The sequence below is a fragment of the Oryza sativa genome, chromosome 12 (genome assembly GCF_034140825.1).
Source record: "Oryza sativa Japonica Group chromosome 12, ASM3414082v1".
Classification (NCBI taxonomy): domain Eukaryota; kingdom Viridiplantae; phylum Streptophyta; class Magnoliopsida; order Poales; family Poaceae; genus Oryza; species Oryza sativa.
This window is the reverse complement of record NC_089046.1, coordinates 19,217,675-19,289,763: the sequence shown is the minus strand read 5'-3', so window position 1 is coordinate 19,289,763 and position 72,089 is coordinate 19,217,675. Positions and strand designations below refer to the sequence as shown.

The 72,089-nt window shown below is 43.3% G+C and overlaps 4 protein-coding genes across 5 annotated transcripts; 2 read left to right on the top strand and 2 right to left on the bottom strand.

Moving 5' to 3' along the window:
- Positions 1 to 14,855: 14,855 nt before the first annotated feature.
- On the bottom strand, positions 14,856 to 19,097 carry LOC107275722 (disease resistance protein RGA4-like). The gene is made up of 2 exons (XM_015763538.3): positions 18,220 to 19,097; positions 14,856 to 17,363 (listed from the first exon to the last, which is right to left on the bottom strand). The coding sequence occupies exons 1-2, from the start codon at positions 19,032 to 19,034 to the stop codon at positions 15,152 to 15,154; spliced, it is 3,027 nt and encodes a 1,008-aa protein (XP_015619024.1). The 5' UTR covers positions 19,035 to 19,097; the 3' UTR covers positions 14,856 to 15,151.
- A 19,459-nt stretch (positions 19,098 to 38,556) lies between these two features.
- Positions 38,557 to 44,847, top strand: LOC4352255 (disease resistance protein Pik-2-like). Its single transcript, XM_015763528.3, has 2 exons — positions 38,557 to 39,468; positions 42,256 to 44,847. Exons 1-2 carry the CDS (start codon positions 38,666 to 38,668, stop codon positions 44,258 to 44,260), a joined length of 2,808 nt encoding a protein of 935 aa, XP_015619014.1. The 5' UTR covers positions 38,557 to 38,665; the 3' UTR covers positions 44,261 to 44,847.
- Positions 44,848 to 47,045: 2,198 nt separating this feature from the next.
- On the bottom strand, positions 47,046 to 49,714 carry LOC136354682 (uncharacterized). The gene is made up of 2 exons (XM_066306203.1): positions 47,342 to 49,714; positions 47,046 to 47,232 (listed from the first exon to the last, which is right to left on the bottom strand). The coding sequence occupies exons 1-2, from the start codon at positions 48,445 to 48,447 to the stop codon at positions 47,049 to 47,051; spliced, it is 1,290 nt and encodes a 429-aa protein (XP_066162300.1). The 5' UTR covers positions 48,448 to 49,714; the 3' UTR covers positions 47,046 to 47,048.
- A 12,623-nt stretch (positions 49,715 to 62,337) lies between these two features.
- LOC112937394 (uncharacterized) lies at positions 62,338 to 65,507 on the top strand. Of its 2 annotated transcripts, XM_026021972.2 has the most exons (3): positions 62,338 to 64,495; positions 64,619 to 64,885; positions 65,034 to 65,507. In XM_026021972.2, exon 1 carries the CDS (start codon positions 63,140 to 63,142, stop codon positions 64,424 to 64,426), a length of 1,287 nt encoding a protein of 428 aa, XP_025877757.1. In that variant the 5' UTR covers positions 62,338 to 63,139; the 3' UTR covers positions 64,427 to 64,495; positions 64,619 to 64,885; positions 65,034 to 65,507. The 2 variants fall into 2 exon arrangements, with proteins under 2 accessions (XP_025877757.1, XP_025877756.1); XM_026021971.2 differs by having other exon boundaries at positions 62,338 to 64,885.
- Positions 65,508 to 72,089: the final 6,582 nt, after the last annotated feature.

Genomic DNA, 72,089 nt, shown 5'->3' with positions numbered 1-72,089 from the left:
AGGTAGGATGGTAGAAGTTGGTTTTTTGTGGTACAAAATTTAAACTCCAGAAGTTGAGTTTTTTTGGGACGGAGGGAGTAGAAATCTATACAAACATCTACAATTTTCTATAATTATTGAGAAAACAGCTTGTTTCACCACAAAACTCAATTTATTATCTTATCACATATATGAAACACAAGAAGAGGATTTGATCCTCTACTTACACGTACACCAATAAAATCTAAACCGTCCCCCCCCCACCCCCCCGGTTCAATGTACGAGCTAGAAAACCAATATTGTACAGTGCTTTGCAGTATGAATCCAATGGCACAAATTTTGTACTCTAAATGTACCTGTATGGTATGTTAACTAATTATTGGTTACAACATGTTCGACTTTCTAAAATCAAAATAAGTGAAAGGAGAGTGAGCAATTACCTTCTTGTTATATAACACGGAGTCACTGACACACACCTATGCTATGATCCAGTACCACTGCAAGAATCGCGTTTAGATATACTAGTAGTTAGTACAATATTATTGTTAATATGTGTCATTACTTGCTTCTGCGCTTTATTTTTTAATTATGATACAATTAATCACGCCTAGTTGGCATCTTAATTATTTTTTCCTCGATCTCATCACCAATCTACTAAAATGCATAGTGGAGTACAACGGTAGTGCAAGTCACTGACACACAACTCTGCTATGATCCAGTACCACTGCAAGAATCGCGTTTAGATATACTAGTAGTTAGTACAATATAATATTATTGTTAATATCTGTCATTACTTGCTTCTGCGCTTCATTTTTTAATTATGATACAATTAATCACGCCTAGTTGGCATCTTAATTATTTTTTCCTCGATCTCATCACCAATCTACTAAAATGCATAGTGGAGTACAACGGTAGTGCAAGTCACTGACACACAACTCTGCTATGATCCAGTACCACTGCAAGAATCGCGTTTAGATATACTAGTAGTTAGTACAATATTATTGTTAATATCTGTCATTACTTGCTTCTGTGCTTCATTTTTTAATTATGATACAATTAATCACGCCTAGTTGGCATCTTAATTATTTTTTCCTCGATCTCATCACCAATCTACTAAAATGCATAGTGGAGTACAACGGTAGTGCGTTTGCAAATCAAGACCCCTTACTATTAATTGCTCATCATTAAGTTATGAGATCTAGAAATTGTAAGTAAACCCGTAGTTATTATAATAAGGCTTGACTCGGCATGAAAAGGTTAGGGGTTATTTGATCCCGTTTTAAACCCTAACTATCAATTTGACCCTACTTTTAGAGTTTTAGAGAGAGAGATGTGAATAGGGTTGGGTGGATGGATAGGGTTTCCTAAGGGTATTCTGGGTATTATGAATATTAGTTGCATTTTTTTTATTTTAAATTAAAACTTAACGGACTAGTGGAAATAGGGTCAGACGAGAGCTTTGTTTTTTGAAAAGAGGGTCAAATAAACAAACTCTAAAAAGTAAGGTCAAATTGGTAGTTAAGGTTCAAAACGGGTCAAATAAACAATTGCCCCCAAAAGGTTAATACTAGTTTGGAAGACTTCAGCTAGTGGTAAAGAAAGGACTCCAATTTTGACTTCTCGAGTGATATTAATGATGGAGTTAAAGAATGAACTGAAGTGGAATACAACAGTAGTATTTGGGAAGACTGATTTGATGCATAAAAAAATAATGGTCCTACTATAACATACTAGTAGTCTAGCATAGATGAATTAAATCTGATCTCGTCATTATTCAAAAGATAAGATAGCACTTCCTCAATATTTCATGTTACAATATACCTTCTGGTTTGAGAACACGAAGTCACTGACACACAACTCTGCTATGATCCAGTAGCACTGCAAGAATCGCGTTTAGATATACTAGTAGTTAGTACAATATTATTGTTAATATCTGTCATCACTTGCTTCTGCGCTTCATTTTTTAATTATGATACAATTAATCAAATCTAGTTGACATCATAATTATTTTTTCCTCGATCTCACCAATATACTAAAATACATACAGCAGTAGTGTGTTTGCAGATCATAATCCCTTACTCTATTGCTCATCGTTAAGTTATGAGATCTAGACACTGTAAGTAAATCCATAGTTATTAGCATAAGGCTCAACTCGGCATAAAGAGATAAATAGTTTGGAAGACTTCAGCTAGTCCTAAAGAAAGGACTCCAATTTTGACTTCTTGAGCGATGTTAATGATTGAGTTAAACAATGTACTGAAGTGGAATACAATATTTCGGAAGACTGATTTTGTACTTAAACAATAAAGCTCCTACTATACTACTATTAGTCTAGTACATGTGAATTAAATCTGAGCTCCTGCTGAGTCGATAAATAAGATAACAGTTCCTATGCATATTACAATAGTGAGGCAGCGATAGCAACGAATCGACTGATGTATTCTCCATCGTCGCGCCACTCTATGCTGGGCATGCGGTAGTAAGTCAAAGGAACATTTGGAAATCCAAACCTCAAGGAGGTAGAGTGTCATGGGCTGGGCTCTCAAATCTTGATCAGAACAAAGGAATTCTTTTAACAAAAATATAATAAAATTACACTACCGCAGAAAACATTTGCATGTCTAGGCGATGCATAAGCCGTTCGCATGGATGTTTTCTGATCTGTCTGCAATCAACGGCCTGCGAAAATACTCTGAAAGATTTTCTCGTGCAGCATATGAAATATATCCGCCTGCAAAAGCAGTATTGCACGGGCGGTGTGTGATGTACTAATCTGTTGGATAAATACATTACATGGGCGGATTATTCAAGTTATACCTAGGTTTTATGTTATACATGGGCTGTCTATATATAGTACACAGGACCGCCTAAACAATACGAATAGCCTAAGCCGTTATTAGTACCACAACTATATAAACGATCAGAAAAATAAATATCAATATTCCGTACGAATAGCGTCTAGAATTTTCCATAATTATTGAGAAAATAGATTGTTTCCCCTCATAACTGAATATATTATCTTATCACACATATGGAACAAAAGAAGAGGATTTGTACCTCTATTTACAGCACTTGCCAACCAGATTTTTTGATCGTGTACATGAACAATTTACATCGTACTATTCACCATCCAGTCACACTCTGTATGGATCACTTAGGGATTAAAAATGGAGTTGGAGTGTTCACATTGGTGGGATTAAAAATGGAGTTGGAGTGTTCACATTGGTATGATGGTATCTACTGTGAAAGGGCATGTAGCCTAGTGGTTGCAGTGACCTGAGTAGCATCCAAAGGGTCCTGAGTTCAAATCTCCATAGGAGTGAATTTCATATTGGGTTATTTAAGGGTTAAGTTTCCTATTTGATAGATTAAGTTCCTAAATTAAAATGGCTGCATATATGCATATATATATATTGGTATGATGGTATCTACTGCCCTACCTCCCAATAACAAAGCTCTGGATGCGCGCGCGGTAATTTAAAGGTTAAGTTTCCTATTTGATAGGTTAAGTTCCTAAATTAAAATGGCTACATATATGCATATATATATTGGTATGATGGTATCTACTGCCCTACCTCCCAATAACAAAGCTCTGGATGCGCGCGCGGTAACATCGGTCTTAGTATCAAAGCAATTTCCTCTCTTGTTGTAGATCTCATGACGGATGCACTAGCACCATGTCAGCTTGCATGGCAGCTATCTCTATGGCACATAGGGCAGCACTAGCTCATACCACTGGTGGCGGCAACGAAACAAGAACACGGAGAGTAGGGATGAAAACGGAGCGAATAGTTTTTGTACGATCTGGAGAAAAACGAATACGGATACCTTTCGGATCGGATAATTTTCGGATTGTTCAGATACAAATATTTTTTCCCGGATTATGGTATCGGGGTTTCTGTTGGATATGGATAATAATTCGGATATCTGGTGAATAGTGCTATTCGGATATCCGCAGAAGCCATGAAACATACCCGATTTCTTCATAACTCTATAACCTTTAACATATATTTTTAGATTTTAATAGTAATTCATCTCTTAACACTAGTCCACACTATTAATATTATTTAATTTTTTCATAATATTTTTAAATTATACTATATTTTATATAAAATAAGCTAATTACATATATTGATATTTGTTTCTATTAGAAATTGAGTTGGTTTTCGTGTTCCGAGAAAAATTTGTTTTCGTATTCGTGTCCGATCATATTTGATTCTTATTCGTATTCGAGATAATCCGTATTTGTTTATTTATTCGAGCTATCTGTATGTATGTGTTTCCGTATCCGGCAAAAAAAACATAAAAACGAATATGGTATGAGCATTATCCGTCCGTATCCGCTCCATTTTCATCCCTAGCGGAGAGCACCGAGCTGTTCACACTGTAAAACAAGGACCTGTTCACAGTTGTGGTGAATAATAAAACCAAGTAGCTGTTCACACTGTAAAACATTTTGTACCCACCTTGTCGTGGTTTATATTGATTTAAGATCCACGTACTCTATACTACTTCTCGGTTAAAAAAAAAGATCAACCATAGGATGTGACCTATCATAACATAACGAATCTAAACAAGCACTTGTCCAGATTTATTGTCACAGGATAGGTTACATTCTATTTTAGGTTAATTCTTTATGAGATGGATGGAGTAGCAAAATCCACAATGTGGCATGATAGTGTACATGACTATCTAGTGTGTACTCGTATAAGTCTTAATGGAAAACAAGTCATGCTATATACGGAATTACTCCCTCCGTTTTATAACGTAAGACTTTCTAGCATGTCTAGATACATTAACATCAATATGAATAGGCCATGCTAGAAAGTCTTATATTGTAAAACGGAGGAGTTAAGTAGTTTTGATTTTTCACAGTGACAAGTGGTCGTTTCTATCAAATAACGTGCATCGTCCGTTGATTTAGCCCTTGTTTAGTTCCTAATTTTTTCTTCAAACTTTTAACTTTTTCATCACATCAAAACTTTCCTACACACATAAACTTTCAATTTTTTTCTTCAAACTTTCAATTTTAGTCAAACTTCTAATTTTGGCGTGGAACTAAACACACCCTTAGGTGAGATTTTTATGTGCCGCATAGAATGTGGATTGTAATGTTGACAACACACCGCTAGAAAAAAGTTTTCCTAGGCAGGCAAATTTAATTATTCCAAACAGCCAAGCGTTCCGCCTAAACCTGAAAGCCTACAAAAATACGTCATTTTTACAGGCGGCCTTCGGATCCGCTTGTGAAAATCATTTTTACAGGCACATCTTATTTTTCGCAGGTGTTAGATTCACGCGCCTGCCAAAACATTCCCAGCTCGCAAAAAAAAAAATCGCCCGCCACCACTCCCTACCCGCCGCCACCCTAGCAGCTCCGACCGGATCTAGGGTTAGTGTTTTGATAGGGAGAAGGAGGGGAGGGAAGCCATGCTACCGCCGGCCGCTGCTGCTTAAGAGGTCTGCCTGCAAAAATAAAGGTATTTTTGCATACAGACCTCTTAAGAGATCTGTCCGTGAAAATCTATTTTCGCAGGTGGACAATGATCTTGCGCCACAGTTGTCATTTTTGGAGGTGGCCATTTTTCTCTGAGAGGTCTACCCGCCTTGGAAAAAAATGCCATCGTCTACAAAAATGGTTTTTTTAGTAGTGGCAGTTGGAAGACTGTGATCGCTGGAGACTCAATTATCCTCAATAGTATGATTGGTAAGTTATTAAATTATTAGGCCTTTTGCAAAAAAATATCATAGGAATAAATGGTTAGATTTCACCCATACTAATACTTCCTGTTATTAATATGGAGTATCGTAAAGGAATTCTAATAGAATTACTTGAAGTGATAGGGAGTAAATATTTTGTCCTTATCTTCTTCTGATTGTGCAGCCCTCAAGATACTCCGGCAGAAGAAGATATACCGATATACGTTGATGACTAGGTTGATCATAAAAATATTTTTTTAGTGACCATAGCTTGGATTCTTGTAACCCCCAAAGAACTTGCTACCGTGCACCGTACTATTCGTGCATTCTACGCTAGTAAGGAGAGAACAACCCATGGGTTTAGCTGACTTAGACCCTGTTTGATTCAGCTTAGGATTATTATAATCTGGATTATTAGGAGTAAGCTGAAACAAACAAGTAGATTATTATGCTAGATTATCATAATCTATAAGTCAGATTACTATAATCCAATAATCTCCTATAGAGAAGCTTTTTCTAGATTATTGAGTGGCTAAAGACTCACTACCCTTAAATGTCTCTAATAATCCAGAGAAACAAACAACACATAGCTTATTTTATGTCAGCTTATTATAATCCAGCTTAGAGTAATCTGATTTAACAATCTAGATTACAATAATCTTAAACTGAAACAAACAGGGCCTTAATAATTTGGTTGAGATAGGTTTTGTGGATATTATGGGTACCCCATACCCATACGGCATGGTTATCCGACTAGTCATAGGGGATAACTTATATCTATGAAATATGTAACATATCATGACTTGGGTATTACGTTTCTTTGTATATTATGGAACGGCCTAAAATCCTGGTTTGATAAGATTGTAAAGTAGATTTAGGAAACCGATACCGTATTGGTTAAGGTTTCTATCTTGTAACCCTGCCCCCCAACCTATATAAGGAGGGCAGGGAGCCCCTCTAGGGGCATGAGACAACCTGATCGTCAGATCAATACACACTCGGCGGATTCAAATCCCCAAACAGGAGTAGGGTATTACCTCTCATTGAGAGGGCCTGAACCTGTCTAAATCCTTTGTCTCCACATCCATCCACTTTTAGGTCTCGTGCGCTACCCCGTTTTATTATTGCCGAATTCATGTTTCGACAGTTGGCGCGCCAGGTAGGGGTTGCGTCGAGTTTCCTATCAACGAGCGCGATGGAATCAATTTCATGAGTCGCCGACTTCGCTTTCGCTTTGGGAGTTTTCACTTCCTTTCCGTCGACCACTTCTTCAAGCTCCTCTTCTCTGACTTGATCCAAATCAGTCAGGGGGAAACTCAATCTGATTTTTATCATTATTTATCATATTGATTTTTAATCTCAGATTAATTTCTTGCTATTTTTTGTTGTTGTTCGCATATAACTACGCGGCACTATTGAGGCGATTGATGCTGGTCATGGACTCGAGGCGTCTCAGCTTTCCGGTCGATCGGCCGCGAGTCCACTCCGCCGGCTTGTCCTCGCCACCGCCATTGCTGATAGCAACAACGACTTCACCGCCGGCCTGCCTCCGTCGCCGCCGACTGGTGTCATCGCCTATACGGTTGGTCGGTCACACCACCGTTCATGGGCGTCCATGTCTTCACCGACCGGCTGGCCTTCGCCGCCGCCGACTGGTGTTTCCGCTTGCACGGCTGGTCTATTATGCCGCCGCTGTTGGGCGTCTACGACTTCACCACCGGCCTGCCTCCGTCGCCGCCGACTGGTGTCCTCGCCTATACGGTCGGTTGGTCACACCACCGTTGATGGGCATCGTCATCTACACCGCCGGCCTGCCTCCGTCGCCGCCGACTGGTGTCCCCGCCTACACGGTCGGTTGGTCACACCACCGTTGATGGGCATCGTCATCTACACCGCCGGCCTGCCTCCGTCGCCGCCGAGTGGTGCCTCCGCCTACACGGCTGGCCTATTATGCCGCTGCTGTTGGGCGTCTACGTCTTCACCGCCGGCCTGCCTCCGTCGCCGCCGATTGGTGCCTCCGTCTACACGGCTGGCCTATTATGCCGCCGCTGTTGGGCGTCTACGACTTCACCACCGGCCTGCCTCCGTCGCCGCCGACTGGTGTCCTCGCCTATACGGTCGGTTGGTCACACCACCGTTGATGGGCATCGTCATCTACACCGCCGGCCTGCCTCCGTCGCCGCCGACTGGTGTCCCCGCCTACACGGTCGGTTGGTCACACCACCGTTGATGGGCATCGTCATCTACACCGCCGGCCTGCCTCCGTCGCCGCCGACTGGTGTCCCCGCCTACACGGTCGGTTGGTCACACCACCGTTGATGGGCATCGTCATCTACACCGCCGGCCTGCCTCCGTCGCCGCCGACTGGTGTCCCCGCCTACACGGTCGGTTGGTCACACCACCGTTGATGGGCATCGTCATCTACACCGCCGGCCTGCCTCCGTCGCCGCCGATTGGTGCCTCCGTCTACACGGCTGGCCTATTATGCCGCCGCTGTTGGGCGTCTACGACTTCACCGCCGGCCTGCCTCCGTCGCCGCCGATTGGTGCCTCCGCCTACACGGCTGGCCTATTATGCCGCTGCTGTTGGGCGTCTACGTCTTCACCGCCGGCCTGCCTCCGTCGCCGCCGAGTGGTGCCTCCGCCTACACGGCTGGCCTATTATGCCGCCGCTGTTGGGCGTCTACGACTTCACCGCCGGCTTGCCTCCGTCGCCGCCGAGTGGTGCCTCCGCCTGCACGACTGGCCTATTATGCCGCTGCTGTTGGGCGTCTACGTCTTCACCGCCGGCCTGCCTCCGTCGCCGCCGATTGGTGCCTCCGTCTACACGGCTGTGCTATTATGCCGCCGCCGTTGGGCATCTACGACTTCACCGCCGGCCTGCCTCCGTCGCCGCCGACTGGTGCCTCCGCCTACACGGCTGGCCTATTATGCCGCCGCCGTTGGGCATCTACGACTTCACCGCCGGCCTGCCTCCGTCGCCGCCGATTGGTGCCTCCGCCTACACGGCTGGCCTATTATGCCGCTGCTGTTGGGCGTCTACGTCTTCACCGCCGGCCTGACTCCGTCGCCGCCGATTGGTGCCTCCGCCTACACGGCTGGCCTATTATGCCGCTGCTGTTGGGCGTCTACGTCTTCACCGCCGGCCTGCCTCCGTCGCCGCCGAGTGGTGCCTCCGCCTACACGGCTGGCCTATTATGCCGCCGCTGTTGGGCGTCTACGACTTCACCGCCGGCCTGCCTCCGTCGCCGCCGACTGGTGTCTTCATTGTTATTGATGGACGACTTTGTTCCCACATTGGCCACTTCTGCCATCACCAAGGGGAATATTACAAAGCTAAGTCATCATTTATTTTATTCTTTATATGATATTTTTCCTTTTCCTCTGCCTCACTACACCAATTGGTCTTCCATTGAGTAGTGAGTCGGGGGCTACAGATGCTATATCATATTTTTTATAATATTTATCTTGATTGCTTGCGACATAATCTGAGTACAAAAGTACCTATCGAGTTATGGAGTTCTATCTTCCTATGCTTTCCGTTTGGTTTGCCAATGGATGGTTGCCTTTGGGCCGATTCCTAGCACCCGGGGGCTCGTTGGATGGACCGAGTAACGCAAGGTGCTAAGTATTATTCGGAATAAATCAAAAGCATAGAGATGAGATAAATTTATTTTCTGCTCTTAATAATTGCAAAAGTACCCGAGTAGTAAATTCTGATCCGTGAAACTTTGTTCCATTAATGACGAACTCATGTCACTTATATGCATGTTTGGGAAGTGCCTAGGCCGACTCCCGGTGCTTGATGGTTATGACTAGTCGGACAGAGTGTTTAAACGTACAGAGTCATCTGCTCGGGGAAATCAAAATTGACAAGAGGAGAAATACATATTTATAAATATTTTAAAATACTTGATTTTTTCTCGAGTATTATATTTATATCAGATACTACTCATCCTATATGTTTGTTCTGCAGGATCCAGATCCAGATATGCATAAAAGGGATTCATGGCTTTAAGCTTATCTCTTACGCTCCAAGAATGGATCAGTCAGAACATCACCACCGGCTTGCCTTCGCCGCCGCCGACTGGTGTTTCCGCCTGCACGGCTGGCCTATTATGCCGCCGTTGTTGGGCGTCTACGTCTTCACCGACCGGCTTGCCTTCGCCGCCGCCGACTGGTGTTTCCGCCTGAACGGCTGGCCTTTATGCCGCCGTTGTTGGGCGTCTACGTCTTTACCGACCGGCTTGCCTTCGCCGCCGCCGACTGGTGTTTCCGCCTGCACGGCTGGCCTATTATGCCGCCGTTGTTGGGCGTCTACGTCTTCACCGACCGGCTTGCCTTCGCCGCCGCCGACTGGTGTTTCCGCCTGCACGGCTGGCCTTTATGCCGCCGTTGTTGGGCGTCTACGTCTTCACCGACCGGCCGCCTCGACCGCCGCCGACTGGTGTTTCCGCCTGCACGGCTGGCCTATTATGCCGCCGTTGTTGGGCGTCTACGTCTTCACCGACCGGCTTGCCTTCGCCGCCGCCGACTGGTGTTTCCGCCTGCACGGCTGGCCTTTGTGCCGCCGTTGTTGGGCGTCTACGTCTTCACCGACCGGCTGCCTCGTCCGCCGCCGACTGGTGCTTCCGCCTGCACGGCTGACTTATTATGCCGCCGTTGTTGGGCGTCTACGTCTTCACCGGCTGGCTTGCCTTCGCCGCCGCCGACTGGTGTTTCCGCCTGCACGGCTGGCCTTTATGCCGCCGTTGTTGGGCGTCTACGTCTTCCCCGACCGGCTTGCCTTCGCCGCTGCCGATTGGTGCTTCCGCCTGCACAGCTGGCCTATTATGCCGCCGTTGTTGGGCGCCTACGTCTTCACCGACCGGCTCGCCTTCGTCGCCGCCGACTGGTGTCCTCGCCTGCACGGCTGGCCTATTATGCCGCCGTTGTTGGGCGCCTACGTCTTCACCGACCGGCTCGCCTTCGTCGCCGCCGACTGGTGTCCACGCCTGCTCGGCTGGCCTATTATGCCGCCGTTGTTGGGCGCCTACGTCTTCACCGACCGGCTCGCCTTCGTCGCCGCCGACTGGTGTCCTCGCCTGCACGGCTGGCCTATTATGCCGCCGTTGTTGGGCGCCTACGTCTTCACCGACCGGCTCGCCTTCGCCGCCGCCGACTGGTGTCCTCGCCTGCACGGCTGGCCTTTATGCCGCCGTTGTTGGGCGTCTACGTCTTCACCGACCGGCTTGCCTTCGCCGTCGCCGACTGGTGTTTCCGCCTGCACGGCTGGCCTTTATGCCGCCGTTGTTGGGCGTCTACGTCTTCACCGACCGGCTTGCCTTCGCCGCCGCCGACTGGTGTCCTCGCCTGCACGGCTGGCCTTTATGCCGCCGTTGTTGGGCGTCTACGTCTTCACCGACCGGCTTGCCTTCGCCGCCGCCGACTGGTGTTTCCGCTTGCACGGCTGGCCTTTATGCCGCCGTAGTTGGGCGTCTACGTCTTCACTGACTGGCTTGCCTTCGCCGCCGCCGACTGGTGTTTCCGCCTGCACGGCTGGCCTTTATGCCGCCGTTGTTGGGCGTCTACGTCTTCACCGGCTGGCTTGCCTTCGCCGCCGCCGACTGGTGTTTCCGCCTGCACGGCTGGCCTTTATGCCGCCGTTGTTGGGCGTCTACGTCTTCACCGACCGGCCGCCGCATCCGCCGCTGACTGGTGTCACCGCCTGCACGGCTGGCCTGTTATAACGCCAACTCATGCTATCTTCTTCACGGCTGGCTACATCGCTGTCACTACTAATAGGCATCAGTATCTTCAACACAAGCTGCCTACGTTTGCCATGGCTGCCGACTGGTTTCTGCACTTCCATGGCTGCATGATTCTGCCAGTGTTGATTGGCCTTACCATCTTCATCGCCGGTCGTCTCGTCTGCTGTTGACTAGTGCCCTCGCCTCTACATCTGGTTTATACAGCTACCACTACTGATGGACATCATCGTCTTCCGCCGCCGACTCGTGTTATGCCGCCGCCGACTGGTGCTTTTATCTTCACAACTGCGCGTCTTTACTACCGGTTTGCTTCTGTTGCCGCCGACTCGTGTTCACTTCATCACGGCAACACAACTTTGTCATCATGGTGGAGCGACTTCATCTTTATTATCTTCGGTACCAGCAAACTCTATTGCTGCTACTTCACAAGTTTTGCTACATCACCAACCATGACATTGTTGTGAATCTCGACATCTCGGCATGCGATGCCGTGTTATTTTACTACAACAAGTGGCTCTCCAACATTCATGATTTCTACTTGGACATCTTCAACACATATCTTCAATCAAGCAATAACTATTCGACGACGAGAGGCTACAGTTCTCGACTCTATGTTCAGTTGTTTCCCAACTAATCAAAGAGTCGGGGGCTACACAAATACAAGGCTCAAAATTTGACAAATTTTATGTCAAGCTGAAGAAATCAATTCATCAACCCACGAGTCAACTCCAGGAGTCATTATCTTCATCTTTGCTTCGGAGCAGACATTCTACTTCAACAACTTCAAATATTTCGGTTTAGACGAGTTGGGCAACAACATCAACTCTCCTCCAAGTGAAGCATCTACAACAGCCATAACATTAATTTGATGGATTATTGTCACTGACATCATCACCAGCACCTCTGCTTCATCGGCCCTGACATCTCCGCTGTTGCTAATGGATGATTATGTTTTCGCCGACTTATTATTTCACCTTGACGGTTGACCTACTATGCAAATGCTGATGAGCGTCTTTGTCATTATCATTGGTTGCTACACTGCTATTGGCTGAATCACCGACATCGTCATCTTCATCATGTCAGTTGCGTTTGTCGTCGTCAAGTATTTTCTTCATCTTCATGATTGGTGGATTTCGTCATCGCCTTTGATTTGCCTCGTCTGTCACCGACTGATTATTTCGCTGCCATGGCTACACAACTTTATCGCTGGGCGCTTTCATCTTCATTGATGGCTGACCTGACTACTGCCGACTGGTTTCTTCGCCTCCATGGCTGTGCAACTTCATCACTTTTGATTGGTATCACTATCTTCACTACCACCAATATTTTTGCCACCTCTGGTGGGCAATATTCTCTCTATATTGGTTGTCTTGTCTCTATGCCAACTGCGTCAGCTACCATCAATGAACAATTGTGACTACGTGCTCAGGGGCTTACTAGCTCAAATACAAGTATTATATCTTCAATTTGGACTTGCTCCGGATACATGCAACATGAATTCATGATCATGGGTCTATTTTATATGCTCAAAGACTGGACTATTTATTATTCCCCGTAAGGGTTATCAACTGAATACTTGCGCCAGTCGGGATTCAATTGTTACATCTATTTTGGAGTATCCCATAAGGGATAACCACTCAGATCAGAAGCTATTCATATAAGCTACGCTTGGTCTATATTACCCAGAAGATTTATTACTCGGGAGCATGTTATATGCGTCATCCTTTAAAGGGTGTCGAAGGCATATGTTTTGGCCTAGGCCTAATATGTCTGCAGCCCATATTTTCAGGTGTGGCCTGTCACGTTCTTTTAGGGACTTAGGCACTTTTTGCTTAGGCCAAAGTGCGCGTGATCAAGTGCCCAATACCTTAAAATCCTTTTATACCGCAGTTACTTAACTTTTTAGGAGTTGGTACAATGCATCTTAAAAGGTGTCAAACAGTAAAGCTTTATATAGCTGTCCCGCTGACTTTTTTATATATAAGTCAAGGTGCTGTTTGGGTTTTTAAGCAATTGATTGGATACAATATCATTGCTTTTCGCCACGTAAGTGTGCATTTTTATTGACCAATATTATGGCTTAGGCTGATTATATATTGTGGTCATTTTCTAGGCGGTTGGTAAATCCTTTATGAGTTTATTTACTCGGATTTTACACCACATATGCCATATATTTCCAGGTGTGGTGAAACCATGTGTCTTCTAGGGACTTAAGCACATCTATTAAAGCAGTGTGCGCATGGCGTATGCCCAATACTTTGGAAATTTCTTTATTCATAATATACAAGCTTCTTTATAGCTATTTTGCTATATCACTCATCATATTTTACAAAGCAGTTGGTATATCACTCGGATCATGTTATTTGGAGGATTCACACCGCATATGCTATATATTGATATCAAGTCATTTGGTTGATTACGATTATTAAAACCACTCGGTTGGTTGGATTATTTATTCCTTGACTATATGCTTGGTTTGTTCAATTAACCACATTGTCGGGGGCTACACCTATTAGGTGCATCTAGTCGGTGCACCTGACTTTATTTTCCAGCCCTCCACAGTCTTCAGATTTGGTAAAAGTACTCGGGAGACCATGACAAAGATGATTGAAGCACTCGGCTTTGGAGTAATCTGGTTCGAGAGAAGATTATCTTTTCGACTGCGAAGGTCTCAGGGGCTACTGTGGATATTATGGGTACCCCATACCCATACGGCATGGTTATCCGACTAGTCATAGGGGATAACTTATATCTATGAAATATGTAACATATCATGACTTGGGTATTACGTTTCTTTGTATATTATGGAACGGCCTAAAATCCTGGTTTGATAAGATTGTAAAGTAGATTTAGGAAACCGATACCGTATTGGTTAAGGTTTCTATCTTGTAACCCTGCCCCCCAACCTATATAAGGAGGGCAGGGAGCCCCTCTAGGGGCATGAGACAACCTGATCGTCAGATCAATACACACTCGGCGGATTCAAATCCCCAAACAGGAGTAGGGTATTACCTCTCATTGAGAGGGCCTGAACCTGTCTAAATCCTTTGTCTCCACATCCATCCACTTTTAGGTCTCGTGCGCTACCCCGTTTTATTATTGCCGAATTCATGTTTCGACAGGTTTGCTTTGGTGCCCTTTATTAGTGACTATGAGATGGCACGTACATGAGTTTAGACCCTTAGTAGGATGTGAGCGGTAGATAGGTACGTACAGATTTATATCTAGAAATTTTTTTTTTCTAGACGGAAGGTATAGAATGAACTCCCTTAGTAGGATGTGAGCGGTAGGTAAGTACGTACAGATTTATATTTAGAAATTGGTTTTTTTCTGGACAGAAGGTATAGAATGCAGTGGAATACTTATATAAGTATAGATAGAAAGGCGGATTCATTTCAGAAAAGTACCGGAAGAAGCTAATCGTAAGTAATAATAAGATTGTTTACGAAGAAGGAAGAAAAATTCATATTCAGATACATAAGAGTACATAGGAATCGATAGAGTCTTTTATTTTCTTTTTGAAAAATAAAAATGGATTTTATATTCTTCACCTAGATAATTAAGATCCTATCAGGGTTCAAGCCCCAAATTTGGACTAATTTATTTCTCGAGATATCATTATGAAATCTCGAACCCTTGCTGGTGGCCCGGTGATGGGAGTGCCGGTGGTGGTGAGATGGTTCTGCTGCTGCTGCTGGTGGATGTCGTCGTCAAGCTTGATGATCACTGATCTTGACCTCTACACTCTATAGTATCAATTCTAGGCCTGTTCATGTGCTTCTTTCTCGCCTCCTCCCATTCCATGGCCGTCTTCTCGTTGATGTCGAGGGATGATTTAAGGAGCACCACTTGCTCCAGCCGATGGAAGTAATCGATGTGAGCAGCCTGGAATCCGCTGATGTCTTTGCAGAGGAGCTGGAGGGTGGTGAGGTGTTTCATGGCGACGGTTTTGTCTTTGCCGCTGACGACGATTATCACCTTGGGAAGCTTGGGGGCCTGCACGTGGAGACCCCGAAGGCTCCGGAACCCGCGTGCGTCGTTGAGCGTGAGTGTGCCGTCCGTGAAGTTGCTGTTGTCTTCGATGAGCTTCAGGTACTTGAGATTTGGAAGGCACTGCAGGAGCAATAGGGCTTCGCAGCTCAAGCCCGTGTATGAGAGGTATAGCTTGGAGAGAGCGTGGTCTAGCATCGTATGTTCATTTGCGGTGATGAAGGCTGGCAGTTTGCTCAGCTTGCCGCGTAGCTTGACGGACTCGATCTTGCACGGAAGATGGGCATTCACGGGGGCGAAATCCAGGAAGTCGAGGGATTCGTCGCCGAAATCAAGGGACAGAGATTCGAGGGTGAAGCATCGGTTCTCGAGAAACTTGACCAGAAGGTCAGTGTGAGCGGTGGTTGGCTTGGGTTTGGATCCCTTGACGCCCTTCTTGTTCCACCATATCTTAATCTTCTTCAACCGGTCTTGGTGCATGAGACCGAACAAGTTCTGCAGGCGCTGGTGCCCCTCTCTATCGCCCCCACCAATGAAGATGCCGGCGAGAGTGTGTAGCTTGCAGGCCTGGGCAGCAGCGCCACCACTCGCTCTAGCAGCTTTCGGCCACAAGGCTAGGCCACCGCGAGCTGGGCCTGCGATGTCGCGTGGCAGCTCGAAGGCGCCAAAAAGGTACTTGAGGTAAGGCAGACAGAGGACGTTGCAAGGCAGGGTGATGGTGGCCACGTGGTCCTCCTCCGCCTTTGACTTGGAGCCCCGCACCACGATCACGATGTCCCGGACGTCCAGCGTCTCAAGGAAGCGCATCTCCGCTATCTCCGCGGGGAGACCGCAGGCATCGATGGTGGTGCCCCTGAGGCTGAGGTACCTGAGGACCTTGAGCTTGCAGATTCTGCGGAGCACGCCGCCGGTGATGCCGGTGCACCCGTCCAGGTCCAGGACGCGCAGCACCTTGCAGCGTTTCAACTTGAAGTCCGACAGCTCGGTCCCCGCGGCAGTAAGCGACCTGACGTGGGACAGGTCTAAGCCTTCCACCATCTCCGCCAGCTTAGCCTTGTTGCTGTTGCCCCCGCCGGCCCTGTTAGCCTTAGGATCATAGACGATGGCTAGCCGGCGGGGGCCGAGGTTATTGTCGCCGCTGGTGGTCTGCAGGTGTTCCCCGTTCTGGATTAGCCTGGCGAACTTGCTGGAGACCGACTTGTTGTGAAGGAAATCGAGCAGGACACCTTGGACCCGGCACTTGTTCTTGACTGCCCCCGGCACCACTGCTGGCGCTGGGTCCTCCTCGTCGTCCGCACGCTGAATCATGATCCGGTCCACCAGCTTCTCGAAATTCTTATCGGCAACCGTGCTCGCGTGTTCCTGGCCGTCGAAGGGGACGGGGACCAGCTGTTCCGCCATCCACCGCCGCACCAAGCTCTTCCTCCTGATGCTGTAGTTCTTGGGGAACATGCTCACCGACAGCAGGCACGTCTTGAGGTCGTGGCTGTACAGACCTTCGTAGCACTCCTTCAGCGTCGCGTGCGCCGCCTTGAAGGCCGCGTTATGCAGCCGGCCTGCGAGGTTGTTTCCCAGGTCACGAACGATGGCGCTGCATCTCAGCTCCCCCCGTCTCAGATCCTCCAGCTTGAGCCGCACGTACTCCGCCACGCCAGTGAGCGCAAGCGGCAAACCGTCGCACTTTCGCACGATGTCAACCGAGTGGGACTGCACGTCCTGAGGAAGCTCGTTTCGATCGCAGCCGACCAGCTGCCAGAGCAGTTTATCGGAGTCGACCTCGTTGAGTCCTTCCAGCCTGTACATGAAACCGCCCAAGCTGCACTTCTTGGCCACGGATTGCACGCTCGTCGTCACGATTATTCGGCTGCTGCTCTCCTTGGGGAAGGCGCCTTCGATCTCCGCCCAGACTTCGTCTTTCCGCACATCATCAATCACAATCAGATACCTAGTACTCCCTCCGTCCCAAAATATAAGCATTTTTAGCATAATAACAAGTCAAACATTTTCAACTTTAACTATTAATAACAAGAAAATAAAAAAGATCAATCATCTAAAATTGATGTTACCAATAGATTTATCATTAAACAAACTATCATAATATGTAACTCTTTTTATTTAAAACATCTTGCTTTTATAGATATTGTTGATCAAAGTAGCATCTCAGAGACTGTGTCAGAGTCTAAAAATCCTTACATTTTGGGATGGAACGAGTAATTTAAAACATGTAGAGAACATATTAGGTCTATCTATATGTTAGATAACTGATTTTTATTCCCCTATCAATCACCTCCTAGTAACTTAAAAACATGTAGGCAGCATATTAATTAGATCTATCTATTCGTTAGATAACTCGTTTTGTCGCATCTATATCAATCACCTTTTTAAGTCGTTAGATTAGCATCAGACAACTCATAAGCCTACTAGCTCTTTTCTTAAATCCTCTTGGAGAACAAAGAGTACTCTAACATGCATATAAAACAAAAAATAAATAAATATTGCGATCCTTATCAATACAAAACAAAAATTATGACCCTGTGAGCATAATAACCTAATTTTCTAGATTAACACAGATCAATATGACGTACGTACGTTCGTTCGTTGTACATATCTATCTAGCTAATTAAGTGACAAAGGGAAACCATAAAAAGAGGTGACTAATAGGTAATTATTAAATGGCAAAATCGATATTAATGTTTCTCATGATTTTTGGTTTGGTCCAGCTACGAGGATGCAATAGAATAGAACTGCATGCATGTTAGCTACAGCAGAAGGTACTGATGATAAATAGTTTTCGATCATACCTCTTGTCCTCGAGGAATTTGCAGATAGTTTCGCGCAATGTCATGATATCGGTGTTGTCGTTGATATCGGCCGACGCACAATGAAGTTGATAGACAGTTTCCTTGAGGAGTCTGGCTGCATCGTCTTTGCTCTCCGCTGCTAGTGGCGCCGACCACGCCACCCGCACGAAGGCCTTGCAGTCGAACGGCTCGCCATCGGAACCGTCGTCGTGGCAGTACACTTCATTAGCGAGGGTGGTCTTCCCGACGCCGCGGAACCCCACGATGGAGATCACCCTCAGCTGCTTCGGTTGGCCATCGACATGCTGAAGCAGGTCAATAAGATCATCCTTGTGGTGCTGGATGCCCACTGGGGCAAGCCTGCAGCCCAAGGGAACTCTGGGACCGGCAGTTTCGTCCGGCTTCGTCGTCGCCGGTGTATCCTCTCCGCTTTGATCTCTGAACTGATCCCATAGCTCCAGCAGTATTTTCAGCCTTTCATCTAACTCCTGGATCAGGAGGATGTGCTGAGGTCGGGGATCCATCAAGCCCACCGTGCGCAGAGCACGTTTGGGAAACGAGACTTTAGTCTTGGGACCCATCAGATCTAGGGCATCCTCCATGTCGTACAGCAATTCTTGGAGCTGCATGACCCATTTCTCACCAAAGGCCTCGGCTTTGCTCCTTGATGAACTGCTGATAAAGACATTCATCATATTCATAACCAAACTAATGGACTTGATCTTATTCTCCATCTTGTTTCTCAGCTCATACTCGGTTTTGATCAGATCAAAGATCTTCACGCTGGCAGACTCAACGGCACGGAAAATATCCATTGCCCAACCTCCCCAGCCGACTGTTCACTAATTCACTCGAAACTATCTGGGGCCTGGGGCTGGGGCTGGGGCTAGTTAGCTTGCTCCCTGTATTCCCCTTGATGGAGACACTGAGTTTTATAACGTACTAGCTGGTGATTGTGTGGCCATGCATGATATATTTTAATTATTGAAATCTACACCTACCCCAAGCGTGTAAAATATTATTAATCGATAGTGTGGAGATTATGGATATCCCATATCTACACGGCGATGATATTTGGACTGAATATAGGATACCGAATATAGATAGAATATCTTATGTGTATCTCGGGTTTGTTTCTTAACTTGTACGTCAAGGAAATACCTTGAGATCTAGTCGGTCACGACTGTATTTTATCTGTATCTGCATATTCCGTTAGGGATATAGATTATCTTTTGTAACACGGACTCCTTCCCATATATAAGGGGGGTCCGGGTGCCTCTAGGGGCATATGTTGATTTTCTCCAAATCATACAATCAATAATACACTCGGCGGATTCATCCCCGGACAGGAGTAGGGTATTACTTCTTTTATAAGAAGGCCTGAACCTGTATAAATCTTTTGTCTCCAAACCCATACACTTTTCCAGCTTGATAGCCACCCCCTTTTATTATTGCCGAAATCTAGTTTCGACAGTTGGCGCGCCAGGTAGGGGTTGCGTCAAGCTTTTCGCCGATCAGTGCAATGGGTTCCGTCTCCGGCATCGACGACCTCGTCTTCCCTCCCGGGCAGACGTTTCGGTTCGGCAGCCTCGACTTCGTCACCAACAACTTCGGCAAGATCTCTCTCCTTGACTCGGAGTCGAACCAGTCGGGAGAGAACCGGATCTCAGTCCCGTTTGGATTCCCAAACGCGGCTGAAAGTTACTTCAAGACCATCTCAATCGAGTCGGCTTCAAACCACTCGGCTGAGATCGCATCTTCTCCAACGTCACCAGATCAAGATGATGGGGCTTACCCACTGATCCTGATGAAGCTCCCCGACGATTTGGCGGCCGTCTCCATCACGACAGCGTCTCCTTCCCGTAGGCCTAGGCGGAAGTCGGCTTCAACACCGATTTCGCCTAGCTTCAGGGAAGTCGGCGTCATCCTCCAACCACTCGGCACGGTTTCGACGGATCAGCTGGATGGCTACAACAGCTCTCCCACCGTCGACTCGCGTCCCACCGACATCATGGAGTATGACGAATTTAGCTCTCGCTACAACGACCTGGATCTCGACGACTTCGACGGAAGCCTAGATGACAACTACACCCCTCTCTACTTCGGCGTCTTCATGGCCGGTAACGAGACGGAAGAGCAACGCCAAGCCCGGGAAACCGAAGCACGTCGCGAGACTGAGCGTCGCCGACTGGAGGAGGAGCATCAAGCACAAGAACAAGAACGGCTACGGCGTGAGCAGCAGGAGCGTGAACGGACCGCGAAGGAGGCTGAGGATCGACGGCAGCGAGCTTTGGAAGCAGGGCGCCGAGCGCGTGATCTCATTGGCCAACAAGATGTTGAAGGGACACCTGTTTTCCGCACCCCTCAACAGAATGCGGTTGCCGCGATCACCCTCCTCGACACCCTCCTCAGGGAGAACGAGCTCAATCAATCTGACCACGTCGTCAACATCTTGAACCAGACGAAGACCATGATTGCGGCTTCGGTCCCAGTTAACTCCGAAAGCGTCCACACGCCGACTGGCAGCCGAGTCCCCCACTTCCGATCTCATGACTACCGTCATCCAAGCCTCAGCATTACCGGTGCAGGATCCAATCGCAGGAGCAGGGGCCACGATGAGCGGTCTGTTCACTCACCTCCCGATCATCATAGGGAGCGCCGAGTGGAACGGCCTCGCTCACCACCTCGTCGCCGCCCCGTCGATCTTCGCGACACAATCATACAGCGCCGAGCAGCTCGAGGTTATCATCATTCGCCGGACCGCCACGACGACGACCTTGACGGAGTAGCAGCCTTCACCGACGACCTGCGTCGAGTGGATTGGCCAGCCGGCTTCAAGCCGACTGGAATAGAGAAGTACGACGGTACCACTAACCCAGAATCGTGGCTTACCGTCTACGGTCTCGCAATCCGCGCAGCAGGAGGAGATAGCAAGGCCATGGCGAACTATTTACCAGTGGCTTTAGCGGATTCCGCCCGATCTTGGCTCCATGGATTGCCCCGTGGTACAATTGGATCTTGGGCTGAATTACGCGACCACTTCATCGCCAACTTCCAAGGCACCTTCGAGCGTCCCGGCACACAATACGACCTCTACAACGTTATTCAGAAGTCCGGAGAATCCCTTCGAGATTACATCCGGTGATTTTCTGAACAACGTAACAAGATCTCCGACATCACCGACGACGTTATCATCGCCGCATTCACCAAGGGGATTCGCCACGAAGAATTGGTCGGCAAGTTCGGGCGTAAGCCTCCCAGGACAGTCAAGCTCATGTTTGAAAAAGCCAACGAGTACGCCAAAGCTGAAGACGCCGTCACCGCATCAAAGCAGTCGGGTCCCAGTTGGAAGCCAAAAAAGGATACGCCGGCTTCGGGAGGAGGTGGAAGTAACAATCATAAGGACCGCAAGCGTAAGCCTGCGGAACTTGTTGCAACCGCCAGTCACTCTTCTCGACAGCGTTCGCGCGTCAACACGTTCGACAAGATCATGAACTCCCAATGCCCGCACCATCCTAACTCCAACCATGTGGCCAAAGATTGTTTCGTCTACAAGCAATTCGCGGATCAATACACCAAGACTACATGGAAGAACTCCGACGAAGAACAAAGCACGTCGAGGAAGAAGGACGACGGCGACGCCCCGGCAGGATTTCAAGACCACCGCAAGGAGCTCAACCATATCTTCGGCGGCCCCCTGGCTTATGAGTCTAAAAGGAAGCAAAAGTTGACCGAACGGGAGATCAACGCTGTTCAGCCCGACACGCCCCAATATCTTCGATGGTCAGAGATCGCAATCAAGTTTGACCGCTCGGATCATCCTGACCGAGTGGTCCACCCGGGGCGGTACCCCCTGGTACTAGACCCAGTGGTCCGTAATGTCAAGCTTCGCAGAACCCTCATCGACGGTGGCAGTGCACTCAATATCCTCTTCGCCAAGACCTTGGATGATATGCAGATCCCTCGCTCCGAGCTAAAACCAAGCAATGCGCCTTTTCACGGAGTAATTCCAGGATTGTCCGCAACTCCACTCGGCCAGATCACCCTCCCGGTCACTTTTGGCACTCGGGAAAACTTTCGCACAGAGAATATCAGCTTTGAAGTCGCCGATTTCGAGACAGCATACCATGCCATACTCGGGCGCCCGGCGTTAGCCAAGTTCATGGCCGTCCCGCACTACACTTACATGATGATGAAGATGCCTGGTCCCCGAGGAGTCCTATCCCTACGGAGCGACATCAAGCAAGCCGTCACATGTGACAAGGAGAGTTGCGACATGGCCCAAACCCGCGAGATGGCGTCTGCCCGAGAGGATATCCGACTGGCTGCAGCCACGGCGAGCGAAGGAGAAGTACCCGCTACCAAGACTTCAAAAAGCGGAGAAAGCGAAGCCAAGACTAAGAAGATTCCCCTAGATCCCTCTGATCCTACTAAAACTGCTGTAATAGGCGCCGAGTTAGATTGTAAATAGGAAAACGCGCTCATCACCTTTCTTCAGAACAATAAAGATATCTTTGCGTGGAAACCATCTGATATGCCCGGTATTCCTAGAGAGGTGATTGAGCACTCCTTACATGTCAAAGAAGATGCCAAACCTATCAAACAACGACTCCGCCGATTTGCACAAGACAGGAAAGACGCGATCAAGGAGGAATTAACCAAGCTGTTAGCAGCAGGCTTCATCAAAGAAGTCCTTCATCCCGACTGGCTGGCAAACCCGGTTCTAGTTCGGAAGAAAACAGGGCAATGGCGCATGTGTGTTGATTATACTGACCTCAACAAATCCTGCCCTAAAGATCCTTTTGGGTTGCCTCGCATTGACCAGGTAGTCGACTCGACCGCCGGCTGTGATCTTCTCAGTTTTTTGGATTGCTACTCGGGGTATCATCAGATCCGACTGAAGGAATCCGACTGCTTGAAGACTTCATTCATCACGCCCTTTGGAGCATATTGCTATGTCACCATGCCGTTCGGACTAAAAAATGCAGGAGCAACTTATCAACGTATGATCCAGAGGTGCTTCTCAACACAGATCGGCCGCAACGTTGAAGCGTATGTGGATGATGTAGTTGTCAAGACCAAGCAAAAGGATGATTTGATCTCGGATCTAGAAGAAACTTTCGCGAGCATCCGCGCTTTCAGGATGAAATTAAACCCTGAAAAGTGCACCTTCGGAGTACCGTCAGGGAAGCTGCTTGGTTTTATGGTGTCTCATAGGGGCATCCAAGCCAACCCGGAGAAAGTTACTGCTATCCTCAACATGAAACCGCCAAGTACCCAGAAAGATGTTCAGAAGTTGACTGGGTGTATGGCGGCGCTCAGCCGATTTGTTTCAAGACTTGGCGAGCGGGGGATGCCCTTCTTTAAGCTACTGAAGAAAACAGATGATTTCCAGTGGGGACCCGAAGCACAGAAGGCCTTCGAAGATTTCAAGAAACTCCTCACCGAGCCACCGGTCTTAGCCTCACCACACCCGCAGGAGCCGTTGTTGCTGTATGTAGCAGCCACCTCCCAGGTTGTGAGCACAGTCTTGGTCGTTGAGCGCGAGGAAGAAGGCCATGTCCAGAAAGTCCAGCGACCGATTTATTTTGTCAGCGAGGTCCTAGCCGACTCCAAAACGAGGTACCCTCAGGTTCAGAAGCTGTTATATGGTATTCTAATTACTACCAGGAAGCTATCTCACTACTTTCAAGGTCACTCGGTAACGGTGGTCACATCATTTCCACTCGGTGATATACTGCACAACCGCGAAGCAAACGGACGGATTGCTAAGTGGGCTTTGGAGTTGATGTCTTTGGACATATCATTCAAGCCCCGAATTTCAATCAAGTCCCAAGCGTTAGCTGATTTTGTCGCCGAATGGACCGAGTGCCAGGAGGATACCCCCGCGGAGAAGATGGAGCACTGGACCATGCATTTTGACGGGTCAAAAAGACTTTCGGGCACTGGAGCAGGAGTGGTTTTAATTTCCCCAACTGGAGAAAGATTAAGCTATGTGCTTTGGATACATTTTTCGGCATCCCACAACGTTGCCGAGTATGAGGCCCTCCTTCATGGACTGCGGATTGCAATTTCCCTAGGGATAAAGCGTCTAATAGTCCGAGGCGATTCATAGCTGGTTGTCAACCAGGTTATGAAAGAGTGGTCCCGCCTCGACGACAATATGATGGCATATCGACAAGAGGTACGCAAATTGGAAGACAAGTTCGATGGACTCGAGCTCAGTCACGTTCTTCGACACAATAATGAAGCTGCCGACAGACTTGCCAACTTTGGATCCAAGCGCGAGGTGGCTCCCTCTGATGTTTTCGTCGAACACCTTTATACGCCGACAGTACCTCACAAAGTTACTACTCAAGTTGCGGGCACTCATGACGTAGCTATGATTGAAGCCGACTGGCGAGAGCCCCTCATACGATTCTTGACTTCTCAAGAACTCCCCCAAGACAAAGATGAGGCCGAGCGGATTTCAAGGCGAAGCAAACTTTATGTTATGCATGAAGCTGAGTTATACAAGAGAAGCCCTTCAGGAATTCTGCAGCGCTGCGTATCTTTAGAGGAAGGGAGACAATTGCTGAAAGACATACATTCTGGGATATGCGGAAACCATGCTGCTGCACGCACCATTGTCGGCAAAGCTTACCGGCAGGGTTTTTTCTGGCCTACTGCAGTGTCCGACGCCGACAAAATCGTGCGCACATGTGAAGGTTGCCAATTTTTCGCCAGACAAATTCATCTACCCGCTCAAGAGTTGCAGACCATCCCGCTGTCTTGGCCGTTTGCGGTTTGGGGGCTCGACATGGTTGGCCCGTTTAAAAAGGCAGCCGGCGGTTACACGCATCTCTTTGTGGCCATTGATAAATTTTCCAAGTGGATTGAAGCTAAACCTGTTGTCACAATCACAGCAGATAATGCTCGAGACTTCTTCATCAACATTGTGCATAGATTTGGAGTGCCCAATCGGATCATCACTGATAATGGCACACAATTCACTGGCGGAGTTTTTAAAGACTTTTGTGAGGACTTTGGAATTAAGATTTGCTATGCCTCAGTGGCACACCCCATGAGCAATGGACAGGTGGAGCGCGCCAATGGCATGATACTTCAAGGGATTAAAGCGCGTGTTTTTGATCGGCTAAAACCCTACGCCGGCAAATGGGTGCAACAGCTGCCATCAGTACTTTGGTCTTTGCGAACTACACCCAGTCGGGCCACGGGCCAATCACCTTTTTTCCTTGTCTATGGGGCAGAAGCAATGTTGCCAAGTGAAGTTGAATTCGAGTCTTTGCGCTTTCGAAATTTCCGTGAAGAACGCTACGAAGAGGACCGAGTGGATGACTTGCACCGATTGGAGGAAGTCCGCGAAGCAGCTTTGATTCGGTCGGCTCGATACTTACAAGGGTTGCGGCGATATCATAATCGCAATGTTCGATCCCGTGCCTTTTTAGTCGGCGACCTGGTTTTGAGGAAAATTCAAACTACACGGGATCGGCACAAGTTATCTCCTTTATGGGAGGGGCCATTTATCATCTCTGAAGTCACCCGGCCAGGTTCCTATCGACTCAAGCGCGAAGATGGTACTATCGTCGACAACTCTTGGAACATTGAACATCTTCGTCGTTTCTACGCTTAAGTTTATCATTGTACTTCCCTATCTTGACTGTCAACATCAAGTTTTCTTCTTGATGTTGTCAGTCGGGGGCTATCATCATAATAATGGAGTGTGATTTTTTATCAGTTTAATTTGCTTACTTGGTCTATCATTGCCTTGTTTGGTTTTTTCTACTTAGTCTGCGAGGACTGAAAGTTTTTAATAGCTTCTTTGGGTTTTAGGCTCAACAAAGCTTGATAAAAACTTTTAAGAAATCAAAGACTTGGCTAGATTTATCAAGCACAGCATAAATACACCAGTATTGTACAAATTATGCCTCCATTTGCTACATTCATGCTCAGTCAGAATCAGTCCTTTCATCATCAGAGTTATTGTTGCTCGGCTGAAGGTCGTTGTTGCGGAATTGATCTACAACATCACTTGCAATCTTGTCAGCCTCATTTTGAGCATTGCTGATAAGATCAAGAGCAGCTTCTTCGCTCGTCCCATCTGCAAAGCCATCAATGGCGTCAATTTCAATTCTTGGGTACAAGGATTTGGTCATCGCCAATGCCATGCTAGCTCCCATACTTCCAGCTTTCTTGATGTTCTTGAAATATACATCCGGTGCAACTCTCAGCTTGTCAAAGATTTCAGTTGCATCAAGTGCACTCGGACCACTGTTATTAAGGAACATAGCTTGGACAAGTGGTGTAGCGACATTGGCGACTTCATCTCTTGCTCCTTCAAGCCTCTTGATCTTACCAACCAGGACGTCAAACTGAGCTTGAGATTTGATTTTACGGTCTACAAAACACATTTATAATAAGAATCTGCTGCATTAAAAAGAGGAAAGTTCAGATTGTCAGCTGGCAGTACCTTCAACCTCTTTCAAGGCCGAGTCCCTTTGCGCAGCCAGTTCTACTTTGTCTCTTTTCAGGGCTTCAATTTGTTTCTCCATTTGAGCCATTCTGGTGGCTTGCGCTGTTTGAAATCCAAATGGTTGAGGATACAGTTATGATGGCCTGAATCAATGGGACAGATCTAGAGATTACCTTTTGATGAACCACTCAGCTCGTAGTTTGAATCCTGGAGTTGAGCGATTCGGTCCCTTAACTCTTTCTCCGTTTTCTTGGCATGCTCTTTGGCCTCGTGTAGCTGGCCCCTAACGGCTTCAAGAGTTCCCAAATGAGGAACCAGCTTTTCTAAGGTTGCGGTCTTGGCCTCATTGCGAAGATGGATTCTCTGCACGGTGGTTCATGGATTAGTTTTGCTAACGAGAAAACAAAGTCATCAAAGGCAGTCACCTAGAAGACTTACATTCACAATGCGAGTAGCTTCTCCAAGTACTTTCTTCAGCTGGCACACTTCCTCATCTTCTTTTTGGTGATTTATGACGATGCCGGAAACTTGAGAGTTCTCGTCCCACCATTTGAGTAAGATAGGAGGACGAGAGTCATCAGCTGCCTTTATGCGGAGAATTTCTTCTTCGTCGCCGCCTAATGGACCTGATGTATTCCCAAGACATTAGACGAACAAGCTGGAGTTATTCAGAACGGCATCACTTGAGAAGATGAGTTACCTGAGGATGTGCCTAGCTGAGCGTGAGGTGATCCTTGCTCTTTATCCGGAGACCCAATCACCGAGTCATTACCAGCTTTTGGTCCTTGAGAAGTTGTCGCCTGCGCTTCAGCTTCAGGAATCTCTTGATTTAGACCCACATCCGACTGGTTTCCAGTCGGGGGCTCTTGGGTTGTTGCAGTTTCAGTTGCTGCCGACTGGTTTCCAGTCGGCGGCTGGTCACTCGGATCGGCCTTGTCATCCGAAGCATGGGCACCAGTCGGCTGGCTTTCGGCAGTCGGCTGGTTTTCGGCAGTCGGCTCAGCGTCTTTGGATAAATTTGGCTCTGTCACAGCCGGATCAGGATCTTTTCCAGTTGGATCTATGTCGGATGGTTTCCTGCAAAGTGTCCTTTTGATATTCAGCGTAATTTCTATGAGAGAAGCATGTCAAAGGGAGATGGTACCGAGAGGTTTATACCTGGAAGATGTTCTAATCTTTGGCATTTGACGGCCAGCCAGTTTTTTCTTGGGCATGGTACGCTTTGGGAGTTTATTAGGCGAGCCCTTGTCCCCAGATTTATCGTCGTCGCCTTCATCGTTGTCGAGCACCAGTTTTCTCTTGCGAGAACCTGTCTGTCCAGTTGGATTGGAGGTTTGAGGTTGCGGATCTGGTCTGATTTTTGGCCCTCCACCTCCCTGAACGGTGTGCTGACGAGGCGACCGGCGCTGAGTGATTGGGGGATCAGATTTCATCAACGCATATTCCTAAATGAGATGCCTCCACGGTTAATTAATTCAACATGAAGACAAGATAATGTTTTGGTCATAGATTGAAGATTTCAGATGCATACCTGCGGAGGCGGATTGAATGCATTATATGGCACAACTGGCAGCTGATGTGAGTAGCTGACGACAATAGCATTTGAGAAAATTTTATACATTCTCTCCTTCATGATTTTAAAGTCCAGAGAGTCTGGTTCTTCACGATTGGGATCATGCTTGCCGTCGAACTCGAATGCTGTACGGGATCTTTCTTTAATTGGTACCAATCGGCATTTGATGAAATGCCGAGTAATCTGCTCTCCTTGCAAGCCTTGTTCTTTGAGTTTTAGCATGCGGTCCATCAATTCCAAGGCTTGAGCAGCTTCATCTCCGATCGGAAGAGAGTTCCAAGTATCTTGGTACACCGGAGGAAGACAAGAGTACTCGGGAAGAGCAGGCTCAGGATTCTGAACATAAAACCAGTTCGCATGCCACCCTTTGTTTGAGGTCTTGAAGGGCATAGAGAAATACTTCTGGCTCAGAGTTCCCCTCAACTGAAATCCTGCCCCTCCGACTACACATGGCTTATTCTTGTTCGGTTGGGGCTTGAGAAAAAAGATTCGGCGGAACAGAGCGAAGTGGGGTTTAATTCCCAAGAAGGCTTCACAAACATGGATGAAATTGGCGATATGGACTATGGAATTTGGGTTTAGGTGATGCAAGCTGATTCCATAGAAGTTTAATATCCCGCGGAAAAATTTTGAGGTCGGAAGAGCGAAGCCGCCATAGAAAAAATGAGAGAAGACCACAATCTCGTGTGTATCGGGGGTCGGAAAAATCTCACCGCACGCTGGCCGCCACCCGATGATCTCCTTGGCAGGGAGAACGCCGTGCGCCACCATCTCCTTCAGGTTCTCTTCCGTTACGTCGGACGGCGCCCATTGGCCTTCAAAGCTTTCTTTCTCCTCCGCCATCGATTTTACCCGAATGCGCTGATTTGATTCGAGGGATGGCTAGGGAGAGGTGAGGGATTGAGGCGGTGGATCACGGGAAGGATTTTGATGCACTTTTCGAAGGTGGATTTGAGCGGAATGGTGAACCCTAGTTTGCCGGCGCAGTTCTTTACTGTAGCAGGGAGTGGGGAAAATGGCGAGAGTTCCGGCGGGGAAGACGAAGTGTCGCTTGGATCTCGGAATTTCTTGTTAAGGGTATCGGGGGTGCAAATGGGCTTAGGCCTGAACAGTACCTCAGCCCAATACTTTTAACAGCGTGGCCCATTGTGTTCCTTAGGGACTTAGGCATATTTTTTGCTTTGGCAATTTATGCGTACAATAGTGTTGCCCAATGCTGATAAAATCCTTTTTTATGCGGTCATATAATTCTTTGGAATTATTGCAATGCAAATTAAAAGGTGCCCGACAGAAAGGTGTTATGCTGTTTTTGTAAGCTTTTTTAGGCTACAAAAGCTGTCTGGGTTAACTTGGAATGACTTGTTTTTACCATAGTCATTTCCTTGGTATGTTATATGCCTGTTTTCATTATGGTGAATAGTCATAGCCTAGGCTATTAGACTTATTCATTACCATAATTTTTATGATATTTGATGGGTAATCTTTAGAGTTTTATATTCGGATGCCTGTCAAGTGTGTTCATTCGTGAACCTTTTAGAGTGTTAACCACTCGGATTTCTTTTATTATGGCTAAAAAGCAGTCGGCTAGAATGCCTCTTTAGGCATCGCATATGCTTTTGTCATATGATGCACGATTGTGCTATTATTTTGTTTTCAACTATATGTTTAGTTTGTTAACTAATCACATAGTTGGGGGCTACACCTAATTAGGTGCATCTATTCGATGCACCATATTCTTTATCTTTTCGCCCTTTACAGTCTTCGTCTTCGCTACTTGGCAGGCCTTGGCATGAAAAGTTTGAAGCACTCGGATTATTATCTTTGAGAAGGCTCTGATGGTTGACTGCAAAGGTCTCGGGGGCTACTGTGGAGATTATGGATATCCCATATCTACACGGCGATGATATTTGGACTGAATATAGGATACCGAATATAGATAGAATATCTTATGTGTATCTCGGGTTTGTTTCTTAACTTGTACGTCAAGGAAATACCTTGAGATCTAGTCGGTCACGACTGTATTTTATCTGTATATGCATATTCCGTTAGGGATATAGATTATCTTTTGTAACACGGACTCCTTCCCATATATAAGGGGGGTCCGGGTGCCTCTAGGGGCATATGTTGATTTTCTCCAAATCATACAATCAATAATACACTCGGCGGATTCATCCCCGGACAGGAGTAGGGTATTACTTCTTTTATAAGAAGGCCTGAACCTGTATAAATCTTTTGTCTCCAAACCCATACACTTTTCCAGCTTGATAGCCACCCCCTTTTATTATTGCCGAAATCTAGTTTCGACAGATAGCAACTCTCACGTTGCCCCTCCCCCGTGGGCGAGCGACTCAGGAGGCCGGCGACGACCTCGCCGTAGCCCGTCTCCCCCTCCATATATACTCCTCCGCCTTATCGCCACCCGAGCGGCCGTGCCGGCGGCAAAGACTGCGGTGGCGGGGCTTATTTTCTCCCCGTGCTCGGGCAGCGGGGCATCTGCTCGGGGCGGCGGGGACCGCCCAGCTGCGTGCCGCTCGGTCGGATTAGACGAGGAGGCGGCAGGTGGCGATGCTAAGTGGCGGGGCCGCGGCGACAGGTGGTAGTGGCGGTGGCGACTAGGGGTGCTGGCGGTGGCGGAGGAGACCGCCAGATCTGCGTCTGGATTTGGCGGGGTGGCAGCCGGTGGCGGCTGCGGCGCCTCGTGTTGGCAGCGGCGGCCACTGGTGGTGTGCTTGGTGACGGTGGCAATGATGGTTGGCTGCAAGCCAGCGCAATGCAGACGGTAGCCACCAAAAGCAAGTAGAGGCAGGGAAGGAGTTGGGCGGCGGATGAGGATACCGGGTGCGGGTCCGGGGCGTGGCGTCGACGGTGGGAAGCGGAGAGAAGGGACAGGCATAGTAGATGGCCGCATCTGGCCAGCGTGGCAGCGGATGGAGGAGTTGTCGGAGGCCGGCACGGCGCAAGGAGGTGCAGCCGGTGGCAGCGGTGGTCGGCACAGCGGGAAGAGGTGCGACCGGCGACAGTGGAGGTCGTCTTGGCACGGTGAGGCGCGACCGGCGGCGGTGGAGGCCGGCTTGGCGCGGTGAGGCGCGGTCAGCGGCGGCTGAGGACGGCACGGCATAAGAACGAGCTGTAGGTGGGTTCGGTGCGGTCTGTGGCGCACGGAGGCTGGCCGGTGGGGGGCACCGGTATTGAGGTCCCATGTGTCGGTAGAGATTTGACGGTGGTGGAGCATCAGTGCGTCAGCCGAGGAGGCGGCGGGTAAAAACCTAGCCCGACCTTAGCTGGGCCAGCAATGACGGCATCTCGAGCGTCCTCCCCCTCCTAAGGGCGTTGTCGAGCCGTCTCATATCCTTCAGTGGAACTGTCGGGTGAAAATCTAGTCTTGGCTTTCTTTGAGACCTTGACAGATGGCGGCGGCGGTTTTTCGTCGCTCCTCTCCCTGGAGACGTTGTCTAGGCAGCCCTGGTTGAATTCTCCCAGACTTTTGGAGCAAGTTCGCTGTGTAGACGCATGTCCTCTTGTGAGCACCCTAGCTTATGCAAGTTGGCCACGTCGGAGGGCCTAGGGGGAGAGCTGTTCCATCCTTCTCTCTTAATCCCAAAGAGGTGGCTAGAGTTAGGGTTTGGTGTCACTTGTTAGGGATAGTTTCGGGTGACCTCGGTTATTGTTTCTTTGTTGGCCTAGCAGCAGCCGGTCACGCTTAGCGGCGGCCGGTTCGGTGCTAGTCTTCTCCCGAGTTTGTGTTTGGTGCTGACGGTGCATGGGAGGTGGAAAATCTTTGTATTTTTTTCTTGGTTACGACCTCTGAGAATTGTAATCTTGTAATTTTTTTTCCGCTTTATCAATACGAACTTCGCACTGTCTGGTGCGAGTCGTTTAAAAAAAAACACCTACCCTTGAAAATTTGGGGAAAACTATTCTAAACTCTCGAGATGACGTTCCCTCGTCATTTGCATGTTATGAAAAATTTTCAGAAAATTTGGGAGGATATATTAACATTTCACTGTCCAAACATGCAAGTTCAAGCTCAACTTCTATATCTCGCAACAAAAAAAATATTTAAACTATAGCTAGTAAACGTACATTCATAGTCAAATTTGTTTTTTTCGTTGTGATATGTAGAAGCTGAATTTTAACTTGCATGTTTGTGAAGTGATATATCGCATGCTAATACATCTTTCTATTTTTTTTATAACTATTTGAGTGTTATGCATTTGACGAGGGGACATCCCCTCGAAAGTTTAGATCACTCTTATGTATTTCTTTTTGTCAAAAATAGTTCCTGAAGATCAAAACAATCAATCCAATCATACTGTACACTTCTCATACAAACCTTCGAGGTATCAGAGCAAGATCTAGAGCGCCGTTCACTATCGCTGCTAGCAGAAGGGGCAATCTCTGGAGCCATTGCTTATTCGTGGAATAAGTGAAACGGTTTATTTACAAACGAAAAGTAATTTGTGAATAAAACTTTTTATATACGTGTTCTTAGCGATCTAAAAGTAACGGCTGAAAAATAAATTTCGATGAAAAGACCTCAAAATCAGCTCCAAATTTAAAGTTGAAAATTCAAATTTTGGCTGATAAGTATGATCATAAGCGAAAAGATGAGCCACCTTGCTCCTAGGGTGACAAACTTTTCTGTTTTTTTTTCTTTTCATTCGTTCATCGTGTCCTCGTGCAGGAGCTGAAATGTAATAAATATAACTAGCATGGTGGCCCACGCAGATTGCGCGGCTAGCATCATTATATTTTCTCTCATATAATACATATATGTTTTCTCATTATATTATTCAAATATATTAAAATGACAACATAATTTTAAATTTTGCAATAACTTTAAAAAACTACTAATGTGTAATATTCATATTGTATTTTATATATGTGTTAGTTATTAATTATTTTTAATATCAAATTTAGTTATTTGTAAATTATATATATTCCTATATGGACTCTAGACTCATCTTTTAATATTTCTTTTATTTAATTCCGAATTTTCTCTAAATTGTATTTTTACAGACTCTATGCTCTTCTTCCAATATTATTTATTTTTATTCTGAATTTTTATTATTTCTAATTGTATTTCTATGTGGACTCTAAACTCATCTTTCAATATTCTTTAATTTTTAATTTCGAATTTCAGTTACTTCTATATTGTATTTCTATATTGACTTTAAACTCTTCTTCCCATGTTTTTCTTAATTTCGAATTTTAGTTATTTATAAATTGTATTTTTATACGGACTCTAAACTCTACTTTTAATTTTATTATGTTTATTCCAAATTTTAGTTAGTTTTAAATTCCTATATGGACCCTATACTCTACTTCTAATATTCCTTATTTTTTAATTCCGAATTTCTATTGTTTTGTTAATTGTATTTCTATATCGACTCTATAGTCTACTTCTAATATTCCTTATTTTTAATTCCCAATTTCTATTATTTCCTAATTGTATTTCTATATGGACTCTATACTCTACTTCTAATATTCCTTATTTTTAATTCCCAATTTCAGTTATTTCATAATTGTATTTCTATATGGACTCTAGTCTCCTCTTCTAATATTCCTTATTTTTTAATTCCGAATTTCAACTATTTCTAAATTGTATTTCTATATGGGCTCTAGTCTTCTATTCTAATGGGCTCTAGTCTCCTCTTCTAATATTCCTTATTTTTTAATTCCGAATTTCAGCTATTTCTAAATTGTATTTTTATATGGACTCTGCTTTTTCTTTTTCTCCGATTAATGTGAGAATTTCTAGGCCATGGGAGCGAACGTGAAGGCTCCTTTTTCTATTCCTTTAATAATATAATAGACTAGGTGGGTGGCCCGCGCAATTGCGTGGCTAGCACCCATAAAATATATATATATATATATATATATATATATATATATATATATATATATATATATATATATATATATATATATATATATATATATATATATATATATATATATATATATATATATATATATATATATATATATATATATTTATATTTACACATGATTTTACTGAAAATTTGTTAAATAGTCATCTTGTTGTCTTAGGCTATCAAGGACCAGACCTTATCATCCCTGTGTTTCTAATAATTTTATAGCTTTTACAAGTCACACATGTTGCTGCCCTTACTTATTTGTCACCCCTTTATTTGCTTGCCCAATCTACATGGATTCTATTCATCCTCCTTAAAATCTATAAAAATTGGACTTGTTAGTTTCTAAAATTTCTTGTCGCGTCGGGTTTTGTTTTTTTAATTTTTAGAAGTCTCGTCAAATACCATCGTCCCTTATCAAAAGTCACTTCAATCATCATCCCTTACTCATTTGCCATCCATTATTTGCCTACCATGACTTTAATCATTATCCTTGGAACCTTTGAAAACAAACCCTATAGATTTTAGATTTTAGAGTTCATTGTCTCCTCGGATTCCCTTTTTATAGTTTTAGGAGTTCTGTCTAATATCGCCATGGTACTTCAATACGGCCCACCCACTGACTCTCTTAATTCTCATAGCGATTTAAAATCAAACCTTATCGTTGTGATTCCTTTTATAATTTTTAGAAGTCCCATCAATCATCCCAACATTGTTCCTTTACATCCTGCCTCTCATTTTAATTATCATTGGGATTCTAAAAATTGAGCCTAATCATCATTGGGATTTTATTTTACAACCACATGCATAGATTTACTTTTTGTATAGTATGTATTCCCTCTGTCCCACTCACTATGGCACGCACGCAATTTAAAATTCAACTCTTTAGATATTTGACCAGTAAATAATTTATTATAAATTAAATTTTAGTTGTTAAAAATAATATCATTGGATATTCATTTAAATTTAATTTTATATGATTATGATTTTGTTGCTACAATGAGAAATTTAAAGTTAAAGTGCTTTTGAAAACCGTACTAAATTTGAACACGCCTTAGCGAGTTGGACGGAGAGAGATGTATCTCTACCAATGCATAAGTTTTCTAGTCTATTTACTTTTTTTTTCATCCATAGGTAAAAAATCACATTTTAATTCTAATTATACCGGCTCCAAAATCTAGATGCACGCATGTTTGAATCTTAATCACCTGAGCTGTTGATTGATCCTTAGTATCCATCTAGGATAAGGAGAGAATCAAAGCAGGAGTACGTCCACCTATTTGGACTTGTATTCTAATACTTGATCAGTGTTGTCCGTTTGATCTAGTAGTTGTTTTCTATTCGGACTTCTATTTATCAAAGTTAATCTACACCATCAAAGTCTAGTCCCAGTATAATTAATGATCTAGATTTTTCTTTTTTCTCCGACTAATGTGATAATTTCTAGCCCCCACAGCGAACGTGAAGCCTTCTTTTAAAGCCGTCTTAATAATATAACTAGCATAGTGGCCCGCGCAGATTGCGCGGTAAGCATCATTATATTTTCTCTGATATAATAGTATATATGTTTTCTCATTATATTATTCAATTTTTTTAGAATGACATCAAAATTTTAAATTTTGCAATAACTTTACGAAAATACAAATGTGTAATATTCATATTGTATTTTATATACGTGTTAGTTATTAATTATTTTTAATATCAAATTTTAGTTATTTGTAAATTATATATATATTCCTATATAGACTCTAGACTCGTCTTTTAATATTTTTTTAATTCCGAATTTTCTATAAATTATATTTCTATATAGACTCTAGGCTCTTCTTTCAATATTATTTATTTTTATTTCTGAATTTTTATTATTTCTAATTGTATTTCTACGTGGACTCTAAACTCATCTCTCAATATTCTTTAATTTTTAATTTCGAATTTCAGTTACTTCTAAATTGTATTCCTATATTTACTTTAAACTCTTCTTCCCATGTTTTTCTTAATTTCGAATTTTAGTTATTTAAAAATTGTATTTTTATACGGATTCAAAACTCTACTTTTAATTTTGTTATGTTTATTCTGAATTTTAGTTAGTTTTAAATTCCTATATGGACTCTATAATCTACTTCTAATATTCCTTATTTTTTAATTCCGAATTTCTAATTTTTTTTCTTAATTGTATTTCTATATGGACTCTATACTCTACTTCTAATATTCCATATTTTTAATTCCGAATTTCAGTTATTTTCTAATTGTATTTCTATATGGACTCTAGTGTCCTCTTCTAATATTCCTTATTTTTTAATTCCGAATTTGAACTATTTCTAAATTGTATTTCTATATGGACTCTAGTCTCCTCTTCTAATATTCCTTATTTTTTAATTTCGAATTTCAGCTATTTCTAAATTGTATTTCTATATGGACTATATTTTTTCTTTTTCTCTGATTAATGTGAGAATTTCTAAGCCATGAGAGCGAACGTGGAGGCACCTTTTTCTATTCCTTTAATAATATAATATCCGCGCAGATTGCGCGGCTAGCATCATTATATTTTCTCTCATATAATAGCATATATATTTTCTCATTATATTATTCAAATATATTAAAATGACAACAAAATTTTAAATTTTGCAATAACTTTACGAAACTACTAATTAATATTCATATTATATTTTATATACGTGTTAGTTATTAATTATTTTTAAAATCAAATTTTAGTTATTTGTAAATTATATATATTCCTATATGGACTCTAGACTCATCTTTTAATATATTTTTTTTAATTCTGATTTTTTTATTTCTAATTGTATTTCTATGTGGACTCTAAACTCAATTTTTAATTTCATATTTCAGTTACTTCTAAATTGTATTTCTATATTGACTTTAAACTCTCCTTCCCATGTTTTTCTTAATTTCGAATTTTAGTTATTTATCAATTGTATTTTATACGAACTCTAAACTCTACGTTTATTCCAAATTTTAGTTAGTTTTAAATTCCTATATGGACTCTGTACTCTACTTCTAATATTCCTTATTTTTAATTCCGAATTTCTATTATTTCCTAATTGTATTTCTATATTGACTCTAGTCTCCTCTTCTAATATTCCTTATTTTCTAATTCCGAATTTCAGCTATTTCTAAATTGTATTTCTATATGGACTCTAGTCTCCTCTTCTAATATTTCTTATTTTTTAATTCCGAATTTCAGCTATTTTTAAATTGTATTTCTATATGAACTCTGATTTTACTTTTCTCCGATTAATGTGGGAATTTCTAGACCATGAGAGCGAACGTGGAGGCTATTTCTAAATTGTATTTCTATATGAACTCTGATTTTTCTTTTCTCCGATTAATGTGGGAATTTCTAGACCATGAGAGCGAACGTGGAGGCTCCTTTTTGTATTCCTTTAATAATATAATAGATAGATAATAGATAGTTAGATAGATAGATAGATAGATAGATTATAACATATTTAAGTCTAAGCTGAATCTCATTATCTAAGAAAAAAAGTCTAAGCTGAATCTATTATACAATATTAAATCTAGCCGCACAAATACATTGGCCACCATTTTAGTTGAGTACGATTAAGTTTATAGTCACTATATATATGACAACATCTGCGTAATCAACGGTGATGATGGCCGGGATCTTTTTTTATTTCAAATCGCTCAAATTTCGTATGGAGATGAACAGATATACCCCTATGTCTCTAAATATTTGACGCCATTGATTTTTTTAAACATATTTGATCATTTGTCTTATTGAAAAAATTTAAGTAATTATTAATTCTTTTCCTATCATTTGATTCATTGTTAAATATATACTTTTATGTATATATATAGTTTTACATGTTTCACAAAAGTTTTTAAATAAGATAAACAGTTAAACATATTTAAAAAAATCAACGGCTTTAAATATTAAATATTTAGATACCGAGGGAGTAACATATATGGATGGATCGTCGGTGCAAATGCTATACATCGACCCCCTGTGTACGTATGGGATGACAAAGATTGTAGATTGTTAAGGCCCTGTTTAGTTCCAATGCAGAAACTTTTTATCCTGTCACATCGAATGTTTAGATACATGTATGGAGTATTAAATATAGACTAAAAATAAAACTTGCTCCATGATTTGACAATGTCGTGCTACAGTAAACATTTGCTAATGACAGATTAATTAGGCTTAATGAATTTGTCTTGCAGTTTACAGGTAGAATCTATAATTTGTTTTGTCATTAGTCTACGTTTAATACTTTAAATATGTGTCCGTATATCTGATGTGACATACCAAAACTTTTCATCCTGGATCTAAACACAGCCTAAGTGTCTGCCGCTGGACTTAATTGGCGCAGCTGGCAACAACGCATCTAGTCGTTGTATTTTAAAAGAGGTGCATCACGCATCTTCCTCCTGAGCTTCCGGCCATTCTCGACCTTCTTTCGTCGGCCAAGACACGGCCAGTAGTTTTATTATCAGCTAGCGTAGCTTGGTGCCATTTGAGTTGAGAGTAGCACTTTGTCTGAGATTATGGAAGGACCTGTGAGCGCGTCGATGGGTGTCATGGTCCCTTTGCTGTCCAAGCTCATCGAGAGCATGGAACAGCCGAGGTTCAAGGACCTGAAGAACGACTTGAAGTCCCTCAGGGCCGAGCTCGCATCCATGGAAGCTGTAATGCTCAAGTTCGCCACGCAGGACGACACTGACCTGCAGGTGAAGGAGTGGATGAGGCAGGTGCGGGAAGTGGGCTACGACACCGATGACTGGATCGACAGCCACCCTCTGGTGGCTGCGGAGACGAAGGGGTCACGCATCTTCAGCCGGAACAACCGGCGGAGGAAGCTCGCTGAGCTGATAAAGGAGCTCAAGGACCGCGTCGAGGATGCCAGCCAAAGGCGGACCAGGTACATGCTCCAGAGCGCCCCTGTCGTGGACGACGTCACCGACGACCTCCGCCCCAGCAACGTCACCGTCGACCCTCAGCTTCTGTACGGTGTTAGCCGTAGGCTGGTTGGACTGGATGAGCCTATGGAGGAGCTCGTCCGCGAACTGAGGCCTGGCGGCGGCGAGCAGCAGCACTTCAAGGTGGTGTCCATCGTCGGAGGCGGTGGCCTTGGCAAGACCACGCTCGCCAAGGAGGTGTACCGAAAGATCCACGGCGAATTTGTCTCTTGTGCATTCGTCACTGTCGGCCAGAACCCGCATATTCCGACGGTTCTGCTCAACATGCTCCGCCAGCTCAACCCCCTGCAGCCGCAAGGGGATGACACTGAGCAACAGATGGATGAACCCACAGTAGTCGGCAAGATCAGGGAGTTCCTCGACAAAAAGAGGTACATACTGTTTCCGTCTTCGTCTGTTTTGAATGAACCCATATTGATGACATATATGTGTTCTTTTCAGTAGAGCCTTTCTGAACATCTCCAACCATGGGAAAGTATTCCAAAACGTACACAAGTGCACATGAATACATTTTTTTCCCTGCCACACTTAAAATAGTGACTTGTCTATCACTCTACACAAAAGGATAAGTGCAGTGCAATCTATAATTTTCTCCATGCATAGATGGAATTTATAGTTACCTTTCGTGGAGTCAAAGATGACATTACAATACCTGATGTCATACTTTTTTTAAAAAAATTAATTCAAACACTGTTTTGAGGGCATGTAAGAAACAAATTTATACATGCTTGAGTTCTTATAATGCACTTCCAACTTTCTTTTGTATTTTTAATATTTGTTAATTGACTGATTAATTTTCTTATCTACCAATCATTTCTTTTTTTTTTCAAAATTAGAATAATATGCAACAACTCATAAATACGACATTTTCTTCCTTTATAAAACAAAAAAAAAGTTCTGCTATTGCATTTCTTTTAAGAAAACTACTTCATTGTTTACCCTCATTGATATGGATATATAAGTCACTACCGAAAAAAAAAAAAAACTTAAGCCGAGGCACTCTTTTAGAGTTCCATACTCTAGACACTTTTTATAGGCATTTTAATATCGCTTAGAATAATTTTTCCAAGCGGCACCATCTTTAGAATATTTTAAAATTATTTGCTAAATGTATCCTATAGAGGCATCTTTTAGGCACTCGTATGATTTACAGACATAAAGAATGCCTCTACTCAATAGAAAATTAATTATTTACCGTTAAAGTCTGAACTGTTTTATCCAAAATTTACAGGAAACTTTTTTATCCCTCATATGATGTCCCCTCGTTTGTCAAAAACTCATCCAAAAAGTTATGAAATTTTCTCAAAAAATTTGACCACAATCATACAGCATTAAGATCTAAAAAAGATAGTATGCTATGCACAATAGTGTTATTATTTATACCAGAATTTGTCCTTTTTTTTCTTGATATATAGGTCAAATTTAAACTTGACTTTTGGTGAAGCGCTAGATGTGACTCTACTCTATGTTGTCAATTCTTTTCCAAGAAATTATAACTATTTGCATTGAATTTAGAAAAAAAAATATACGAGGAGACATGTCTTCAAGAAATTAGAATACATTCTCAAATCTATTATATACTAAAAGTCTATTAAGTTTCCTATGAACGATCCTAAACCACTACATGCCACTCTACATACGCTCCTATACTGCCAAGTGGCACAAACAAATATTAGAAATTATGACAAAAAAAAGCAAAATATGTAACTCTTGATTTTCACTAAAATATGCTGGGCCAGTATTCTAATATAAGTCGTTAGATTATATTTATTTTCTTTTATTTTTCTAAAAACTATAAAAAAACTCCATCTACGTGCTGATGTATATAGCAATCTAAGAATTACGGGAGTCTTCCTTCAACCTCTCCCACTATGATAAATACTAGTATTATTTTTCTCCAACATCATGATTTGAGCTGACCTCTCGAATAGATTCATATGATATATAATGACTCTACCATAATTAAAAAGGGCCAACTTCTAACCAAATGCAACTCAATAATTATCAATTTCAAAATCATTTAATCATGAAAATTCTATAATTGAGAAACTAAACCGAGGACAACTCTATATTCATTAATTGCGCATTTTAGAACTATTAGACCATATGAAAAACTATAATTGAGATTTTGAACTGAGTACAACTCAATAATTATTAATTACAATTTAGGAATTAATATATCATGAAACTTATAATCTAGACTACAAAACAAGTACAAATCAATATTTATTAATTCCAATTTAGGAATTTTTGTATCATGAAAGGAGAGACCGAGTACAACTCGACAATTCTTATTTCCAAATTTATTAATTAAGTTATATAACATACTAACATGAGCCCAAAGAGATAGTACTCATTAATTTTGATTTGAAAAATTATTTAAATGCAATAGAAAGTAACGGAAGAAATATTAGGACATATTATATTAATTAATTATTAATTTTGATTTTTAGAAGTACAAATAAAATAAATTGTTTGGTTATTAAACTTTTAACATAGTTATGTATTTAACAAATGTTTAAAACTTTAATATTTATAATATCAATAGTAATAACCGCTCGTGCGAAATGATTCCTTCAGGCACACACGTACCTCCTCTTGATTACCTTTTCTCCCTTATTCTCTTTATGGAAATATTTACAACAGTAATAAAATTTAAATAACCACAACTTCTAAATTATGTATTATTTGTAAAAATATATTTTAAATCGTCACAACTAATTTTTAAATCATACGTTCAATTTTTTTTATCTATTTGCACTATTGTGTTATTTATGATTAAATCACAATTAGAATTTAAGACGTATGTTGTCTACTTCACTCGTAAAATGTATATTCTTCTAAGTTTTATTTACGAACCTTTGCGTGTCATTCAAACATATATGCGAAATTATAAAAAGAAAGTGACTGTATATTATTTCATCTCGTACCATTTCAATATTATGCATAAATAAAATAGAAAGTGACTATATATTGTTAGATCGACTTTTTAAGCCTCACCAATAAGAAGAATGCCTAGAAGCAAAATTGGTTTCCATATATACAGTGTAGACGTGTTTCATAACGGTAAAGTGAGCACATGAACTACTTATACTGACAAGAGAAAAAAAATTATGTGTATATATATATATATATATATATATATATATATATCTCAGGTACTTTATCACCATTGACGATATATGGAGTATATCTGCTTGGAAGGACATCAAATACGCTCTACCCGAGAATACTCCTGGAAGTAGAATAGTGGCCACGACACGTATCAGCGATGTAGCGAAATCGTGTTCCGTCCGCCCCACGGATTTCACCTATCCGATGAAGCATCTTAGCAAGACTGACTCCAAGCAACTGTTTCTCGGCAGACTGCAGTCTCCTAAGAAAATTTACTCTTCTGAGACTGACCTGGAAGAAGGGGTTTTCCATGATGTTTGGAACATATGCGGCGGCATGCCACTAGCGATGATCGTCATTGCCGGTATGCTGAACAGGAAATCGCCAGGCTGCCCTGAGGACAATAAAAGCATCAAGAAAGCACTGGAGAAACACCCGACGTTGCAAGGGATGAGGAGGATACTACGCATCTGTTACTCTGATCTCTCTTTACCCGTGAGAACTTGCTTGCTGTATCTGAGCATCTTCCGGCCGGAGGATGAAACGGTGGAGAAGAACCGGCTGATATGGAGGTGGATAGCCGAAAGGTTCATCCCAGTCCTAAAGCAGGAGCAGGTCACGTTATGGGAGACGGCCGAGAGCTACTTCAACGAGCTCGTCAACCGACAGCTGATCCAGCCGGTGGAGGCGGGGGACGTCGTGAAGGTGAAGGTGCACGACGTGGTCCTCGAGTTCATCGCGTCTGTCGCTGCCGAGGAGAACTTCGTCACCTCGGACATGGTGCTGCGTTGCAAGCCACGTGACATCGTCCGGCGGGCCTCCCTCAACTGCATCGACGACGACGAGAGCACCGGAGGCCTGTCTCAGGTCCGTTCGCTGACGGTGTTCGGCGTCCTCGCCGAGCCCATGAAATCGAGCATCGTCTACTTGCAGCTGCTGCGAGTGCTCGACTTCAAAGACGCCAAGGGGCTGAAAGATGAAGATGTACAAGGTCTCGAGAGGCTCTTCTTCCTCAAGTACCTTGGGCTCGGCGGCAAGTTCGTCACAAAGCTCCCAGAGAAGTGGAAGGAGCTCCAGAACTTGGAAGCCCTGGATGTGAGGGAGACCGCCGTCAAGGAGCTTCCAGAGGCGATCGCCCGGCGGTGTAGCAAGCTGGCGTGCCTGCTCGCCCGTCGCCTCGCCGTCGGGGAGGGGATGCACAGCTTGCTGCACCTGCAGGAGCTGTCTATGGTGAGCGTCACCGATGCGGCCTCGCTGGACCGCATGACTAATCTGGTGGTGGGCCTGACCAAGCTGAGGAAGCTTGGCGTGAGTTTGTTTTTCGACGCCACGGGCGACCAGCACCAGCACGCCGTGGCCGCCGCTGCTCCCGACGACGCCAAGCTCGCCGCCTCCCTCGAGCGGATCGAGAAATGCGGCGTCGAGTCGCTCCTCCTGGACGTCGTCGGCGAGGGCAAGACGCGCGCGGCGCTGGATCAGCTCGTGGAGAAGTGGGCACTGCCGCGTCGCCTGCAGAAATTCACCATGAGGAGCGAGCACTACTACTTCCCCAAGGCGCCGCCCAAGATGGCCCCTCACGAATCCCTCTCCCACCTCGAGATCTCCATAGCCGAGCTAAGGAAGAGCGACGTCGGCGTGCTCTGCACCATGCCTTCCCTCTTCTACCTCAAGTTGAGCACAAGATCGTCTCCGCTGGAGGCGGATCAGACGGTGGTCATCACCAACGTGGGATTCCAGTGCCTCCAGGTGTTCTGGTTCAAGTGCCAGGACGGCGGCCTGGGGTTCGACTTCGGAGACGGAGCCATGGCCCAGCTTCTGAAGCTTGATCTCCACTTCAAGCAGGCGAAGAAGCCCAAGCTTACCGGCATCAGCAACCTCTCTTCGCTCCGGCAATTCCACGCCACCGTCTGCTGCGGTAAAGATGATTCAGAATTTAAGGCTACAGAAGAAAACATCAAGCAAATCGTATCAAATCACTCCAAGAATCCCACCTGGGAGGTCACCATGGAGATGGAGATCGACAAGCCTACTGCAGCCATCTCAATTTGATGGATGCTACCAAAACTCAAGGTACCAACATCAACACGACAGTCGCTACTCGCTACTCCAATCAATTTGATGACTGCTTCCTTAATTCAGCCTGCTTTTTCCTTCACCGCCCTTAATTTCTTTGGCAATTCAAACATGTTGTCGATCTACACCATGACACGGCGTAGACGCAAAATTACTTCTTCAACATGCATTTCGTGGAGGAAGCCATCTTCAGGACGGCCGCCTACCACAAATCCACAATCTATCAAGCTTTTGTCTGTTTTATTCTATCGTACGTCAAGAAATAATTAGTGGCATCTAAGACACTTTTGTCTCTTGCACGAGGTTTATTAGGTGGCATCTTGTAATCTTTCGTGATTTCAGGCTTTTATTAATTTCCTTATATGCATGTATGCTTCCAAAACCTTATTTATTTTTCTCTTTTGATCTACTTCTCATAGTAGATCTTCTTGTTTAATTTCTGCGAATGTTTCTATCTGTGTGATTTCTATTTTCATCGTAGTAAACGTTATGCCGTTATGCTATGTTGATTTTCTGTATTTTTTTTTGAAACACGGAACAAACATAGATATTTACAATGCGCACATACTCACCCATGAAAGTGCATATCTATGCTTAACTCTATGAGCATCTCCAAAAAATTGGGGCGGTATATCTTAAAATTGATAAAGTCAACAAGAATATCTTGCTATCGATATAGCTAGCTATAAGGCCGAGACCCAACGGCCCAGCCCACGACACGGCCATTTGGCCCAGCGCAAGCACGGCGCAGCACGATTGATGTCGGGCTTGTGCTGGCCTGGCTCTATAGTTGGCCCGTACCTCGCTGATGCCTTGGCACTGTGGGCCGGCTCAGCACGGCACAGTCAAAAAAAAAATACTTGAGGGATACAAAACAGATTTATTCCAGTAATATAAGGTAGAACCCAAAGAAAAGAGATGCAATATGGACTTATTCTAGCCATATAAGACAGCCCAAAGAGATGATGGATGAAAATTAGACTTATTCTATGGAGGAGCACGATGGGCTATCTTGCCTTCGGGCCGGCCCAGCACGGCCTGAGTCTTATTGGGTTGTGCTTGGGCTGTTTGTGCAACCCGTGGGCGGGCTCGGCCTGGCATGTAGGTCGGGCTGGGCTGGCCAAACTGACCTCGGCTCGGACCTAGTCATGCCTGGGCCATGCAAGGCCCGGCAGTCCATTTGGCCGTCTATACATGTTGGTGGCCTTGTCACCAACTACTGAATGAATAGATAGCCATAAATACGAGTACCTATATCAAATATAATATTTAAATCTGGGTAAATTGGTTTCACCACAAAAAATATAACCAGTTAAGTTACACTTACTTTGCCTGTATTATGTATTTAAACAAAAACATATCTGACCAGGCACCCAATAGGAATGGACATAAGACCACTGGTGGAGAAACCCTTTGTAGTCCCGGTTCGTAACCCCCCTTTAGTCCCGGTTTCCAAACCGGGAGTACCAATCCGGGACTAAAGATCGCTATCTTTAGTCCCGGGTGAAATAACCGGGAGTAAAGATCGGTCTTTAGTCCCGGTTGGTAACACCAACCGGGACTAAAGATGGCTCAACCACCAACCGGGACTAAAGATCGAGCTGACCTTTTTTTTTTTTGCATGGCCCTGTTGCTGCATGGTTTATATATATATATAGTTTATATATATATATATATATATAAACCATGCATATATATGTTTCAATACATATATATGCATACATATATATATATGTATATATATATATATATTATATTATATTATATGTATATACATGCATAATATATATGTATTTATACACATATATATGTTATGCAAATTAATGCATATGTATATAGATATATATATATGACCAAAATATATTTACATTATAGAAAATGTGTACACATGCATATAGAAACATATGTAGTCATGTATTAATTACAATCCATTATATGTCCTAGCTAGCTAGCTATCATTTCGACGTAGTAGTACTCGCTGCTAGCTCAGAAGCTAAGGACCGGTGAATTGTGTTTCCGTCGTAGTAGAATTCACCCTTGGGATTAAGGATTTCTTCGTTGATGAATCCCATGAGTTGTTCTTGAACCGCCGTGATAAATTCCTTGTGTGTGGTCAGGTTATCCCTCATGTGAATAAACTATATGAATGTATGAAATTGATTAGTAATTAAACAAGAAATCGCTACGTAATGAAATTTTGAATTTATTTGTACGTACATCGAGCTCTCTTGTGGTGATGATTTGGTTTGCAAGGCAGTGGCAATACTCGCACACGTAATAGCCGCACAAGTTATTTCCCTGCTTTTGCTTTGCGCACTACAAATAAATGACAAACAACGAGAGATCTAATTAATATACACTTGTATGTATTTGAATCGGAGAAATATAAATATAGAGCATGTGTACTCACAGGAAATTTGAACTTCCGCCTAAGTCTTTCTCTCCATTTGCCGCGGACCAAATGACAGAACCGATACCAAGCCCTACATGGAGTTTAAAGCTATGATTCGTAGTAGCAATTAACATAACAAGATTTTCTTAATTAACAAAGGAACTTATGACGGTACCTGTCTATAAGTTCGAAAACCTTGTCAAACGTAGACTCTTTTTTATCCATTGAGTCATATACGTTGACGGTGCAGGCCTCCAGGTCGAAGAGTAAAAGCACCCAGTGGAATCTGCAATGTGCGTGGGATGCATTACATATGAAACACTTAGCAAGTTCGTACGGGAATGAAATTTGGTATGTAGGAAGACAGTAAAATTAAACTAACTCTGTGTTGTATGGCAACAGTATGAACGTCTTGTAATGCTGCGCCTTCAGGAGATGGACGAGATTGTCCTCTGTTTCTTGTGGATATTGGTCGAGCATTGCGACGTTTACTCTCCGAGGGTCGATGAATCCAGTATCGAAAACCCTCCGCCGTCGGGCCCTTTGAATCTCCATTCTACAACGATAAAAGGGAGTATATTATTTTCTATAGTCTACTTATATACAAGGACCTAATTTATTAAAGGAGACGTATAGTAAGAAATCTAACCGAACGATATACTTACAAAATCCAGCAACTCATAATAGAGACGTCGAGGGCGTCCAGCTGGTATAGTTCGTAGATTCCCTTGAAATTGATCCAGAGAATGTCATCTCCTTGCAAGAAGTCCGTGTCCCTGATCCTCGCTCCGATCATCTCTCTACCGGCGGCGCTCATCTCCATGTACAGCTGATGGAACTTGTACATTTGTGTGGGTAGGGACTGCAGCAGCTCAGGCTTGACAAGCGGTTTACCGAGTTCGTACATGTATTTCACTTCCGCCTTTTCGATTGGTGCGACTCCTAGCAATTGATCCGTAGTTAGACCGGTGTCAGTAATAAATTGTTCTATCGTCATTTCTTTACCGGTAACCAACGGCTCGATCTCCTGTTTTGGTTGCTCTCCAAGCTGAGGGACTGGTTTGGACTTTCCAGAAGATGCTTTCTTCAGCGTTCGCTCATAGTCCGATAGCTTGATGGCCTCCTTGACAGATGCAGACATACCCCTGAAGAAGTTCCTGACACTGGGGTCTATAGGAATCTTCTTTTCTGGACTTCGAGGCTTGAATTGTCTCTTGACTTCTGATGCAACGTAAGCGTCAAGCTCCTCTTGCGTGCAATCGTACCCCGGGTCCTTGTTCTTGGCGGCGTCAACTTTCGCCTTCTTCGTTGCCCTTGTGTGGGCAGGCGGTGCAGCTGGGGGGGCCCTTGACTTTGAAGGTGCCGGAAGAGGAGCTTGCGGGGGAGTAGGTGTAGGAGCACGAGGAGGAGTCGGTGCAGGATCCTGAGGAGGAGTCGATGCTGGAGCCTGAGGTGGAGACGGTGCTGGCGGAGCATGAGGAGGAGACGGTGCAGGATCATGAGGAGGAGATGGCGGAGCCGGAGGAGATGGTGCACGAGACGCCGCTTGTCGCCCAGGGAGGATGATGTACCGCCTGCGCCATAGAATAATGGCATGGCTTGTGTCTCGTAGATGCGTCTCACCGTCTCCTCCAGTGTAATCCAGCTCGAGGTCCTCGTACGCGCCTTCGACCAACTCAACTTCGACCTTCGAGTATCCTGCTGGAATCGGCCTGCAGTGGTAAGTACCTGAAGGGTCCGTTGGGATGGCCATGCCCGACGCCACCTTCATGTTGTGAGAGATTATTTATTAGTAATCAACATATATAAGCAGGAACTAGCGGAATGGCTAAATCTTACCTTTATTGATAAGTTCTTGAAAGGAATATGCAGCTCACATGGTGTCCGCTGAGTGATGTCATCAACGGGACAGGTCGATTCGTCCTGTGTTTGCATGGCGTCCATGCTCTGCGATCCTACCTGCCCCGTTGAGGCGCAGCTGCTACGGTTTCCTGACGGGCTCACCATTGCAGGAGGAATGGTCGGCTGGGGATCATGGGACCGATGTGCGGCCATGCGTTCATCAACCTTCCTTGCCACCTCCTCTTGCATGTTGAGTTCGTAGCTCGATACCCGGAACTCTAGGTCTGCAATCTTCGCCTCGGTATCTCTCTTGCTCCTCATCCGACTCCTGTACGTGTGGATGTCCTCCTTGAAACCAATCTTCCAAGGAATCACCCCTTTCCCTCGTGTTCGTCCTGGATGCTCTGGAGTCTGCAGGGCGAGTGTCAGCTCGTCCCTATCTCTGTCGGGTCGGAACGTGCCCTGAGAGGAGGCTTCCACTGCATCTGTTAGTCGTTGCGCAGCCTCTCGTATCTGAACGCCGAATACCAGTGAGCCATCAGCTGGGTTGAGCGTTCCACCGTGAGCATAGTACCAGAACTTCGATCGTTCCGGCCAATTGGCTGTTGCCGGTTCGATACCCCTCTCAATCAAGCTAGCCTCCATCTCCTCCCACTTCGGCATCGCGACGCTATAGCCTCCTGACCCCAAGTGGTGATGGTACTTCTTCTTGGCGGCATTTTCTTTGTTTCTTTCCATCATCGCCTGCCCTTGTTCACCTGTCTTATATGCAACGAACTCGTCCCAGTGATCCCTTAGCTTTGGGAATGTGTCGAAGTTCGGTGTCTGCCCCTTCAGTATATACTTCTTGTACAGATCTCCCTTGAAGCTCTGAAACTGTTCTGCCATTTTCTTCAGAGTCCACCTTTTCACTTTGTCCTCTGTACCCGCAGGAAGGGTGAATGTCTCGAGCATTGTGGTCCACAGCATCTCTTTCTCCGAATCTGGGACAAAGCTCTCATGATCTCCTCGTGCCCTTGTTCTTCGCCAGTACACCGTACTGACAGGCACGTTATCCCGCACAACCCAACCGCTGTGACGTACATAGTTCTTGGCGGCTTCGGCCGGGGCACTAGGACGTCCATCTTCTTCCACTTCCGTTATGATGTGCCGACCCTCAAGCTTCTTCGCTGCACCTCGTTGCCCGCGTGCCCTCTTCTGTCCAACGGAGGGTTGACTACCACTAGCCTCCTCCTCCTGGTTCCCCTCCACATCCCTTTCCACGTGCCCCTGCTGGTTCCCCTCCGCATCCCTCTCCACGTTCCCTTCCTCGTTCAAGTACTGGTTTGGATCCTCGTTCCCCTCTTCTTCATTCCAGTACTGGCTGCTTCCCTCCGCGATTGTATCGTACAATATCTGTTCCTCATCGCGGTCAGCCATCTGTTGATACAAGAAACATCTGCTAAGTCACGAGACATTTATGTTTTAACAATCTAAGTCATGTATGCTAAGTGTAAATGTCGTACATTAGAACCCTACACAAACTTACGTGCTAAGTCTAATTACAAATCGTGATATAAGCTAAGTCTAGGTGACGTATATTATACAACCCTAGCTAGTAAATAATTATATACTAAGTCTAATTACAAATAAAGTAATCTTATATTAAAACTCAAATAATATTACATGCTAAGACTAAAATAGTCATGTATGCTAAGTGTTTCGTGCATATATGCTAAGTCTAATTAAGACAACAATAGTCAATTGCTACTTGTCGCACCATTTCCGTAGTAAATAATTATATACTAAGTCTAATCTCAAATAAAGTAATCTTATATTAAAACTCAAATAATATTACATGCTAAGACTACAATAGTCATGTCTGCTAAGTGTTTCGTGCGTATATGCTAAGTGTAATTAAGACTACAATAGTCAATTGCTACTTGTCGCACCACTTCCGTAGTCAATAATTATATACTAAGTCTAATTACAAATAAAGTAATCTTATATATATATTCAAATAATATTACATGCTAAGACTAAAATAGTCATGTATGCTAAGTGTTTCGTGCGTATATGCTAAGTCTAATTAAGACTACAATAGTCAATTGCTACTTGTCGCACCACTTCCGTAGTCAATAATTATATACTAAGTCTAATTACAAATAAAGTAATCTTATATATATATTCAAATAATATTACATGCTAAGACTAAAATAGTCATGTATGCTAAGTGTTTCGTGCGTATATGCTAAGTCTAATTAAGACTACAATAGTCAATTGCTACTTGTCGCACCACTTCCGTAGTCAATAATTACATACTAAGTCTAATTACAAATAAAGTAATCTTATATTAAAACTCAAATAATATTAGAACACTACACAATCTTATATGATAAGTCTAATTACAGGTCTAATAATCTTAATTAATTGCATTACAAATATAACAATCATTTATATTATTACGTCACTTGCCTGCTCCAATTCCTTCTAGGGCTAGCTCTTCCACTCAGGCTTGACGGACGACTCCGACAACACGTCTTTTCTGCAAGATACAAAAAGATGTATATAGTCAAATGCGAAGTAACATATACATATATATATATATATACATATATATATATATACATATATATATATATATATTGCATTTCACGTTAACGTTCGTCCTCGTTCGTTCGCTCGTTCACGTTCCCTAGCTCGTTCACGTTCGTTCCCTCGTTCTCACTTGTCTTCGTTCGATCGTTCTCGTTATCGCTCTCGTTCGTTCGATCGTTCTCGTTCTCGTTCACGTTCTCGCGGCAACATACATTGACGTGTTCGTTCTCGCTCTCGTTCGTTCGATCGTTCTCGTTCTCGTTCACGTTCTCACGGCAACGTACGTTGACGTGTTCGTTCTCGCTTCTCGTTCGTTCGATCGTTCTCGTTCTCGTTCGTTAATGGCGGTGTGGCGGCATCGGGGCGGCGGTTGGCGCCGTGGCGACGGCGGCGGCGTGGCGACGGCGTGGCGACGGCGGCGGCGTGGCGACGGCGTGGCGACGGCGGCGTGGCGACGGCGGCGGCGTGGTGACGGCGTGGCGACGGTGGCGTGGCGACGGCGGCGGCGGCGGCGAGGCGTTGCGGGGCCGTGGCGGCATCGGGGCGGCGGTTGGTGCCGTGGCGACGGCGGCGGCGTGGCGACGGCGGCGGCGTGGCGACGGCGTGGCGACGGCGGCGTGGCGACGGCGGCGGCGTGGTGACGGCGTGGCGACGGTGGCGTGGCGACGGCGGCGGCGGCGGCGTGGCGTTGCGGGGCCGTGGCGGCGGCGACGGAGAGAGACGGAGAGAGATCGAGCTGAGATCGGAGAGATCGAGAGATAAAGGGAGATCTGGCGGCGGCGGCTCTCACCCCAGAGATGCGGCGGCAGCAGAGGAGGCGGAGGCGGCGGCGAGGACGACGAGCTCGAGACGACGGCGAGATACGGCGGCGTCGGCGCGGGGATTTGCCCTAGGCAGTGGCGGCGAAGGAGAGAGGCCGAGAGAGATCGATCGGCCGAAAACGTCTAAGTGTTGGTGAAGAAGACGAGGGCGCACCGGGAAAATATATACCCCCGGATCTTTACTCCCGGTTGTTCTCAACAACCGGGACTAAAGATATCTTTAGTCCCGGTTGTTGAGAACAACCGGGAGTAAAGAAAAGATATTTACTCCCGGTTGTTGAGAACAACCGGGACTAAAGATATCTTTAGTCCCGGTTGTTGAGAACAACCGGGAGTAAATATCTTTTCCCGCTATTTCGAAATTCTTTTTAAACCCGGTTAGGGTTAAGAACCGGGACTAAAGATTATAGCACTGCATATGATTTTCGCTTACATATGTGTTTATAAAATAGAAGTTAATGCATTAACATTATTTAAAGTACTAAAGATTAATGACAATTACTTCGAAAAATTATTTTTGTCTGTAATAAATTAAGTGGATAAATCGTAATAAGCAAATATATGACTTATAATTAATAAAAATTCCAATATATATATATATACTTAGCATATATATGAATGATATTATTATATTGGTAAAAACTCTAATTAAGATATGTATGTACATACTGCATGATTTAAAATTAATAAAAATTGTAATCATCATATATACTTAGCGTACGAATTATATTAAATTAAATGCTAAAAACTCTAATTAACATATGTAAATGCCACATGCATGATTTAAACCTTTTAAAAATTCGAATAGTCATATATAAGTAGCATATGAAAGATAGTAAATTAAATTGTGAAAAACTCTAATATATGAATGATAGTTTTAAAAATATATTAAATTTAATACTTTTAAAAATTCTCCAGTCAATTATAATTAGCATATGAATGATAGTAAATTAAATGTTAAAAACTCTAATTAACATATAAAATTGCCACTTGCGTGATTTAAAACTTTTAAAAATCCTCTAGTCAATTATAATTAGCATATGAATGCTAGTAAATTAAATGTTAAAAACTCTAATTAACGTACATATGAAATTGCCACCTGTGTGATTTAAAACTTTTAAAAATTGTAAGTATCACATATAACTAGCATATACATGATTTGAACTTGTTGAAACCTCTAATAATCGTGCGTAATTAACATATGCCATACATCAATTGATTTATATGGATAATCAATACATCCAAAATAGTTTACATCGTGTACACAATAATTACGGCATTACATCGGCGGTGACGGTTGACCGCACGTACTTTCTCCTCACTATTGTTCCCTCCTTGTGATCGCTGCGTGAGTAAGGGGTGTCTTCATTTGATAGGAGGATGCTAGGGTCAATCGTCACCGTGAAAGGGGGTTGCCCATCCAACTGATCGTAATCCTCGTCAGTCTTGTCCTCAACTCCGACGATTTTTCTTTTGCCTGGGAGAACCACTTGACGCTTAGGCTCATCAGGCCCTCTGCCCTTCTTTCCTTTGCTAGACATGTCCTTCACGAAAAAGACTTGCGTTACATCATTGGCAAGGACAAAAGGTTCGTCCGAGTATCCAACCTTGTTAAGGTCAACAGTTGTCATCCCACTGTCATCAATCATTACGCCTCCACCAGTCAACCTAACCCATTGGCACCGGAACAGAGGAACCTTGAGAGGACCATAGTCAAGTTCCCATATGTCCTCGATGGCACCGTAATACGTGGCAGTTGTTCCATCGTGTCCCATGGCATCGACACGAACAGCACTGTTTTGGTTCGTGCTCTTCATGTCTTGGGCTCTCGTGTAGAATGTGTACCCATTGATCTCATATCCCTGGAATGTCGCGATCGACCCAGACGGTCCCCTCGCCAGGAAGGCAAGTTGTTGGTTGATCGACTCGTTACCCATGAGATGTTGTCGTAGCCACGCGGGGAAAGTATCAATGTGATGCCGTGTAATCCATACATCGGACTTACCGATGTTCCTGGCGCGAACTAGAGCCAAGTGCTCCTCGATGTAAGGAGCTACCAATGAAGAGTGTTGCAGAACAGTGAAATGGGCTTTACGGAATAAATTGTTGTCTACCGTCATAATTGCTTTCCTTCCGAGAGTTCCCTTTCCCCGTAGTCTCCCTTCGTGGCGTGATTCCGGTACCCCGATTGGGCGAAGGTCTTCGATAAATTCTACGCAAAATTCGATGACCTCCTCCGTTCCATAACCCTTGGCGATGCTTGCCTCTGGACGAGCACGGTTACGAACATACTTCTTCAGAACGCCCATGTACCTCTCGAAAGGAAACATGTTGTGTAGGTACATAGGCCCGAGAATACGGATCTCTTTCACAAGGTGACAAAGCAGATGTGTCATTATATTGAAAAATGAAGGTGGAAATATCAACTCAAAACTGACGAGACATTGCACCACTTCATTCTGAAGGGCATCTAATCTATCCGGATCGATGACCTTCTGCGAAATTGCGTTCATGAATGCACATAGCTTTGTTATTGTTGCCCGGACATTGTCTGGAAGGATACCCCTTATTACAACTGGTAGCAGTTGTGTCATCAACACGTGACAGTCATGAGACTTTAGGTTTGTGAACTTCTTCTCCTTCGTGCTTATTATTCGCTTGATATTCGTGGAGTATCCAGACGGTACCTTTATGCTCTCCAAGCATTCAAACATACTTTCCTTCTCTGCCTTGCTAAGAGTGTAGCTGGCTGGACTCAAGTAATGGCTTCCTTTCTCCTTTGGTTCCGGGTGAAGGTCGCCGCGTTGTTCCATATGCTTCAGATCATTACGTGCTTCCAGTGTATCTTTCGACTTTCCGTATACACCTAGGAAGCCAAGAAGGTTTACGCAAAGGTTCTTAGTGAGGTGCATCACGTCGATTGCGTGGCGTACGTCCAAGAATTCCCAATATGGTAACTCCCAAAATATAGAGTTCTTTTTCCACATCGCCGCGTGACCATCTTCGCTCTCTATATGCTGGCTTCCAGGCCCCTTTCCGAACACTACTTTAAGATCTTTAACCATAGCAAACACTGTTTTCCCGCTGCGATGTTTAGGCTTCGTACGGTGGTCGGCCTTATGTTCGAAGTGCTTGCCTTTCTTCCGTACCGGGTGGTTTGCTGCAAGGAATCGACGATGACCCATGTATACAACCTTCCTACAGTGCTTAAGATACGTACTTTCTGTTTCATCCATACAGTGAGTGCAAGCCTTGTACCCCTTGTTGGACTGTCCGGATAGGTTGCTAAGTGCAGGCCAATCGTTGATGGTTACGAACAGCAGCGCTCGTAGGTTAAACTCCTCCTGTTTGTCCTCGTCCCACACGGGGACACCTTCCTTCTTCCACAACTGTTTAAGATCCTCGACCAGTGGTCTTAGGTACACGTCGATGTCGTTACCAGGTTGCTTGGGGCCTTGAATAATAATCGGCATCATTATGTACTTCCTCTTCATGCATAGCCAGGGGGGGAGGTTGTAGATACACATCGTAACGGGCCAAGTGCTATGGCCGCTGCTCATCTCTCCAAAAGGATTCATGCCATCCGTACTCAAACCAAACCGTATGTTTCGTGCGTCCTTTCCAAATTCTTTAAATTTTCTGTCGATGTTTCGCCACTGCGAACCATCGGCGGGGTGTCTCAGCATCCCGTCCTGTTGACGCTCTTCAGCGTGCCATCGCAACATTCTAGCATTCCCCTTGTTCCTGAACAAACGCCTTAGCCGTGGTATTATAGGGAAATACCACATCACCTTAGCAGGAATTCTCTTCTTTGTTAGCTGCCCGTCAACTTCTCCTGGATCGTCCCGTCTAATCTTGTATCGTAGTGCTTTGCAAACAGGGCATGCTTCTAGGTTCTCGTACTCCTCACCGCGATATAGGATACAATCGTTCGGACATGCGTGAATCTTATGAACTTCCAGTCCTAACGGGCAGACTATCTTCTTAGCCTCGTACGTTGTCTCGGGCAATTTGTTTCCCCCCGGAAGAATGTTCTTGACGAGTTTCAATAAATCGCCAAATGCCTTGTCACTAACCCCATTTTTTGCCTTCCATTGCAACAACTCCAGAGTGGTATCCAACTTTTTGTGCCCCTGCTCGCAACCTGGGTACAACGAAGTTCTGTGGTCCTCCAACATCTTGTCCAATTTATGGGCCTCCTTTTCACTTTCGCAGTCCTCCCTGGCGTCCTGCAACATTTGACCAAGATCATCCGCAACGTCGTTACCATCAGCAGCTATTTCCTCCTCGCCCGTTTGATTTCCTTCAAATCCAACAAATTGAGCAAAGTCCGGAATATTGTCGTCTTCCACTTCATCTTCTTCCATTTCAACACCTTGCTCTCCGTGGGATGTCCAACAATTATAGCTTGGCATGAACCCCGACTCAAACAAGTGGAAATGAATAGTCCTGGATGCAGAATACTCCTTCTGATTCTTACACTTATTGCATGGACAACAAATAAAACCCCTTTTCCTGTTAGCTTCGGCCACTCTCAAAAAATAGTGCACGCCGTCAATAAACTCTTTGGACCGCCGGTCAGCGTACATCCATTGCCGATCCATCTACATGAGTCAAAAAAACCGTACACAAATAATTATTCTTACAATAATGACAGTCATACAATAATTATAAGATATCTTTATTCATACAAAAATCATAAAATATTACACCAAATAATTCTTAAAAACTATTTGTTAAGTAATAAACTAATTTTAATGTGTTTTACTTCTTTTAATTTTCATTTTAGTTTGTTTTCTATTATTTAAGATTAACTTTCACTAGAGTTTTCCTTCTCAACTATTTTATAAAACCTTGTTTAGCAAATGAACTAAATTTCTATATATTCTTTCTTCCCCACACACATTTTCTCTCTCATCAACTTACAACTACATTTTGGAGACAAAAAAAGTGTGCAAAACATAGGTGCAAATGTAGTATGACAAAAAAAACATTGGAGGATGAAGTTGCAAACCTTTTAGGCACCTCCAATTTGTATGTAATCACCAAAATAAATTCAATAGAAATTTTGGCATGACCTCCCCTCTTTTTTGAAGAAATTTTGAAGCTTGCTCGGGCAGCTGGAGGAGGAAGAAGACATATATATAGGGGTGGGACTTTAGTCCCGGTTGGTAGCACCAACCGGGGCTAAAGATCACCGGGATCTTTAGTCCCGGTTGGTATTACCAACCGGGACTAAAGTTAACATCTTTAGTCCCGGTTGGTGTTATCAACCGGGACTACAGATACCGGGAGGGCCTGACAGACCCTGACAGCATTCGAACCGGGACTAAAGATCATCTTTAGTCCCGGTTGGTAACACAACCCGGGACTAAAGATCAAATATGCCCGTTACCCTTGTGAACCGGGACTAAAGAACATCTTTAGCCCCGGTTTTTATTGCATCCGGGACTACTGTGGAAATCGGCCGACCGACGAAAGATGGTTTCTCCACCAGTGGACCCAGGAATTATTAGATTGCTGAATAATAAAAAGGACACCAAAAACAGCAGCTATGTATCGTCGGTATGAGTGTATACCACTGCGTGCCTCATGTCTGACCACAAGTTGATTGTGCGGTGCAACCAGGGGAAAACACAAAGCAACTCGACTCAACTTTATTTTATCTAACCGTGTTTACGATCTGCCTCCAAAGCGCTACACAACTTCTTTACGAATTTGACTCATTATAAGTTACTTTTACTCCAAGTTTACAAAAATACAAAGTAACATTTTTAGTATTAACTAAATATACTATCAAAATATATTTAATGTTAGATTTAATAAACTAATTCGGTGCTACAAAAGTCACTACATTTTTCTATAAACTTATTCAAACTTACGGGGAAAAAATATAATATAAAATAAATGGAGTAATATATTATAAGGACTACCTGTATACTTCCTCTATTTTAGGTTTTAAGATGTTTAACTTTGGTCAAAATTAAAATATTTCAAGTTTGACCAAATTTATAGAAAAGAATAGTACTATTTTTTATTAAAAACAGTTTGGCTTTGACCAAACTCAAAACATCTTGTAACCTAAAATGAAGGGAGTACTTGTCAAATAAATTTTCTCCCAAAATTTGATTATATAAATATAGTATAATTATAATGTAATTATATTGTTATTTGAATCTAACTACAATATAATATAACTTGTATACAACTTTCAAAAAACCCCGTGGTAACTCGCTATTTCTGTGAACCGGAGATCGTGGGATAAAATCCTCTCACCTATGCGCACGTTACATAAATCTTCAAACAAATCTAACGATTCAAAATTATATAAAAGTTCCATACAAGATAAAGTAGTTAGATAAAATTTACGATATAATTATACCTTTTGACTATCCGTATTTACATTCGATGATATTTTTGGAAGAAAATTGATTGATAATATATATATATATATATATATATATATATATATATATATAGCAAAATTGTGTATTATATTCATATGAAACTAACTCTTATCAGGAGTTTGCCACTAACTATTTGGGAGCTTGGTCTGTAATCGCACGCATACCTTCGTTCAAACTGCTACTAGACTGCTACAATGTTGGTCAAACTGATCAAGCGCCGCAGATTTGTTGGGCCATCATTATCTAATCAGGTCGCTTTTGCACTAACACTTCGTCAAAAAAAAAAAAGGCTTCACAAATAACCAATATATTATTTTTAGATAATAACCAATATATAAACAATATGTCAATTGACAAGGATTTCACACCAAGATTATAAGGGTTTTGTTCTTAAAAAAAAGAGCAAAAGGGTTTTCCATACCACTGAAAAGTAAAGACATGCTTGGTATCATAGGGATAGAAATTAATCTGAACTATTAATGTTATTTGATCGAATAGTTTAAATTTATTTATACTACCATCCTAGTATGCTACATTTTTCCACGATTGAAAAGAAGAGAAACAGGGGAATAGCAGAGTAGAACAGAGCATGAACAAGAATCTATTATATTATTAAAGGAATAGAAAAAAGAGCCTCCACGTTCGCTCTCATGGCCTAGAAATTCCCACATTAATCGGAGAAAAGAAAAAATCAGAGTTCATATAGAAATACAATTTAGAAATAGCTGAAATTCGGAATTAAAAAATAAGAAATATTAGAAGAGGAGACTAGAGTCCATATAGAAATACAATTTAGAAATAGCTGAAATTCGGAATTAGAAAATAAGGAATATTAGAAGAGGAGACTAGAGTCAATATAGAAATACAATTAGGAAATAATAGAAATTCGGAATTAAAAATAAGGAATATTAGAAGTAGAGTACAGAGTCCATATAGGAATTTAAAACTAACTAAAATTTGGAATAAACGTAGAGTTTAGAGTTCGTATAAAATATAATTTATAAATAACTAAAATTCGAAATTAAGAAAAACATGGGAAGGAGAGTTTAAAGTCAATATAGAAATACAATTTAGAAGTAACTGAAATTTGAAATTAAAAATTGAGTTTAGAGTCCACATAGAAATACAATTAGAAATAAAAAAATCATAATTAAAAAAAAATATTAAAAGATGAGTCTAGAGTCCATATAGGAATATATATAATTTACAAATAACTAAAATTTGATTTTAAAAATAATTAATAACTAACACGTATATAAAATATAATATGAATATTAATTAGTAGTTTCGTAAAGTTATTGCAAAATTTAAAATTATATGTTGTTATTTTAATATATTTGAATAATATAATGAGAAAATATATATGCTATTATATGAGAGAAAATATAATGATGCTAGCCGCGCAATCTGCGCGGACCACCATGCTAGTTAATAGGGAAATTCACGTGCGATTTGTGCTTCCGGAACAACAGCGAGGCTGGTAATGGCAGCACTAAGCTCATCCTCCGCTTCCACCCTACACCGATCTGCAGGCTGGTGGCACCGTTGGCGGCCTAAGCATCCCCTGAGGTACATGCCGCTGGTGGTGTCACGGCCTCACGTCGATGGCAACGGCGACGTAGTGACGTATATACTGGAGGAGTACCTTCCTGGCATTTCGCAGCTGAGCATGTAATATAACGTGGCGGCCGGTGCGCCGATTAAGTTTGGTGACCGGCCAGCAAGGCTAGAGCCTGCTCGACTAGGGCACGACAGCTAGGGCCTAGGGGTCGAACGAAGAGGGGTTTGGGGTGCTCACTGCTCACCGTGTGGCGGTCTGAAGCGCCAACACCTTGCGCCGTCGAGTGAATTGCAAAACTGCCAGCATCGTACCTCTATCTTTTGGTCCATATTACCTCGTCCCCTATGCTCAATTCAATGTTTCAAACAACGTGCATATGGTTTGTGCAATTGGCTACTCTTAGAGGTTGCCACTCATCGCTTTAACGAATTGAATTGCCATTTGTGCGGTACTGTTTGTTACAGTGTCAGTGAAGTCCATGATCCTCCCATAAATTGAAAGGTCGAATTTTATCAATAGACGGTACACAAGGAAATAATTGTGTAATGTTGGTCTGCAAATGGCAAACAACTTTGAACCCATCAATAGCGTGGCATAGGCGCACTACTATAAAAACTACTACAAAATATGAAACATTTGTTTGGGGGTTTTCTTATGGACGCGGTATAGAAGTCTATGTTTTTTCTTGTTGTATTTTTTTTTACCTTTTTTATAGAAGTAAATTTTTTACCCGGCCTTTACATCCAACCGGATATATGCAGCCTTTTTAAGTTAGGAACTTAGCCTGTCGAACATGGATCTTAGCCCTCAAATAATCCAATCTAAAATTCAGGACCTTGGAGTGTTACTTAGATCACTACAACAACTAGGCTACATGCCCTTTCACTTTTCTTGCTGTATTGAGGTTCTCTTTTGACATGAGATTAGTGTATGTCCATATAGGAAGTCTGAGATGCTGCTTGTTGCTCACCAACAAATCAACTGCACTTATATTGCTCAACTTGACACTAAAACGTAGGAGATTGTACGGTGACTTAATATATTGTGTAAACTACGTAGAAATCTAAGTAATAAAAGTTTCCGGATCGATGGAACGAGAGGGGCATATCTCTTCTAAAACTATGCAACGATAGGTGGAACGTGTTCCTAGCTTTTTCGGAACGATAATCCAGAACGGTGTACCCAATTTGAGGAACGTGTTTAGTGTTTCTAGTTTGACTCTCTGGATTGTGCTTCTTTTATTATACAAAGCTGACAGTGCGGTGACAGATGGCTCGAAGCGATGGCAAGACTAGTGGCTTCGGCACTGTGCTGCTGTGGACAGGAGGGAGAAAAGCGGGTGCGATGCGTGGCGCCCTCCTATTTGTCCATCCTCCCCTCCCGATGGCAGCGGCGGTGCAGCGTGCACTCAAACATGCACAACCTAGGCATTGTGTGATCTCTCTGTACATGCATGGAGTGCTATCATGAGCATTTGTGCCCAAGGCCCTCTAGTGCCTGACCTTATCATTCTTTTCACTACATAATATCCGACGCGTTGCTGCGGGATTATATAGAAACAACTTTTAATTGAAATTCAAGTGGTATGATAGATTTAGAAGGTGTATGTATGAATTGAAGTAAAATATGCAATAATAATGGTGATAAACTGTGATAGAGTTGGTGATGCATAATTTGAATACATGCATTGTCAGAAAAACAAAACATATCATATAAAAAATTGATCAGAAGATGTCTGGAATGGTAAGATAATATGAAATTTTGATGGCATTGTTGTCTAATTGACTGATAGATTAAATAGCGAGGCTCTAGATGGGTGGAGCAGGGATTAATGGCGCTCTTGAATTGGTTTGGAAGTGTAATTGAATTTCATCTAACGATTAATACTACAAAAACTCATCGATCCAATGATTGAAACTATTTTGATGATGCAGCTAAATGTGGTGCCTGCTAGTGGTTACACTTATATAGAAATAGAAAGTATAGATTAATCAGTCCACATCAGCTGGTAATAAAATTGTTGGAGCTAATGTAGAGTTATGTCAGCATGGAGGATGCATGGGAGAGGGCATGCACATAGAAACCAGTCAGGACAATTAATCAGGACATAACAAGCTTTTGAATCAGCATTACACCTTTGTACAGGACATTGAAAGTAGTCAAACCACTTGACAGCAACAGAGAAGCCTGCTTTGCTTCAAAAACTCAAATCATAAATTACGATCCGATCATGCCCTGTATACCAATTGAACATATTTATATTGATGTTGTGTTCAACATCTGGTTGGAAAATTTTCTTCTGAAAACACTCAGATCACGATTTGACTACGTGGTTTGTTGTAGAGAATCGTATGTCCATTGACTGATGGCTATTTTATTGAGCATTTTCAAAACTTGACTTCAACTGAGTTCCCGACATTCTAGGATGAGTCTCGGCCCCGATACCCACCCGCGCCGCCGCCCGTCTCCTGCCGCTCTCCACTCCCATCCTCGAGCGTTTCTCCTCTACCTTGGTGTCCCCCAGCCAACCTGCCAAGCTGTCCCAGGTTTTCCCCAGTTGGAAGAAGGAGAGTTTGTCGCCAATGGAAGCTCAGATCTGATCGATTCAATGGGGGCTCTCCTCCCTAAGCAATCCAAAGCTGATGCTGCTCAACCTGCTCGAGGGACAAGAATCCCCCCTTCTGCTGAAGCCTTTGCAGCAGATTTGGGTGCTCAGCGTCTGGTCTTTTCAAAATCAACTTCACAGTTGAAGCTGGGAGAAGCCACATCTTCTTCTCCAGTTCAAAATCTTTTGCCCAAGCCTACAGGTCAAGCTGCAAATCTAGACCTCTCAAGAATGGATCGCTCGCTTTACTCCACTGTACTGAGGAAAGATCCCCAGCCAGCTGCAATTTCGCATCGGCCGTCATTTCGAATCTCCCAGCCCCCAAGCAAGATCTTGCAAAGTCAAGCTCCTCGAGCGACTAACCAGTTGAGAGACGTTCAACCACCAGTTACATCTCGTCTACCGCTGCAGGCTCGCCTTAAACCCCCGGTGTTCTCCAGGTTGGGGGAGGAGAGGCGGGTTGAAAGAGTTACTGCACAGCGGCTCTCTGAGCAGAGCGCCTCCCAACCATCAACAGATTGGCATTTGGTAAAACCCAAGTACTGGTGGAGGAAATGCGAATCTCCAATTCCCCATGCCTTCAATCCCCGCAACAACCCCTCAGATGAGCATTCAAGAAGATTGAGGTTCCTCACCCATATGGAAGGTAAATGCTTCCATTGCCAAGTACAAAGCATAGGGTGCAAGACTGCAGAGATCCCCTCCGCTGTTGGTTCTGTCTAGGTATTGGTCATTTATCTTCTTCATGCAGAAAGAGGCTCTTTAAATACCAGGACCAGCATACCTCCCCCCCTACCAAAAAAGATTTCCCTCCTCTTCTTCCTACTCCAAGAACATCCCAGGTTCCCCCCTCTGTTCCCACCAGCCATCCAGCTTCGGCAATGGCCGAGGTCCCCAGTGACCTAGTCTCCAGGCCTGAGTTGAGCCACTGCATGATGTCTGCTACTGGAGAAGTTGAAAGGCTGCGCACCCTCTTCACTGCAAGATCAGTGGTGGCCTGGACTGGCAAGGGAGGGCGTGTTGAGCTCAGTACCTTTGCAGACGACATTCGCACTGCGTACCGCATCCACCGCAACGACATCCAAGTGACCAAGTTCCACCCGGAAGATTTCTTCATCACTTTCGCCAATCACAGTGATCATGAAGCAGTTCTGCAGCAGCCAAGACTGGTGACAAGAAGCGGACGTGAGTACTTCTTTCGGCCGTGGGACGAGAGAAGGAATGCGGAAGCAGTGGACATCCATTTCAGAGTGCGACTTTGCATTGAAGGCATTCCAATGCATGGAAGAACGGAGGAGGCTGTGGCCAAGCTCATTGGCCCTCGATGTTCAGTGCACTATGTAGAAGAATACTCCCGCCGTCGCAACAACAACAGCACTTTTGATGTGTGGATCTGGATTTCAGACCCAAGCTCCATCCCAAAGGCGTCAAGATTCACCATCACCCGCCATGATGCTGAAAGTGCCCCAGTTGACACCCCTTTCCCGGATTTGGAGCCAGAGCAGCCAGCTCCTTGGGCGAGAAAAAAGGGACTAACCTATCCTATGATCATACATGTTGATTCTGTGCAGGACTTGGTGGCTCGCTACTACCGTGGTTATCAGTGGCGCTATGGTGAGACTGATGATGCAGCAAGAAGCAGGATGGTCTCTAGGCCTTTGGAGCCTTACAGGCCCTTACCAGAACCTGACCGGCATTCAGATGATGAGGAAGATGATCATCAAGAGCAAAGATCAAGAAGGAGGCACAGAAGCAGATCGCTATGGGGGCGGTTTGGTGGCCGCTCCTCTAGCAGAAGCAGAGAGCCTGACCGTGGAGATAGGGGGAGATACAATGAAGAGAACAGAGGTCGTCAGCGGTCGTGTGATGTTGTTGTCCACAGAAGCTGCAGCCGCAATCTCTCCCGCTCGGCGGAACCGGGTGAGACGAGGCTGTGAAGGCAACTAATGGCGTCTGATCATGCTGCTGATCTGATTCCATCTGAAGGTGGCCACCCTCCTGCGAAGGTTGACACTCCTTGCAAGCCGCTCACTCCAAGCAGAAGAAGAAGCCTAGATGCGGATTCTGCGCCTTCTTTCTCTGTGTTCCCCCACATTATTTCTTCACCTGATTTAGCCCCCATCATGCAGGACCATGGTGTTGTCCTTGCACTCTTGGAGAAGCACCTAGACCCAATGGTCCATGAGGCAGAGATTGACAGCATGTACTCGCCTGACACTACGTTGCCACGTCCTGTTTCCCCTGTGTTTGTTCCTTCTGCAAGACAGGTGACACAGGCGACACCACGGAGAGGTGATCTACCAGTTGATGTCTTCCTTGCAGAGATGACAACTCCGTCACAGCAGCCGTTGCTCCCAGTGCCGGGCAACAAACAGCGCCGCCCTTGCCGCAACAAGGTGATCATCTCTTCACAGCGGCAAAGCGTGCGACTAGCAAACAAAGCTATAAGAAACTCTAAGCTTCATTTCATTGCCCAAGAAATTTGGTGTTCTTCATGATAACAAGAGGCTTGATGCTCACATTAAATCACTTTATTTGCAACAGTACAAGAAACCTCTTTCCCCTGATGCTGTCAAGACGATTGTGGCACTGGTAGAGAAAGGAGGAGGCAAATCCGTGCGCCTGCGTGGGGGGAAGAAATCGGCAACTGTTACGCCGGTTTGAGCAGCCCCCGTCCCGAAGATAGTCGCTGATCATGACCATGTTTTGGAGCAGAAGACTGAATGCCACTGCCCAGTACACGCCCTGCGGCTCATGGAAGCTGTCAGCACAACTAATGTTTCTCTGTGTTTCTGCCAAATGTTCTGCCTGTGTTTCAGAGAAAGTTGTCTATGTCTTCCCCCACCATACTTTTCTAGCTCTGTAAGAGATTGTGATGTCAGTTGCCATGTCTTTTGCTTATGTCACAGCAATCCTGTTTCATCCTAAATTGGAATGTTAGAGGGCTCAACAACCCAGCAAAGAGAGACAACATAAAACTTCTAGTTGATGATATGAAAGCTACAATTGTCTGTCTCCAAGAAACGAAAATAGAATATGTCTCAGATTCAATTGTGTCTCAAACCCTGGGGGGGGGGGGGGCGTTTTGTTGCAGAACATGCTTTCCTTCCAGCAGATGGAACTAGAGGTGGAATCCTGTTGGCTTGTGATGACAATTATTTCTGCCTCTCAAATATTATAATTAAGCCACATAGTTTATCGGCTACAGTAACAATGAAAGAGGAAGGTTTGGTTTGGTCAATTACTGTAGTGTATGGACCCCAGCTGGAAGAAGATAAGATCCTTTTCCTGAATGAATTGCAGGAATTGGAGAGCAGCATGCACCCTGCATGGTTGATCATACGGGACTTCAATTTAATTAACAAGGCTTCGGACAAGAACAATGATCGTTTAAATAGAAGAATGATGCAACGCTTCAAGGGTACGATTGACAGGATCGGAATCAGAGAACTGACTTTGTCTGGGAGATGTTTCACCTGGGCGCAAGAAGGGGCAAACCCAACTCAAACGAAAATAGATCGAGCTTTTTGTTCACCGGAGTGGGATACTCTTTTTTGTTCAGCTCACATGTCGGCCCTCTCCTCCTCTTGTTCTGACCATGCGCCACTCTTCGTGGTAGGATGCGAGCAAAGGGAACTCAATAGAAGCTTTCGGTTTGAATCTTACAGGCTTAAAATGCCAGATTTTTTAGAAGTAACTGCCAACTCTTGGAACAGGCCGATCAGAGCCACGAACCCCTTTGCAATTTTTCACCTTAAGCTATGCCGTCTTGCCAGAGATCTAAGAAGGTGGAGCAAAACTAACATTGGGGATCTTCGCCTCAGACTTGCAATTGCAAACGAAGTAATCTTTCAACTTGATGTTGCCCAAGAAAGTAGATCATTATCAGATGTTGAACAGTGGCTGTTAAAAGAGTTAAAAAGGAAAGTTCTCGGTCTTGCTTCCATGGAAAAAATAAGAATAAGACAGAGGTCAAGATTGACTTGGATTAAATGCGGAGATGTAAACTCTAAATACTTCCACCTCAAAGCAAACTCAAGGAAAAGGAAGAATTTCATCAATGCCCTTCAAACACCAACTGGAACAGCTGTAACGACTGACAAAAAAAGTCTGAACTCTTAAGATTTTTCAACCAAAGGTTGGGAACCCCCACTGCAAGAGAAAAGTGTCTAAATTGGACAAGATTACAATTGCCATCAGTAGATCTTTCAGACCTAGATGGTGATTTTGAGGAAGAAGAAGTCAAGGAAGCCGTTGCAAACTTGGCACCAAAGAAGGCGCCGGGACCTGATGGTTTTATCGGGGTTTTTTTCAAGCGTTCTTGGGAAATTATAAAGTCTGACCTGATGCAAGCAGTTTTACACTTTGGGGATCAGAACACTGATCGTCTACGGGACTTGAACTCGGCAAATATTTGCTTAATCCCAAAAAAGGAGGAAGCGCTTAGACTGGAGGATTTTCGCCCAATCAGTCTTATGCACAGTTTTGCAAAAATCGTCGCAAAAATCCTAGCAAGCAGGCTTGCACCGAGATTGAATGAACTGATTTCTCAGAATCAAAGTGCATTTATTCGAAAGAGGGCGATTCATGATAATTTCCTTTACGTCCAAAATTTGGTCAGATTGCTCCACAGAAAAAATAAGCCCTCACTTTTCATTAAAGTGGATATCTCAAAAGCCTTTGATACAGTCAATTGGGTTTATCTTCTAGAGACTTTGCAAAATTTTGGCTTTGGGCAAAGATGGCGGAATTGGATTGCAAATTTACTTGCAAATTCTTCTTCTAGAATTCTCCTGAATGGCAACCCAGGGGAACACATTTTCCATGCAAGAGGGCTACGGCAGGGAGATCCCCTCTCACCGATGCTATTTATAATCACAATGGAACCTTTGCATCACCTCATCAAGATGGCTGAGGAAGCCAACATCTTGTCCAATCTTTTCCAAAGGAACCGAAGATTTCGCTGCTCACTTTATGCTGATGATGTCGCCATCTTTGCAAAGCCAACATCGGAAGAATTGACAGCACTCAGCAGGATTCTTTCCTTCTTTGCTGAGATCAGCGGCCTACACACAAACATGAGCAAAACTGAAATTTTCCCAATTCGTTGCTCAGAAGTGGATCTAGATAATGTCTTGCTTTCTTTCCCCGGAAATAAAAAATCATTCCCATGCAAATATCTTGGCATACCTCTCCATATAAGAAAACTGAGGAAAGTAGACCTACAACCCCTTGTGGACAAAGTTGGATCACGCATTCCGGGATGGAAGGGCCGTTTTTTCACCTCGGCAGGCAGGGAGGTTCTTGTTAAATCTGCCTTGACGGCAACCCCCATTTATCATCTCTCAGTCCTTCCTCAGAACAAGTGGCTCTACAAGCGAATTGATCGTTTAAGAAGAGCTTTCCTCTGGAAAGGGGATGACCCTGATAATGTTGGTTCAAGGAGTTGCCTCCTAAATTGGAATGGTGTATGCAAGCCGAAAGACTTAGGAGGACTTGGGATTCTTAACCTAGAGAAATTTGCGAGAGCTTTGAGACTAAGATGGCTATGGTTTGAGTGGAAGGATGTTTCGAAGCCTTGGGTGAACATGGGCACTCCCTGCGACGACATAGACAAAGCTTTGTTCCAAGCAAGTACGATCATCCACATCGGAAATGGACAGAAGGCAAAATTTTGGACAGATAGTTGGTTAGAAGGATGTACGGTTAAAGAGCTCGCGCCTCTGATTTTCAGACTTGCAAAAAGAAGAACAAAATGTGTCAGCCTTGAACTACAAAATAATCACTGGATGTCAGGTTTGCACACAATCACCACAATCAAAGAGATTGATGAACTGGTACAACTTGGGGGAAAGCTGCAGAATGTCGCTTTATTACATGATATCCCAGATGATATCACTTGGAAATGGAATGAAAATGGACAATATTCAACGAAAAGCGCTTATCTTACTCAATTCAAGGGGGAAATAACACATGCAAATTTTTTACCCCTTTGGAAAACGAATGCAGAACCGAAGCAACTTCTTTGGATGGTTGGTCCTACAACAAAGAATACTCACTGCTGAAAATTTGCTAAAGAGACACTGGCCTGTGACTGGATTTGCAACCTTTGTAGAAGTGCTTTTGAAGACACAAACCATTTGGCAAAGGACTGCCCTTTCACAGCTTCAGTATGGAGCAAAATTTGCCAGTGGCAGGGACACAACAGACCTCCACAACTCCCATCTTCAGATAACCTAATGGAATGGTGGGAAAAAATCTGCAATCTCTCTCCGGTCGTAAGCAGAAAAAATATCGTGCGAGACTTGCTAGTAACTTGGTGGAATGTTTGGTTAGAACGAAACCGTAGAGTTTTTCAGCAACATTCCAAAACTGAAGATCAAGCAGCTTTTCTCATAAAAGAAAACTTAGCGCATATTGCCCTAGCCTCTCATTCCTTTTAAGGCCTATGAACTTTCTTTCAGTTGCTTTCCCTAAGCTGGAGAATATGTAATTTAATTCGCCTCTAAACTTGTATGACTCTCTCCTTCTAATATATTCGGCAAGTCTTTTGCCGCTTTTCGTTTCAAAAAAAAAAAACTTGACTTCACCAATGTAGGTTTAGGACATATCAGGAATGATATAAGATGTGGATTCGCTGGTAGCGAGCAAGGGATACAAATGTGTGTTTAGTTGCAACCATGATCATAAAAAAAAACGTATGATTCATGTCACAACATTCGTATTACTGTGTATTGTTCATTTGTGCTTACTTTTGATTGATTTGCCGTTTTACTGGGCATCCAGGTATCTAGAAGTTTGTCCTGCTGGACATCATGCAGAACCAAATAGACATTGAGCATTCTCAGCTTGTGATACTACTTTGGAGAATACAAAAATCAGACAATGAGGAGACTGATGAAGCGGAATAGCTGCTTATGAAGCACGCAATCGGATTAGTGCCTTGATCTTGCAGTTTAGTTGCAACTGCTGGAAGCATCACTGGCAATGCATAATGGGAACTGAGCGATATAATTGCCATATTACTTGTATATAGCCATCATAGGCAAACATGCTGATAATGTAGCATATATATACTATAAGCTCGATAACCTGAGGGTTTCTGAAGGATTTCTATGTGCAAGGGTTTAGATGAATACTTGAGTCATATTACACGTGTGGCTCACTAATGATCAGCGCCAGACACCTGGTGGTGGACTTGGATGGTTTCGTAGCCTACAAATTTGTAATGTAACTAGGAAGATAGTCCGCGCATTCGCGCGGGCATGTATTGTACAGAGGATTAAACTTTTCGGTTTAGCCAATTTGATCGGGTATAACCAAAATTTCCGAAATTTTGGTCCGAAATTTTGAACAAAATTTAGTTGAATTTGAACAAATATTACCAAAATTCATGAAAAATAAAAAATTTCGGCAGAAATAATATCGTATCGGAGGGGTCTGAAATGACCGAAATTTCCAACCCCGATTGTACATTGCGTTTGAAATATATATATAAACAAAATATAAATCGGCTGACACCTCCTATGTTTAAAAGTACTTTTGTTATTTGAATAAGACACATCAGGTGAAACCTCGCTGTTCTTCGGTATTTTGCTTTGATAATTTTTCCAAGATGTTTATTAGGTTTAAAAATATATCATATTTAATACATATGTATAAACAATTATCTATGATCTCTTTATCATATTTAAGTTTGTTTAGAAAACATGTCTAACAAATCAAGTGTAAATTAGAAGTATGGTGTTTGGCCCTTTTGTTAATAGAATGTTTACTTGCTTTTTTTTTACAAATTTTAAAGAACTATATTGTTAAAAAATATGTTTTATTTGTACCATCAAGTAGTTCTCATTCTAGTAGGTTTAAGTTGATGCAAGTTGTTACATACTTACATATAAATTAATAAAGACATATCATATGCCTCGCTTCCTTCTGATCTGTGCGATCTATACAATCTTTTTCAAAAGAATATACCTAGTTAACATGATTCCAAAATTTTAAATTTAATAGTAAAAAATATAACTTTTCAAAGAACTATATACTGTGAACCTTGGTGCGGTTTATATATGTAATAATATGTGGAGAAACTCATAATGCTATGATATAGGATAGATGTAAGGCCATTAATGTCTAAGTATTTTAAAATTGTTATGAAAATGGAACATGCAATGGTTGGTCCTATTTTAGTGAAATGTAAAAACCCATTTTTTTACGAACTTATTGCATTTTCTATTACCTGCTTTATTTTATGTTTTATACCAGTTCAAAATATAGGGTTTTTGGATCTTTAAATCATTGTTTTAATTATAAATATATACAGCAATATTTAGATTAGAAATCAGATGCATATCTTGAAATTTATGCATGTATTAATATTTTTGATTACTTTTGCTTATATAAACAGGAAGTGGTAGAGTGGGAGGTCAAGACAAGAAGGTATGGGTCGAGTAATGCCGTGTTGTGTGTATGTTTGGGAGGAGGGTGAACTGGAGGGCTGTTTTTTTTTATTTTATCTAAATGATTTAAATAAAACCGATGATCTATTCTTTTCTCAATTTTTTTGTTATTTTTTTAATTTTTAAGACGTAACACATTGCGGCGTAAGATTTTCTAAAAAGTATATCTGTTGGTTGAAAATAATAGATCTACCTATTTAAGTTGAAACTGATGGTCAGATGATTTTTCTTCCAATTTGTAAAGTTTTATTTTTATTTAAGGCGTAACACGTGATGCCTTAAGTGCTCTCAGAGGATGTACAATGATTTATGATAATATAATACTTATTTTCATTTTGTATTATGGTCTGTCTTTTTTCTATTTGGTTACCATGCAAAGGAACGGTATCTAATAAATCACGTATTTTCATTTTTATAGAGTGAAATATGGGTAACATGGATAAATTATCTATTTAATTATAAATAAAGGAAAAATTCAAATAAGTTAACATTATGATTTAACTTAAGAATTATATTCATTTGGCTTTCTAATTATTGATCTTTTTTACTTAATTAAAAATTAGGAGACAAAGAAATTAAATGAGTGAGGAGAGGAAGAGAGAGAGTTGAAGGGAAGAGATCGTGCGTGCATATAATTGTAATAATTATTTTTACCGGGTTGTAGTGTTTTAGTTGCAATTACTTTTTTAACTAAAAATTGAAAAACGATTTATTGATTGATTAAAATCTTTCCTTTTTACTTGTCTTCTCTAGCATATTCACAGTAGATATTAAAAATACGAACTATAATCTAATAATGTTATTTTGACTTAATCTAATGTTATAATGGGGAGTAGCTTTTTAAAGCATTCCTCATAGTTAGGTTCATTTTACTTTTATCCATATAGATCTAATTTGATTATTCCAAAGTCATATATGGTGATAAAATATGTACCATTATCTTTCTATAGTTTTATAATTGTTCAAATGGCACATAAAAATCGTAAAATTATAGCCCCAAAGTGACATATTTCTTCTCAAAGTCGATATTACAGTGGATATGTAAAATAATAATGTCAAAATGTAAAATAAGTTCATTAGTTCATGAAATATTAGTTGTGTGAGTTAGATGTTATAGTTGCTTATTTTTTGCATAAGTTTTGCT

What these genes read in the sequence shown, in the direction of transcription:
- LOC107275722 (XM_015763538.3), bottom strand. Translation starts at nt 19,034, where the DNA reads ATGGATATTTTCCGTGCCGTTGAGTCTGCCAGCGTGAAGATCTTTGAT. An exon ending in AAATTCCTCGAGGACAAGAG is followed by an intron (nt 17,364 to 18,219) that starts GTATGATCGAAA and finishes AGGGAGTACTAG; the next exon opens with GTATCTGATTGTGATTGATG.
- LOC4352255 (XM_015763528.3), top strand. Translation starts at nt 38,666, where the DNA reads ATGGAAGGACCTGTGAGCGCGTCGATGGGTGTCATGGTCCCTTTGCTG. An exon ending in GAGTTCCTCGACAAAAAGAG is followed by an intron (nt 39,469 to 42,255) that starts GTACATACTGTT and finishes TATATATCTCAG; the next exon opens with GTACTTTATCACCATTGACG.
- LOC136354682 (XM_066306203.1), bottom strand. Translation starts at nt 48,447, where the DNA reads ATGAAGGTGGCGTCGGGCATGGCCATCCCAACGGACCCTTCAGGTACT. An exon ending in ATTATGAGTTGCTGGATTTT is followed by an intron (nt 47,233 to 47,341) that starts GTAAGTATATCG and finishes TTATCGTTGTAG; the next exon opens with AATGGAGATTCAAAGGGCCC.
- LOC112937394 (XM_026021972.2), top strand. Translation starts at nt 63,140, where the DNA reads ATGCTTCCATTGCCAAGTACAAAGCATAGGGTGCAAGACTGCAGAGAT.